Raw genomic sequence first — 70,777 nt, forward strand, 5'->3', positions numbered from 1 at the left:
CGTGCACTCCGAGTCCTCCTGCACACCTGCCCCCGGGCTCCCCCCTCCCCTCTCCCCTGCCCCGAAACCCTCAGTGTGATTCCCGGGGTCCACAGACTCTCACGTTTTAGACAAGAATCAGGCTTTCAGGCTCACCACAGACGCCTCTTTAAGCATAGTGGAGCGAAACGGATTTCTGTTTGTTTACTTCTACACCGACGTGGAGATATTTAGAGATAAACTGTGTATGTAAAGTGCTTTATTCTGACTCATTAGTTCGCTTCGCGTGAGGTAGTCAGGGAACCGAACCAGATAGCCAGAGCTCGTGGCTCCCATAAGCAAAAGCCGCCTTCGCCACGAACACCCAGGACGCAGACCAGCCCTCGGAGGCCACCGGGTCTGTGTGACCGCCTTGTCCACAAAGTCACTGACAGACGCGGAGAAGGGACAGCGCGGACTCACCTGAGACGTGAACAGAGATGCTCGTGGCGCTACTATTGCCTGAGAATAAGTATGTTTGGGTTTGGCTCGCTTGTCTGGTGACAGGGCCGCGCTGGGAGGAGTGAGCGCGGGGAGGTCCATGCTCCAACCAGCGGCCCCCGCTGGTCCCAGGGAGGTGCCGGGACTCTTGCCGGGGCCCCAATCTCCTTGCTGTGCACCAGGAAGGAGATGGACAGAGGCTCCTGCTACCTGGTGTGGAGGAGACCCCTCGTCCAACCCCTGACCCCCGTGTCCACGCGGCTGGGGTGGGGAGAGGAGTCTCTGGCTCGTTTCAAGCCGCCGGTGCCCGCTTCTAACTCCGTGCCCGCCGAGGACCCATGCGGCAGACACACCCCCCATCCCGGTTTGGATCCCTCGGCCCCCGGCGCCGTCCGCCCACGATCGGGGCCCGACTGGAGCCCGCAGAGCTGGATGCCCAGACTCTGTCCACGAGGACAAGAAGCCGAGTTCGCAGAGTGAGCGACGGAGATCTGGAATCTGCTCCCACGCGGGAGACGGCTCGGAGGGAAGCGAGTTTATCTAGAGACATAAAGGCCAAAGCCGACAGGAGAAGCCAAGCAGGGCGACACGCGTTTGGAAAGGGCTCTCGGGGTGGGAATGGCTCCCTGGTAACTTCCGCAGACACAAACATGACCCTGTGCTCCCTGCCCGGAACCCCTGCGCCCCGCTCGGGCCTCCGTGCTTCGTCCCTCCGCCTCTCCTCTCGTCGGCCCCCTCCCCCTCGGGCCTCCTGGCCTTCCCACGAAACCCCCGTCTTCTCGTTATTTCCACCGCCCAGCCTCGAGCCCAGGGCTTTTAGTTCTTAATTCGGTCCAAGGCGAAGGCACTTGCCATGCTACTTCCCCCCCAGGTATTTTAATTTGGGTAACTGGGCCATGGGCACTAAAGAGAGCACGTGATGTGATGAGCACTGGGTGATAAACTCAGCTAAGGCATCCTTGCACATTGTACCAAAAACCAATGAAGTACTACACCTTGGCTAAATGAATTCCAATAAGATAAATAAATAAATAATCAATATTATTAAAAAAGAGAACACAGAACAAAAACAAAGGAATGAGTCACTAATGGTGAAATTTTAAGACTCAATAGGCGATCTTTTAGAAGACGTTCCTTCCCCACTGTCCCGGTGCTGTCCCGGGGGATGAAGCTGTGTCCCCATGACATGCCAGGGTCTGAGGCTTATGTCAACAGAGAGAATAACTCTGTCCCTGGGACATCCTGGACCAGGAATGGCTGCCCGCCCCAGGGCACAGTTGTATCTATCACTCATTCCTTCTCTGGTAGCAAGCCGCCGAGGGACCTACCAGCTGTCCCAGCACGAGGTCCGCGGCTCCTACAAAGCTCTGCCTTCCTGCGGCGGTGGCTGAGGTCCCCACCGCCGTCACGCATGCCCTGACCCTGCCCCACTCACAATGACGTGGGCATCCCAGTGCCTGGATTTGTGCATCCTGAGAGAACTTTCCTGGGGTCTTCTCAGTGGGTCTCACTGGACCCTCTGAAATACTGGGAGGTAAGCAGGAAAGACTTTCTCGTCCCCTATCTGCAAATGAGAAGTGGGGCCCAGAGGCTGTGACCCGCCCAAGGTCGCGCAGCTCAATGACGCTCCTCGCTGGGTCTAAACCAGAGCTCGTTCCCATCGCCCGGCCAGCGTTGCGCACCTCCCACTGGTTTCTCTAAACGAAATAATGGCTAAATCAAGGTCCTGGCTATTGGAAATTAATGCCGGAGGCAAGACTTCTGGTTGTTGAGGTACAACCAAGACACAATAGTGATGAAGACACTTTGCCAAGATTCCCCCCAAAATAGAAGCCAAGCCATCCGGTCCCAGGGACTCCCTACAATGCTCACGGCCTCACGGGCAGACGGGAGTGCAGAGGGACGAGGTGGGTGCACTACTGACCTACAGATTTTTTGGAAATCAGGTATTTTATTTTTTTTAATTTAATTTTTTTTTCGGTGTTCCAGAATTCATTGTTTATGCACAGAGCCAGTGCTCCATGCCATCCGTGCCAGTGCCAGGGCAGTGCCAGTGCCAGTGCCAGTGCCAAGGGTCCCCCAGAGCAGGACGTGGACGGGGGACGTCAGAGGAACGCGGATTCTGGCTCTCATTAGGAGGCATTCCCACAGCTGGAACTAGAAATGGAATTATGAGACCAGGCAGGGGCACCCAAACCAGCCTCTGCCTCCACGTGCATTGGGCTGTGTCTCACAGCTAGACGACCCTGTGCAACCCCCTTCCGCTCTGAAGGGACCGGACTTTGTTGGGGCCACTACCCAAAATCCGACTTTATTAGCTACTCCTTACATCTCCTCCAACTCAAGGGCTTGGGAAGGAATTATGTATTTTGTTTCTAGGGGGTCTTCAGTAATTTAAAAATTCAAAGTCATAGGTCTATCATCATTTTTTAGGATTTCCTTTGATTTTTCCAGGATCACATACAAAACCTCTTGAAATCTTAAAAAAAAAAAGAAATGAATAAAACTTATGGTTTTCTAAAGCTTGGGTTTACAGAATTATATCTTTTTTAAATGTTCATGATGGAACCTTATGTAAGAGCTGCACTTGCTGAGTTTGCTTTGGAATTTAAATACATTTGAACTCATGACATGGGATTCTTGCTGAAAGGAATTGTAGAGAAAGGGCTTGGGGTGGAGTTTCCATTACATGTTTTCTTTTTTCCTTTTTTAAAATTTTTAAATTTATTTTTTATTTTCAGCATAACAGTATTCATTATTTTTGCACCACACCCAGTGCTCCATGCAATCCGTGCCCTCTCGAATACCCACGAGGTTGGGGTACCACTACATGTTTTCTAAATGCTTGCAGCCCTTGGTGGAAGAGTCTAGCAACGGGAATGAGACTTTCGGCTCACTGTCCTAGCTCGGCCCTTGCTGGCTGACCATGAAGGTGAACCATCTAAGACTAGAGGGTGAAAAAGAAGATCCAGGTGTCACATGGACTTTATCTGACACAAAATAGTCTACTTGTCTTTCGATATTGGTCTCTTATCTGGAGTAGACACAAGAAAAGTGGAGGGACTGGGCTAATCAATTGCTTAGATGATTGGTTTTCTATTAATGAAAATTCTACTCTGTGCAGAAGACACTAGTCTTTATTTTCCAAGATGGAGAAGTCACAGTCTGTGTGTCTTGAAATAGACACATGGAAAATCACGACCACTTCTGGTTACGCATTTGTAGGTGACAGCTACCAGCTTTGCAACGCTGGCTGCCGAGTGACCAGACGAACCACAAATATCGGTCTGCCCTTCTTTCTGGATCCTCGTCCGTCTCTGGCTCTTACAGGACTGGCTTTGAGCCCTGTGCCCTTCCGTTCTGGAGAAGGCCTGACACTGGTCATCGTTCTGAGTATGAATCCTTGTGTTCCCTTTGTGGAGGATTCAGCGGTTGTATCTTTGGTCGTGTTGTGGAGAAGACTCCGTTGGAAAAATTCGGGCACCAGAGAGCAAAGCGGGAGAGGCGTTTGTTTTAGGATGCCAGGACGAGCGTGAATGTCCCTGAAATCCCACAGCGACTCCCGGCTAAGGCCTTCCCAGCATTCCAATAATACTCTCTATTTCCTGCTGGCTGAGCGTCCAACCCCCAACTGCAAGGTCACTGTTTTGAAGTTGAGTTTCATTTCTGCTTTGACGAATGGACGTATTTGAATGAACGGGACGTTCTGTCCCACTGCTGAAGATAAAGTGTACAGAGAGCATTTTAAAGGGCTATAGAGCAGACCCTACCAACAGAGACATTTCGTTTGCTTTAACTGTGGCTATTTTAATGCATATTGGTGGTTCAAATCTATAAAGACTCCATGAGATAATGCAATTGTGTTTCTTAAAAAAAACTTTCCAGCTTTATAAATTGGAGAAATTAATCAAATTAAAACAGTCTTGAGAAAGCTCTCAGTGGGATTCCATCCAAGTGGTCGACAAAATCTTGGCCTCTTAGATGGCAGAATGCCCGAAGCCCTTCCTAGCTTGAGTCCTCACGGCTGCAGAACAGCCCTCCTCCTCCAGGTTCCACAGAGTGGCCGCAGTGACTTCTCGGGAGGTGACTGGTAATTGCAATAATAGTAATAATGCTAATTTGAATAAATTCAAGATTAAAGAGCAGCTGTGTTAACATTGAACCATCTTTTGATAATAGGTTTGTCTTTTAGAAACAGGCAGGAGTTGTAAACCCATGAAAAGAATTTGATTTCCCTTACCGGTATTATAGAGAATGAAATGGAAATGCATTGTCTTAGTGCTTTTCTTTTATTGCTCATAAAGTTAAAGGTATTTTTCAGGCCTTTGTTGACTGTGTTGTTTTGTGTGCATGAATTGCCTTTTATGTCTTTTGATTCTTAATGACTCATGATGTCCTTTATATATGAAGGCTCTTAAACTTTTGTCATTATGTTTCATTTATTTAAGCAGTTTTGCTTGTTGTGCTTTCCTTTTCCAAGATGAAAATACAATTGTCTTCAGGACCATAAAAATCGTACATTTTCATTGCAAAAAAGGGGGGATTCAAACATACAGAAAAACAAAAATCATCCCGAATTACATCACCAGAAAAACCACTATTAGTTTATATGTTGGTGAATATTTTTCCAGACACTTTTGTGTGAGTGAGAATTTTATGCAAAGGCATTATTGTATGTGTTTTGTGGTGGAACTTCTTATTCACAGAAGTATATGCCGCAGTTCCACTAGTCAGTGATGGTGAGATAGACCCACGTGATCAACTCGGGCTTTACATGTCACTCTTTCAACATGATAGTAAATTAACAGTTGGTAGGATTTAGTGTGTGCTATTTGTGTGTGTGTGGTTAATTTTTGAGCATCTGCAATCTACCAAGAATCGAGCTAAGACAGAAAGTATCATATTATTTAATCCTACGTTTCGTCCCATTTTATATATTTAAAAAAGATTAAATTGCTTGCTTGAGGATAAAGCTAGTCGATGCAATTTTCTTTTTTTTCTTGTTTTCACTTGCAATGATTTTTCAAAAAAATATTTTACTTACTTACTTAGAGAGCAAGGGGTGAGCAAGGGAGAGGGGCAGGGGGATCCGGAGAGAGAGAGTCTTCAGTAGACTCTGCACTGAGCACGCAGCCCGACACGGGGCTCGGCCGCACGACGCCGAGAGCATGAGCTGAGCTGAGATCAAGAGCGGACACGTCACCGACGGAGCCATCCAGGTGCCCCTTACTCGCCGTCTTTCTTCCCTGCCCCCCCACTTCACTCCCTGCCTCCCCCCCTCATTTTGTGTCTGTCCGTCTGTCGTGCTCTTAGAAGGCAACGTGTATACGTCCCGCTCTTGCCGGTGTGAGGTTTTATTTACCGCAAACTATTTGATATGTTTTACCCGATTGTCTATGGGCATTGAAAATGTTTATTTTCTCTGAGTTCCGAATTCCTGTATCACATCATTCTTAATTCATTTCTTCATTCTTTCTGTACCTTTCTTTACAACTTGCTTGGTCAATCCAAGGGAGGAAGGAAGACGGAACGTGGGGTCTCCTACTGCATTTTGTTTTTGTTTCTGGTGATGTCTCTTGGGTCGCTACAAGTTCATAACAATTACACATCTTTGTTGTGAACTGTACCCTTTAAAATGCAAAATCACCGACTCCGTCCCTTTGCCGTCTGCGACATCTGTGTGCGTGACGCTGGTTCCGTCTCTCATTCCTGCTGCACCCGGTTCACCCTTCGAACCCCTTCCTGTCCCTTGTTTCCTGTGCTTGGAAAGAGTGTGTCGTGAGTTTGGGTTTGCAACTTCATCTGCAAACTGCGGTTTAGTGGAAAGATGGAGTCGCGCTGGGCGACGGTCCCCAGCATGCCGGCCTCGTAGAGAAGGAGCGGAGCTCTGCGGAAAGTCGCCTGCGACCAGAGACTTGGATGCCGGCCCCACGACACCGACGAGGAACCCAAGAGAGGGGCCAGGAATTCTAAAGTATGCAGCTTCGGAGCCCCACAGTCCAAGGGTCAGAATCTCTCCTGGAGTCGAAGAGCAGGTTCTGCTGGATTTCTGCCGCTCCCCTGAGTGCCGACTGTGACTTTGTCTGCAGGTTTTCCCCCGACGCCACTCCAGCCAGCCTGGTGTGTGGGCAGCTCGGCCACCGGCCCGCTGGCCTCCTGGTCACCTGCTTGTCTCACCCGATCATTCCAGCCCTCCTCTCTCCCGCGGAACCTTCTGCTCCACGCATATCACCACTACCAGCCCCTAGAGCTGGTGACAATCTCATCCAGCGAGACCGTGACCCCAAATCAAGAGCTAAGTGAGAGTGGGGGCAGCTGAAGCCCCCAACAATGTGGGCGCCAAGCGGGCTTCATGTCCCGTGGCCTCAGGGATTCCAAGGGCAGAATGAGATTTGGACCCGTGGCCTGGGTGAGGAATTCTCTGCAGCTCAGCCCTGGCGTCCCTCTGATGTCCTTTTGGTCCTCTCCACCGCGATCCATCCAGACGGCCCGTCCCAGAAGGTCAGACCCTCCGTGCACGTCCCCTCCCTTGGCCTCTGCAGGAGTCGCCCTCCGACGGCGGGGTTCCTGCTCTGGCTGTCAGCACGGACGTCCCCCTCGTAGTGCTCCGATGGAAGCCGGCTGCCGGGGAGCCTCCCCGCCCGCACCGTCCGAAGGAGCGCTCTGCAGAGACGTGCCAGCAATTTTCTTGTTCTTTTGCTCGTGGGCTCACTGACCCGCTCCTCTCAGACTGGACCGGGCCACACCCCGTGGGAGCCCATGGACGCTGGATTCAATCTGGGTTGAGCGCTCGCCCACACTGTGTTCCACAACCCAGGCCCCACCGCTTTGTGCTGATCCGTGCTCCCCAGATGGGAGAGAAAGAAGAGTCTTCTCCTGCTTCGACCGGGAACGGACACGTGTCCCGTCCACTCCCGGGCGCTGGCCGGCCCTGCTCAGTCCCGGGAAGGGGCGACTCTTGTCCTTGGCAACCAGCTCCCCTCACCATCGCCAGTATCTGCACGGTCCTTGGCACACCTTCGGGGTCAGACGATGCTGGCACGGGGAAAGTAGCCAGGACCAGGTCTCCGTCAGGGAGCCTGCGGTCAGCCGACAAACAGGTGTGACGCGTGGGTAAGCCCAGGAGACTTCCTGATGGAGGCGGTATGCTGCGAGCCTAGGGACTGACCTGGGGGAGGGCCGGGGGGGGGGGGGGCGGACGGGGGCGCGGAGCTCTGAGCGGAGTCTCGTAAGAGGAGCAGTACCTCCCCGGGGGAAGCAGGGCAGAGCTCGTTTGCAGTAGAGGGGGACGGTGGCAACAGGAGGAAGCCTGGCACTCGGAGCTCTCGGAGTCCCACGGACTGAACCAGAACAGACACTTCGGGGAACCCCTGGGACACTGGACAAAGGGAGTCGACCTCCACGGAGGCAGCATGAGTGGCCCCTCAGGCAGCCGTGCCTGTGCGCTCGTGCGGGGCACCAAGGCAGAGCCCCGAGCGGACTAAGGAAGAGTGTAGGACAAATCGCCAGGACTCCGGGTCTGCTGTGACAAGGCGTTTCCCTGCGTCCCCAGGCAGGGAAGGCTGAGGAAGGAGCAGGCCGCCTGCCTGCGCTGGTGGTGGGCCCACAGTCCACTCGCAGAAGCTTCCCCAGACCCACAGCCACGCTGGCTTCCCGGCCCCGCACACACCTGGGTAAGGAACTGGCCCTCAGGCTTCCAAACCTACAGCAGGAACGTCTCTATGCACTCGGCCCAACATTCCCAACATTTTCTAAAGCGGAATTAAGAGACGCGCTCTGGCTGCCGTATCCCTGAGTTTGCGCCACGTAAATTCCGGTTCATTTGCTTACCGTTAGGGCTTTGTGACTTTAACTTCTAACTCATCACTTGAAATTAAAATTGTCGGAGTATGGGGACTGCTGGGACCCATTCGGCAGGTGCGCCCAGGGCCCGGACTCTCCTCTTACTCAAGTCGTATGTAGAGCTGAGTGACCAGAAGCCTGACCCAGTGTGGCCGGGATCCCGGGCCAGCGATGTCCCTCCCTGACCCGTCACATCCTGTGAGCAGGGGTGCGGCAGCGGCAGCCTGTCCTCAGGCCCCCGTGAAAGCAGAGGGAGGTGGGAGGGAATGAGGAGGGAAGATCACGGGGAGCCAGGCATCCTACAGTGGGCACATGGGGCAGTCAAAGGCTGCGTTAAACCCCAAACTCTTTAAGTGAGACATGCAAGATGGAGCCAAGGGGGTCACGTCCCCGCAGAGATGTCCCCTGATGCCCACCAGCTTATGCTCGCTCCCTTTCAGCCAGTCCTGCTCCGTGAGAGCCACTGGGAAGGGTCTCCTACGGAGGTCTCAGCGGGAACTGTCACCGGGGTCCCCACCAAGTAGCAAAGACAAGGGTTAGCTACATCCAAATCAGATCAGATCAATTAAACTTGAGTTCTAACCCTAAAAAATATCCTGCTCTGTCTGTCAACGTGCAGCATTAAAGCGGGCTGAGGGGGGAAAGCCCAGAGCAGAGAAGGTGCACGTAAGCAGGTAAAGTCCTAACTCCCTTCTCCGGAGGCCTTGCTGGACCCAGAGAGCTTCCTCCCCATCGCGACCCCATGGCCCCTTCAGGTCACCATGCTCCCGATGTCATTTACCGGTTGTCACGTCCTAGAGCCTAACTAAGACGCTGACCCTCCAAGGTAGTTTACGACCAGAGTCCGGGGCCTGCAGCCAGTGAGCAGCAGAGCCGAGAGCCGAACCCAGGCTGGAGGTTCGTGTCCTGGGTTAGAGAGAAAAGCCATCTCTGCTCCCATCTGCGTCACTGTCTGCCAGAAATATGCCCACATTCGTGCAATATATAGATTTTTTTGAAATTGAAAGGTTTTCCTAAAACTTTCTCATTTTCTGAGCTCGTAAAAAGATAAAGCCTGAAGCCTTTTGATACAGCCACAGGTAAATTTCCTCTCTGCCTCTCTCCTTCTCTGATTTAATATATCTTCAAGAAGGCCTTTTCAGGCTACAACATTTGCACCTGGGGGAATTATGGCTTTAACTTTCTTTGTAAAAAGAAGATCAAGAATTGTTGCCAAAATAAATTCTTCTCTATTCTTCTTTTCCTCGGTTGTCTCCAAAGCGAAATTAGCAGTCACATTCCCTACCTCCGCATTATCCTCAGAAAATACTATTGTGTTTGCCCCAGAATTAAGGGCAGCGCTGTATCTGCCGTGCCTTTCTTGTGGTTGTCTGCAAGGGAGCCCCCGGCTTTGTACTAAGACAAGAGTCTCTCAAGCATTTATTAGGTAATGTTCGAAGGCACCAGAATCTTCTCTTTCATTCTGCTCACAAGTGACACGCCGGATTCATTCTGGAGAGAGCGACCGGCCACAGACACAGACCCCGCGTGCTCACCCTGGGACCGTGACGCCAGCCCCTTCTCCAAAGGCCCTTCTCCTAAGGGTCATGTGGAGCTTGTGGGGGGTCGCAGCACAGAAAACACTGACGGAGAGGGGCTGCGGGGGTCCGACATCCAGCTTGCAGACCAGCCGCCCCGGCCTTCGGTCCTCCCCACCCCCGTGCTCTGGCCTGTCGGAGGGCAGTCGCGGCTACACCGGTGGAAGGTGTTGGAATCTCTGTCATGCCTGAGGCGTCACCCACCTCTAAAATATCCTGGTTTTTCCATAAATCTGTCAGAAAAAAAAAAAGAATGGGTGTGACCGTGGAGAAGTGGTGTGTTCTTTATAATGGAAAATGGAACCCCTCCCCCCGCCCCCGCTGGGGAAAACTAAAATTGCTGAGATGAAAAGAGAATTAAATTAGGAATCCAAAGCTTGGTCTTAGTCCTTCTGCTGGCCGACATGCCCCAGACCGCACAGACTCCCTGCCTCTTCGGGCCTCAGCTTCCTTTTCTGCAAAATGAGAGCATGAGCCCAGAGAACCTCCCCCAGGTCCCCTCCAACCTGGAAATATCATGGTGGATCCTAAGAAGATGGTCTCCACGTGTGCCCGGCACAAGGATGTCTGCCAGGGAACAGGAAAGCAGGTGTGGATTTTGAGGTCGCCAAAGACAACTTCCAGAACAGGCCGGCGAGTCTAATACAGTGTCATCTTCTGTCTGGGCCGGCGTGGTTGCGGGCTGAGCCCACATTTCTACAGCAATTTCATGGCCTCAAGAACATTCTTCTTGGTCTGTCCCTCTAGCCACCATGAAGGCCAGTTGGGGACCCTTTCCTAAGGCTTTCCCCCCATGAAAGGCAAACATTTTCAGGGGAGAAAACGGGGCTATCGTGCTTTAATATTTATTATCAGGCAGGGAAAACAGATTTCTCCTCTGAGAAGTTTTGACTGAGGGGAGGCTGTCCCCGCAGGACGTGGAGGGTCTTCTAGGAGCAGCTAGAGGGCAAAATTCACCAGACGGTTCTCAAACTCCCGTTCTGGGGGCTTCCGGTGGCTGCTCCCTGGGTCAGGGCTCCTCCCCACGCCCCCCAGGGTCCACCCCCACTGACCTCGGGGGGCGCTCAGAGCCCCACGCCCACCAAGGACCTGAAACCGCCACGGGGAGATTGACTCCCTCTGCTCTGGGTCTCCGTGGGCTTCTTGGGCTACAGTGTCCGACTCAGCCCAGGCATCGTGTCAGTGAGGCGTGAGTGCCTGAGGGTCACACTGGGCTCCCAGGCTGGGAGCAGCACACGAAGGCCCAGACCAGGCATCGCTGTGAGAACCGTGTCCGTCGGAGCGTCAATGTGCACGAAGGGCAGGGTCCCCTCCCGCAGCCTGTAATTCGCCAACACAAACGTCTTAGCCACAGTGTCGATGTCGGGGGAACCCCCACCTCCTGGGCTCTGCCACTGCCCCTCGGGGCTCCCCCTCCCCACGGCGCCCCACTTCCAACCCTTGCTCTGCCCGGAGCTCTGGGCCCCCAACCCATGGGCTCCAGTGGCAAATGCCCAATGGCCCTTTGGAGGCCACTTCGCTGCCTCTTCTCCCTGAGGCCTGACCCGCACCCTGTGAGGACCACAGCCCCGGCCGGCCAGCAGGGACATGGCCGCAGAGGGCACAGGCGGTCCGTGAACTGACTTCTCCTTCTCGTCCCGAGTCAGGCCTGCTCGCGGCTCTGGGTGGGGTCAGGACGACCGACGGGGCCTTCGAAAAGTGCCCGCGATCCCAAAGCACTGGCCAAGGACCCAGGCCCGGGACCGAGAGCTTCTGGGGAGCAGAACTGGAAGGGTTTCGTGTTTAAAACAGATGAAACGTTTCAGAGGGGATGTGTCTGCGTTTCCGAAGCAAAGAGTGACGTCACCGCGCAGAGGGACCTGTTGGGGCGGGGCCGGGGTTGGTGCGCAGGATCCGGGGAGGGGGAAAGCGTATTTAAAGAACCGATCTCTTTGTCAAGGAGCGATTCCTGTCCGGCGGCACTCGAGGAACCAAAACAACAGCTAATTTAGAGACAAGCCAGGTACAAGAAGCGGCTTCAACGGCTGTTTGCACAAAGGCCTGTGCCCGTGAAAGCCTGCTTGTTTTGTCGGAGTTCTTTTCGGCACGCAGCTTGCCAATGGCCGCACTCAACGCTGTTGACTCAGCGGGGGGCCCGGGACCCCAGGGTAGGGAGGGGGGCGAAGCCCCGGTGCCAAGGCCGCCCCCGTGGCCTCTCGTAGGACCAGGCTGTAACTGTCCCCAGCAGCAGGGGAGCTGGCCATGACCCCTCCCTGGGCTCCACTCCCCAGTGGGTGTCGCTCACGGCCAGTGCAGTCACGCCCTGCCTCGGCCAGACTTCTTTCCATTTGTCCTGATGGATGGGGCACTGGTGGGCACCCCATTCGGACCAACAAAGCCACCAGGGGCCGAACCTGCATCTGCCTGTGGGTCTGCACGGGGGCTGCCTTCCCAGAGCCCCCGGGCCTTGTCCCTCTGGACACCCCACAGCGGAGTGCCGCCCTGGAGGAAAACCCACAGGTAGGGCAGGAAGAGCTCTGTCCTGGGGAGTAGAGGACGCACGGCCCGGTTCTTCCCTTGACTCCTGGTGCCCTGACTCTCTCCCCAAGGACAGCCTCTTGGGGTGTTTATTTTGGACGTGTGGGAGCTGCAGTGCTTTTAGCGCTCGGGGTCCAGAAGCAGCAGAAAGCCGTGGCCTCCTGACACCTGGATGGAAAATTGGAGGGAACCTGTACCGGGGTAGGGAGCCTGAGGCCAGAAGGTGGGAGCCACAGCTGCCTGGACAGGGATGAGGAGACGGAGACTCCCGACACTCCCTCCGCCCTGGGCCAGCGTCCCAGGGCACAGGCCAGGGTGGCCTGGAGACCCAGCAGCCATTGCCAGAGGCCACTGTGTGTTCTGCACGCCTTTCTGGACCCCTGGGTTCTGTCTGCCCCCGGCCAGCGCTGACCAAGTCTGTCTGCCGGTCACATGGCTGTGGCTGTCTGGCCTCTGACCCGTGGCCCGCTCAGATGGCCTCCACGCCTCACACCTGCTGCCCCCCCAGCCTGCAGCTCGCAGCACGCCTTCCCGCTAGGTGGACATGTGGTCGTTCTGGAAGCCAGCTCCGCCTGACTTACTCTGGGCCACGGTGCCCATTTAGCAAGCCATTGGCCTCTGTGCAAGAAGTGTCCTGATGTCTGTGGGCTCCAAGAAGCCAACCTGAGCCACTTTCTAGATACTTCCAATGACCCCCATTCCAGGGTTCAGCTGGAAAGATATTTACAAGCTAAATTCCCCAATTCTGTGTTTACAAGAGCCTCATGTACGTTCAAAATGGATTTAATTTCTCTTGTAATTAGGCTCATGGAAGCTGCCCTTTATTTAATTTTAATGTACTCTCTGGGAGGTCTCTAACAGAAAAGCTTCTGATATCACTGATTAGTCTAATTCATCAATTGCAGTGTTTTACCTGAGAGCACCATGACTCTCGTAATCGGCCGTGTTCTCTTTGCTTCACAGCACGGCCATGTGAGCCCTGAGCTCTGACTCCCCTCTCCCTGCTGTTCAGGACATCACAGTGCCCTCTTGTGTGTTAACACCCCCGCTGGACCCTGGGACCTTCCCTTACTTCTGTCTTCATCTCTCTACTGATTTTTGCGTTATGCGTGTTTCCTTTCACTGCCTCTAATCCTTTTTGGGATGAGTCGGTATTTTAGTTAATTGATTGATTCCATTTTGGTGTCACCCAAAAGGTAAAACTGTGAGTACCTATTAAGCATATCGAGCTATATTACAGTTCAGAAGTTTCACTCCTGAGAAGTGGCAAAGCTACGAATGAGTCACACGGATGTAAAATGATAAGTCGAAGACCTCAAAGTCATTCAGGGGGGTGACAGGGGGTGGCCGATGGGTCACACACACACATTTATCCATGGGGATGTCTCCTGTCTTGCTCGACGGCCCCGGAGCCGAAGGCACACGGCACTGTTCTCCACCTTGTGACTGCTTTGCTGGCTTAGGAAGAGCCTCCTTCCCGCACACACTTTCCCTCCTCCGTCGTAGGCGAGATGGCACTGGTCCTTGGAAACGGTCCTATCTCACCGTCCTGGTGTTGATTTAAGTATGTTTTAACGCAAAACACTGTGAACAGGCAATAAAAGAATAATTCCCTGAAAGCTGTAATAAAAGGCTCTTTATTAAGTCATTCCTAAATCAGGGCCATTGATGAACTCTGTAAAGGATGATGTGGTTTTCCCGGTCGCTGTATCTTGTTCCACTGATGCATCGGGGAAAATTGCAAAAGAAATCAAGAACTCCAACTTCGGCTGAAAAACACGACTTTAAAAAGGCGAACCTTTGCTAATTCAGTCTTAACACAGCACACACTTCACTTGATACGATGTGGGGAAGGAAAGAATCTTTCATTACAAAAGTTCAACTTCATACCAAACTTTACAAATCAGGTGTATCCATTGCTTGGCGGAAGATACGGTCAAAACCGTGAATTTCCTTCCACTCACACACGTCCTGCCGATGAGTCAACGGCGCATTTTTGCGACAATATTCAACACTTTCTGAGCACTTCCGTGTGCCCATAATTAAGGATGCAGAGATAAGGAACTCTTCGTACCCTCCGTGGAAGCCAGGCTTGGCCAGCCTTGACACTGCTGGTGTCTTGGACGGGCTACTTCTTCTCCGCGGGGCTGCCGTGAGCTTCGGAGACTGCTCGCGTCGTCCCTGACTGTGATGGCACTGTGGCCACTGGTGATGACCGAAAATGTCTCCAGACATTCCAAGTGTCCCCTGGAAGACGGAACCACTCCCAGCCAATTCCCAGAGCCCTGGGTTAGGACGGCGCGTCGTGCTGTGGGAGCGCAGGTGGGGTGCCTGATCCTGTGGGGCAGAAAGGCCACGCCGGCTGCTGGTGTGAGCTTGGAGCTCCAGAAGATGGGGTTAGAGGGACAAGTGGGACAGGGGTCCACAGAGGGTTTCAGGGGATGAGTAGACGGACTGCTTGGTGACTGAGTAGGTGCTGCGGTGGGGACAAGGTCAGTGTTCTGCTCTGTTGCCCTCACTAACATGAGGGTTAAGAAAGAGAAACAAATCTGTGTGTCTGTTTTCCTTCCCAGTCCTTGTTGTGTCTGCATGTAGGGACAAGTGTGGCCACACCCCCAAACCAGGGCAAGAGGGAGCTGGGCGTGGTCAACCGTGCGGTCTACCCTCGTCCTAACACAGACAGACCTGGCCTTCGAGGTCCCTGCACCAACAGATTGCTCTTTCCCAAACATCGCTCACCCCCAGCACCTGCTTCAGGAGACCCGAACGTTTCTGGCATTGCTCAAAGCGTAGCACCCTTCTAGGGAGGAAGACACTGGGAAACGGAATGTGGGAGCTGCACCGATGGGGTCTGCCGGCTCCGCTCGTGCTGGGGTGAGCTAGATCCTTGTGACGGTTGCAGAGAATTAAAGTCGGAATATTGCATGAAAATTAAAATGCATAAAATCTCTCTCTTTTCCCAGATAAATCTCGGGCCCTGCATGGACACCGCAGAGCCTGGACCAGGGTCCACTTGGAGCGGGTGTCGATCTCTGCCCGCAGATAAGCCTGCCGGCCCCGGCCTTCCCACGCGCGGCATTGGCATGGAGAGATGCTTGAATGGGCCCGATATTTGGCTCCTGCAATGCTGCGTGTGAGAAGAGCCCAGCACAGACCGGCGGCCCTGCACATCGGCCAGGAACGTGTTTTTCACGGAAATGCAACTGGGGCTTGAACTCACCTGAGCTTCCTCACAAACGTCAGAAGGATCCGGTTTCCGTGTTGGTGACTGTGTATGGGACAGGAACATGGAAGTGCTTGGTCCAGGTCCGCTCTCCCCTCTGCTCTAGACTCCGTGTCACACCCACTGAAGTTTCAGGTGACACAGATACTACTAAAAGGAGCCTCGAATTAACAACCACAAGACAATTACGGAGGAAGAAATGTGACACAAATCATTTCTCTTGTTCTCTTTATCAACATGTTCAAACGTTAACAAGAGTTATTATAGCAATACACAGATTATCTTTTTCTTTTTTAATTAGGAACCTAAGTACATGTTTAAATATGGCTTAAGTGTCCATAATTACACAGCGAGTGGTTTGGAGCTCTGCTCCTTGAGAGCCGTCTGCCCGTGCAACAGAAGGACTCCGAGAAATGACGCATCTCACCGAAGGTCACAGAGCACTGAAGGAAGCTCCTGGCTCCGGGTCTGCTGTGTTCTCTCCAGGCTGTAAATGGATGCAGTTCTAGAACATGTCACGGTCCCGGCAGAGCTAGAATCACCAGCATGTGCCTCGAAATAAACCCCTCAGGGCACAAACACAGGCACGTCACCAGCCGTATCCCGTCTGCTGTCCATCAGCCGTCTGGGGGTGGACGACCATCAGACTTCCTGGTACAACTTTCGGCTCAGGAAGAAACCCACAGTCTTTCTCTCTGGATCTTTACTGGGTAAAATAACCTGAGTTTTCATGGTGCCGACAGCACAGTCCCTCGGGGCCGGGTCAGACAGCCACAGGCCAGGAGACACTCTAGCGATCCTCATTTTGAAAGAAAACTACCAAGTGTTCCTGTGACTTCCGAAGTCAGCCCAGGTCACTCCGTGAGCAGCTGGACTTGAACCTGGTCGGTGCTTGCCAGGCCACGTCCCTTCTCCTCGCCCGTACCTGTCACCTTCTCCGTCTGTGACTGCTAGTCTCTGATGCTGCGAAACGATGAACTCAGGAAGCCAGTGTCAGAGGCAGGTCTGCTGTACGACTCTCCGGGTCCGTTCCACTCTGGCAGCCAGCACTCCCGTGAGAAGCTGCCCGGCCAGCCCGTCCCTTGGGGACTCGGTTTTTCTCACCCACAGAATGGGAATTACCATGGAAGGTGTGTGGCGTGGCCCTGTGGGGGCTGATCCGAGAGACCCTGGAAGGCACGCAGGATGGCACCCGTCACGCAGCCCCCCGCACGGTCGGTGCGCTGAAGGGTCTCCAGCCTTGCAGAAAAAACAGGGCTGGTCATCCCACCGTGGAAGGGAGGCACGAGGAAGGACACAAAGCCAAGCGCAGAGTCAGAGCGCACAGTCTGGGTGTTTTGTGGGTCAGAGCAGTGGAGAGGCCAAGTGGGAGGAAGAGCCGAGATTCTGAGTCTCAGAGGTAAAGGGGTGAGTCCGGGAGCTACCAGAGGGGCACGGAAGAGGCTGAAGGACATGGCGCTGCATCCAGGTCTCCGAGGCCAGAGAAGGGCGCTCGCTCCAGGCGGGGGAGGCCCTCAGCAGAGTTCTGGGCAGACCACCTGCTCCAGACAGAGGGGCGGCCTGCGGGGAACCACCCGGACGCTCGCCCCGTTTCCAGAGACGGGAAAAAGCAGGCAAGTCCAAGACAAGCCTGACGAGGACAAAAGAGTCCTTAGCGAGGCACTCGGTCATTTGGGTGGCTCTGTCCCCAGAAGGGCGGGCCCGGTTTCAAGAGCACAACAGTGACCTGCTCAGGGTCTAGTCTTCGGCGCTTGCCGAGTTCGGCGTCATCACAGAACGGTCTACGGAAGCGATGAGCAGGAGTCTTCCTAGTCTGTGGGTGCACCAGGATGACCAGCACTCGTGAGGCCCCCGGTTGCCCCACAGAAGTACATTTCCACCAAACTCCACTGTCCCACGTCTTTCCGCAACGACAGGGGTGCCCTCACGGGTCTCATGATCACCGAACGGCACAGCCAAGGGGCCTAGACCATTTGCTGACATCGCAAACCAGACGCTGCGTGTTACGGGAGATCTGTCAGAGGCCACCAGTCTCTGAAGCCGGTCTGTCAATCCCGGGTTGTTTTGTCTGCGGTGGAGTGTGGGCGGGGTCTCCGGGACCTGAAAGGTGACCTGCTCACAAAGCCCGAAGACAGCTCCATCTCTAGCCTCACCGCGCTTGGACAGAGGTTCCGGTTCATTACCCGTGAAACGTTTCGTTAACAGAAAGCGAGCGGCGTGCGATGAACGGGCCAGGCATGCCCTTGGGTTCGTGAGCGTTGACAGCAGAGACAGCTCCAGGCTGAAGCCGACTTCTAAGATGTTCAGAAAACAAATGACAAGGTCGAGAGGTGGCCATGATTTGGGGGCAGAAAGACCAAGGCAACCAGACTCCTAAAATAATGTGTGGTTTTTACATGTTTAAGCCTTGTGGCCTTTCCCTTTGCTGCTAGATGACAACAGGATGCCAACTGCCCAATTCATAGTTGGGAACCACGGGGACACATTCCCGAGCCAGCTCTTCCCGCCCACGTAGGTCAAGGGTCCTGATGCCTGTTAGTGAGCCGAGGTTCAGAACGTCTCGGCGGCCTGCTCAAGTGACCTAGTACATAGTGTGGAGCTGGGGGCTCGGTCCACTCCCCCTGCACCTTGAGTAGGAAGCATGTCCAAGGAATAGTCCAGGCTTTCACGTTCGAAAGAGAAGGGAGGAACATCGGTTCCCTGCGGCCTCCTGAGCACGTACACTCCAAGGCCTCTTTCCAAAGTTGACACAGAAATGGAATCCTGGGAGGTACCACTGCAGACCAGAATTTGGTGCTACATTGCTGAAAACACGAAAACCAGGGACCAGCCTCGTGAGGAGAACGCAGAGGAGAGCACAGAGCTCAGGTACCCGGCATGAATGCACGTCACCCAGAGGAAGTCTCTAGAAGGTCCAAAGACAGAGAATCAACAATTATGAAGAATTTGATGGAGACCAGTCACCCTGAGCACCCCTGATTGCATCGGATCTCGGAAGCTAAGCAGGGTCGGGGCTGGTTAGCACCTGGATGGGAGACATGTTACTCGTTAACTGTGTCCAGAGGAACTCGGTTGCCCTCATCACAGCTTAGCTGGAAGCAGCTTCATTTTCTCGGGTTAACTTCAAGGATCGGCTCCCTAAGGCGGGGATGAGACCTGTCTGCGGGAGGCGATGCCAAGAGGGAATTCGGTGCAGCACCTACACCTCAAGACTCCACAGAAAGGAAAGATGGAGGCCCCTGTGCTCAGGCGGGGGCCCCACCACTGTAAGAGGGGCCCAGAGCTGCCCCCGTATGACAGAAGCGATCCCCTCACCCACCAAGGGGAACCCCAGGACCAAAGACGAGCGCGATGAACTCGCAGAAGCTCACGACGGGGAAGTGGGGATAATCCAGGAAAATAACAAGGAACTTGGGAAAACTCTGGTCTGTGTCCTGGGGAGAGTAGAGAGGACGCGGCATCCCCAGCCAACAGACTCCTCTGAAAAAGAGACCTAAGTTAACAGGGTTTGTTCCTTGATCTCAGAATGCTCACTGAAGCCAAGCCTCCGGCGGGCGGGCTGAAATGGAACGGGAGGACTAATTCATGTCACGGAGGATGAAGCTGAACCGTGGCTAAGAACACGTGACGGGAAGAGCGAACAAGACGGAAAACAGGGAAGAAACCCGAAGAGACACCGAGGACAGACCAGGAAGCCTCGCATCCGCCGGGCGGGCATTTGGTGGCGGGGACCCGCACGCCTGGAGCAGGAGAGCAGGACGTGGAGCGCTCCCGGACCTGGCGAGAAGCCTGGCCTGCAGCCCAAATGGGGCCTCAGAGGATCTCTGTGAAGTTCCGTGTCTCATTCCCCCCTTGGAAAGGGAGGAACCCTAGACATAAAACAACCTCAGAAAGTCTCCCGCAGGGTGAAGCACTGGTCTCAGCACCGTCACTCCTGGAGGGCAAGAAAGCCAACGCTAGCAGCCCCGGAACCCCCAGGATTTCTGAACCCCAAATTCTTTTCATAGCCAAACCATTCATCAAACATGAGGGGGAAATACAGACATTTTTAAAATTCAGAAATCTACTATTATGACCGTACTGGGGAGGGGAGAGTTGTTTTATGTAACGAGGAAAGTCTAGGAAGTAGAGACGGACATAGGAGGGTAACACGGCGTCCAAGGCCACCGGACAGGCAGTTTTAAAGATTCGTTAGCTCTCAAAGGTTAGAAAAGGGTCCCAGTGAGTAGCCATGTTTATAGAATCCGCATCCTAGAGACGCCTGCCTCGTGCATGGGAGCAACATAACGTCACAAGCCTCGAGAGTGAAGAGTCCTCATGCCGCATCAGGGCGGTGTGAGGGCGTCCACAGGAGGGGATGGGGGAGTGTCCACAGAGTGATCTCAGCAGTCTGGGGCACGTGGGCATCCATGGGGTCACAGGAGGGGATGGAGGAGTGTCCACAGAGTGATCTCAGCAGTTCTGGGGCACGTGGGCATCCATGGGGTCACGCACGCCCTTCCGAGCAGATAAAGCTTCTGGAAGGGTCCCCAAGGAGCTGCGCACGGGAGCTGTCTCCGGATGGGGGTCAGGAGAGGTGCAGGGAAAACAAGGTTCATACCCCTCAGCTCTGGCTGTTTCCACAGTGAGCAGGAGTAACACCGAAAATAATTTGTTTTCAGATGTGTGTTCAGGGGCGGAGGGTTGATGTGAGTCCAAACCACCCATTTCCCTCTCCAGAGCTTGGAGGGGAGCAGGGAGAAGCGGGCACACGCTCGGGTCACCGCACCCCTCCTGGATGAAGCGGAGATAAGAATGGGAATCTCTGAAACGCCTCTGGAGTAGATCCAGCCCAGCCAGACGGAGGTGCCAAGTCTCCGGAGGGGCCTGTTCTTTCAAGACCAGAGGCGCGCAACGCCGGGCTCTCTGGGAGAGCCTGGGCCAGGCGGGACCGGGGGGGCCTTTCCCAGAACGGAGCCCGCTCCTCCCCGCTGCCCCGCACCGGCCGGTGCGCACACCCGCTCAGGGCAGCCGCACATCCAAATCCCTGCTCCGTGTCTTCCGTTCTGAAGGAAACCGTGTTTGCTAATCTTCTCCATAAACATGTATTACAATCTTGGGATTTTACCAAACTGTGTACACAGAGTAATTACAGAAAGAATAGTGGATTATTTGCATATCTAGTATTTAAAGGGTTACTTATGTAATTATTGAATGTAACTTAGAATAAGCTGTTTGATCCCTTTCATCGTGAGCCAAACATCGGGCTTTGAAAGGAATCCCTTTAAACTTCAATAATATAAAGGCGCATGGTCACGTGACGTTGCGAGTCTAGCTTAAGTGAGTCAGACGTGAAAGTATTTATGGAGGTACTCCACGAGCAAGTTCACTTCAGACGCTTTTTTTAAAGGAAGGCAAGTCTCTGTCGCTGTCCGCAGACGAGGACATGATCTCAAGTAGGAATTCCTGTCTCCTCACTGCACGACAGTGTCCGGCCCCCGCCCCCCAGCCTGTCTTACTCTAAGAGCCCAGCTCCGCACGCCTCCTGGAGCTGCCGGCAGCTCTGCTACAGGTGAAGGCCACACCTTTACCATCCCTGCGCACCGCCGTCCCCCGAACCTCGTGGCGGGCAGGGGTGTGGAGGGAAGGAGACGGGGACCAGCCCAGCCCGTGGCCCTGGTGGGAAGCATCACACACGAAAGAGACAAGTGGACTGGATGTTGTTTTGTTCCTGATGAAAAGGCAGATAGGCTCTCAACGTTTTGCAACCAGGCCGGGCGATGGGCATTTGTTAGGTCAAAGGCGTTTCCCCCGACAAACCCCTTGTGACTGCAGGGCACGGGCACATCGAAAGGGACCTGGGACAGGGTCAGGCGTGTTTGTGCGACCGCTTACCAAGCTCACCCTGATGGGCGGGAGCCTGGCTCACGCAGAAATGTGTCCGCGGACCGTCCCGTGGCACGGAGAAGCTGGCTTGGGGCGGGGGAGGGGCGGGAGGCTGCCGATGGCTGAGAGGGACGCGCCCGCACACGCACACGCACACGCACGCGCCCACACACGCGCCCACACACGCACACACGCACACACGCACACACGCACACACGCACGCACTGTTCTATAAAAAGTTTTCACCCAGAACTTAAATCCAAGTGCTAAAGAGAGGAGCCAGGTTGAAAGGGATTCGAGCTCACCTTTGATGTAAACAGCCGGTGTTTGGAGGGCCGCCATGTCTTTGATCCTACACAAGTTGTTAAGACTGAAGTGTCTTGAATCCTGGTCAGTTGAAGTCTAACACATTTTACAGCTATTTCCAGGTTCGCTTAGCAGGCAGGTGACTCATCGTGGGGAGAAATGACAAGGAGCATGGTCCCAGGACTCCCTCAAGGTAACAGACATTTCGATAAGTTGAATCGGTCCCGGGGCTCTGAAGGACCGAAGCGACGCGCATGACACACACCTGACACCTGGTAACAACCTTTAATGTTTTCAAAGTATTTTCTCTTCCTTTTCAGATCTGCCAGGGATCTTTCTGGGCCCTTGGCTGGGTTGCCTCGTTCTGTTCTGCCCCCTCCCTCTCAACACGTGTGAGACCAGGTGTTATGAAAGGAAGCCCGGCCTGGGAGTCAGGGGCCGCGCGCTCTAGACTCTCCGCTGGCCACGTGGGCAGGAGACTTTACCCCAACAGGAAAGGGTGAAAGCAGCCCGGTTCTAAGACTCCTCGTGGGCCTGACATTGAAAATCCTTTACCACCAAACAAGTCAAGCCCCGTCTCCCGCCTGGGCTTTGATCCCAGCCGCACTCTCCAAGGGGGGACCTTACAGAACAAACAAACAGACCTCGTCTCGGGCTCTCAGCAGATATTCTGGCCGGGTCCTGGGCTTGGGGATCTTGGAAAAGCTGCCCCTAGAGCCAAGATCGAGAGCCCCCGGTTTAGAAGGTAATAAGCGTATTATTATTAAAGTTATGGAATCGAGAAGCTGTGGTCAAAGCAGAAGACGGTGACTTCTCCATCACCCAGCGAGGAGTGCGGTGGTTGGGGGAGCCGAGTTTGGGGTCGTGGATCCTGGGTGGTCTGCAACCCCTCCCCCATGGCACCGCCCCTCCTGCACTCGGCCTCTCCGCGTGGGGTGGTGCCCAGAGGCGGGCCTGTGACCCAGGACAACTGTTGCTCGTTGCTCATTCCCCTAGACACGGTGACGGCTGGCTGCGCGGTGAGCAGGGGCCTTAGCAACGGTCAGTCCTCTTCTCGGACTAATATGTCCAACCTGCTGAGAGGCGTAAGGACTCTCTTGAGTTTTGGTTGTCCCGTCACACGGTGAAGAGAGAACACCAAGCTGAGAACAAAGCCAGAGCGGGAGAAGGCTGAGCCAGGAGGGGGGCACTCTACAAAGACTAAGGGAGCCCTGGGACCCTGGCGTGCCCCCAGCCATCAGCCAGCGGGCCTCTCCATGCCGTGAAGGTGCCTTCTCATGCTTACAACAGAGAGCGAGGCTCTCAGCACCTGGCTCTGAGGGTCCCCGGTGAGCCACGTGCTCCTGAGATGACCGGGGTGACATGGTGAGCCATGTGGTGGTGAGGTGGTGAGGCTTCAGGGCACTGGAAGGTCAGGAGGAAGAGAGAAGGCGGGACCCAGAGGCCACGCCTCCAGGAGGGGTGCTCTCCACGGGCTCGGGCTGGAGGACATCCCCCCCACGGGCAGGCCCCGTATCACACGTATCACAAGCCAGGGACAGGTTCCAGGGGACACCGGCTGAGTGGGGACCCGGTGAATGGCAGTGACCGCACAGGGGAGGCGCAGAGAGCCCACCGGTATCCTGGACACCCACTTACGGTGCAGACAGACCCCTCTCGTCCTTTGAGGGTAGAGAGAGCGTGAGATGCCCAGGAGAAGAAAACCCACAGCTGAAAAAGACAGACCTGCAGTGCCTCAGCGTCCTAAACGATCTGGCCCGGTCCTGCTGGCTCTGCCAGGGCGCTCCTGCTTCTCCCGGAGCTCGCTAGAATGGTGGCATCTCACCCTCCACCCCAGACCGGCTGAATCCTGATTTTCATTTTAATAAAATTCCCAGGTGATACCCTGCACATTAAAGTCTGAGAAACGTCGCTCTAGAAAATCCATATGGCCAAACGCCTTGCCCAGAGAATTATGAATACGTACAGCAAAACCCTATTATCGTCAATTCCAAGGGGCAAAGAAATAATCCGTCTTTAAGTGGGGAAAATAGCACAGGATGTCAGCCCTGAAACTGGGTCGCCTTTGTGGGGACTTTGAGACTTGAATTCTGCAAGGAGGGATCGGGGAAGGTAGACGCGGTAGAACTTGCTCTGTACGTGCGTGTGCCTGTTCCCTGGACCCTGAGCCGCCTCTCCAGTGCGAGTTACGGCCCACAGCACCGTCTCAAGCCCGCGGGGACCCGTGAGGGAGCCCGAGGCCGGGCTGGGCCGCCGACCGCACACGCAGACGAGCCCCGTCCCCCGGGGAGCACAGCTGTTTTTGAGGACTCCCCCAAACAAGGCCCCTTACCGGACACTGTGGAAGGGCTATGGCCGCCGCGTAGCTGTAGGAAGACCCTGTTTCCGGCGGGTGAGTCCTGAAGCCCTAGCTTTGTCGCTGCCGTTCCTCCCGGCCCCAGGTGCCCGGGCCGCGGGCAAGCAGGACACGGTCGTGCAGGGAGAGGCAGCAGGCTGGAGCAAGGCTGGAGCGCAGGATGGGTGTGATGTGCCCGGGAAACAGGACTGCAGGGGTCAGAAGGACCAGCTCGAGGAAGAAAGGCCTGGAATGCAGGGGCGTCCAGGGAGCCGTGCGGGTCCTGCTCAGCTCGAGGGCAGGCCCCAGGGGCCACCGGGGTCGGGGAGGAGGGAGACCGCCGCAACGTAGAGGAAGTCTGGGGGAGCCCAGGCTGAGGAGGGGGAGCCGCTGCGGGCGCCGGGGGTCTGGATGAGACGGGCGGGGAGAGCACTGTTCTGCCGCTTGCAGACGTGGCCACGGAGAGCGGAGCTGCTGCCCAGGCCTGACACAGGCTGGACCTCCCCGGGGTCCTACGGCTGTCCCCTGGCCACCCCGACCCTGGAGGCCAAGAGCACAGTTCACAGGACACGGCGCTCACCTCTCCCCCAGCAGGCTATGAACAAGCCTGGTGTTGTCTTCCCAGATGCAGGGGTGGTGTCGGGGGGGGGGGGGTGGGGACGGGGGAGCAGGGCTGCCTCCACTGTCAGGTCTCCACAGGGAGTGCCCTGCTTCCGAGGCATCTGGGGAGCCTGTCAGTTAAGTGTCTGACTTTTTTTTTTTTAAAGATTTTATGTATTTATTTGACAGAGAGAGATCACAAGTAGGCAGAGAGAGAGGAGGAAGCAGGCTCCCGGCCGAGCAGAGAGTCCGATGCGGGGCTCCATCCCAGGACCCCTGGAATCACGACCGGAGCTGAAGGCAGAGGCTTTAACCACTGAGCCACCCAGGAGCCCAGGTGTCTGACTTGTGGTTTCGGCTCAGGTCGTGATCTCAGGGTGGTGAGATCCAGCCCCACATCGGGCTCTCTGCTCAGCGGGGAGCCTGCTTCCCCCTCTCTCTCTGCCTGCCTCTCTGCCTACTTGTGATCTCTGTCTGTCAAATAAATAAATTTAAAAAATTTTTAAAAATAAAATAAAAGACAAGAAGGAAAGCCCCCTGCTTCGCCGCAGAGCAGGGCGAGCACCGCAGGAGCCAAGCGTGGGGAAACCAGCCTCTTGCCATGCCTTGCAGTGCCTCACATGCTCGCAAGGGCACAGGGAGACACAGACACAGGCGCAGACACACACGTGGGTACGTCCCTCACACGGCATGGCGACTCTGCTCGCAGCCCGGCGCCAGCCCTCCCTAGCACCGACCTGGGACATTTGACCTTCCAGAAAAAATCAGAGAACTCCAGTCTGACGGCCAGCCATGCAGACGGGTGGGGCGTGCGGGGACGGGGGAGGCCACCAGGAGCTCCCAGAGCATCCGAAATCCTCAGGGCAGCACCACATCTGTTCGTCTGTGGGTCTCAAAATACAAGACTGAGCTGGTTTGGTGCCCCAGTCCGGAGGAAAGAGGAAATCCAACTTCACTCCGCTAGAGCAAGGGCCCGGTGGGACCAGACCCCATGGAGCCCAGGAGGCAGGAGGTGGGTGGTCAGAGCGGCTGACGCTCTGGGCACCGGCAGACGGTGTCAGACCCAGGCCGTACTGGCGTGCCGCCCCTCGCAGATGCCGCCGCTCAGCACTTGTCGCTGAGGCTGGGGGAGCCTCGGCCCCGCGCGCCTACCACACGGCGGGACAGCAGCTGCCTCTCGGGGGGAGGGGACGAGTGAAAGCGCGATGCCACGCGGTCAGTGCTGCAATGGGGTCTCCTGATGGACCAGGGAGGGGTCCGTGGACCTGAGCACAGGGCGAGGAGGTCCCGGCAGGGGAATTCCAGAGCCTTCCCCAAGGAGGGGACGGTCCTATCTAAACCCCGGTCTTCCCGTCTCTGATTTCAAAAGGCCGAACCAAACGCCACGAGTTCTGTAAGGAGGAGTTCTTCCCACCGTAAGACACGATAGAATTACAACACTCCAATTATCTCTGCCTTCTCTGAGGGCACCAGGCGAGGGTTACCTCGGCATATGCTTTTATAGACCCTTCCTGGCCTTAGAAGAGCAAAGATAATTTTAGCTGATTTTAATAAGGAAAGAAAAACATAACTAGCGTGGATTACTGCTGCTCCCTTTCACCTTTTGCCAAGATCGACTTGAACGCGCGCGAAAGAAACATGTTGCTGTTTGCAGGAAATGCGCCTTAGCTGCTTTCTCCTTGAAAATCTCTTTATCAGTTAAGAACGGGAAATGCCGAGACGACTGGAACTAAGGCTCTGAAGGGATCACGGGGTTCGCGGAGACCCTGATTGGCAGGAAGCAGCAACACAGACATAATTGGGTGCACTGGAGTTGGTGGCACTCGTAAATTTCGCGGTACTCCTCGCGCGGTGGCATTAAATGAAGTCGGGTTATGTGGGGCACGAGGCTTCCATCAGAGTCGTCGCTGAACTAAAACCTTGTTTCCTGCCTCACCCCCGCTCTGTTCTCCTGAGGACGGCGTCCCCAACTCCCCAGGTACCCGAGCACTTGGCACCCTTAGTGCCGCTCTGGGCATGGGGAGGGGGACTTTGCAGGGGAAGGCGGCCCCCCCCAGGCCATTCCCACCGTGAGCCTCCCAGGAACACCACTGCACGCATGAAGAAGGGGGCCGCGAACCACATTTGGAACGGGTGAGTTTCTGAGGCAGCTGTGGTGCTAATTAGTCACAACGTGATGCTGGAATCTTAATTAACCAACCACTTGAGGCTACAAGCCCCCCCCCCCACGCCATCAGGACGGGAGCCACAGAGATGGGGACCTTGAAGCCTGGTGAGACTTCACTTCTTGAAGAAGAGAGAAATGGGTTTTGGTGGGGAGAAGGCCCGTTCCCTCGTATTGGGTTGTGCCAAGGAAATGCCCAACACATTGCACCGCTGCCTACTGGGGCTGTGCTCAGGGGAGACGCACACACGGAAAAAACAGAAACAAATATTCTTGGTAGGAAATCGGGAAAACACAGAGTCAAGTGTTGAAAACTGAACAAAACAAGAGATCTGGTTAATAACCATCGTGGGGGGTAGCGACTTCTGTTTTGTGTTTTGTTTTTTGTTTTTTCTTCATTTCCCAGAGAGAACGTAGACCACGGCTCGGTTCTGCTGACACGTAGGTCGTTTGGTGGGGCTAATCTCAGCGGGCTTTTAGCATTTCTAATTTTTCCGCATGCTTTACAATAATTTCACTGAGAGAACATAATCTCTGATTTTCTAACGTTCAGCTCCTTTTCTGGGCTTACGAAGGGACGGTCAAACCCAAGTGTGACCCTTACAAGAAAGGGAGCTCAGGGTCGCAGGGGCTGGGCGAGCAGCCCAGGAGGAACAGTTCAGGAGTGAAGAGATTTTCATGGAATCATGGACGTCAGAGCCGGGAATTCTGCATTAATTTCCAGTTGGAGCGAGAATCCAGCGGCACCTGTTACAGCCCTTGGGATGGCAAGTGACCCACCCCGAACTCCAAGGCAATTTACTGGGAAGTCTCCACGCCACTCGGGCTTGGCTCGGCGGGGCCGGGGTGCTCAGACTCCGGGGACTTCTTCAGGCTCCACGCCAAGACCCCCCGCCCATGGCTCTGGGCTTCCCACAGCAACACAGTGACACCCCACCCCTTCTCGGTGCTTCTCCCATGGGAGAGAGAAGCTCTCCCTTTGGGTCTTTCCAGCAGGCGTGGAGGACGCTTCCTCCCGAGCACCGCAGTGCCGTCTCCTGGCTTCTCCCAGCTCTTCCGTCGCCATCACCACGGCTCAGGGTGGGCGTAGCTCTGCTCTCCCGGGAGGTGGGCTGTGCCCGTCCCTCCCAGACCCTCTCAACGCAAACTCTGGGTTTTGCTGCCGAGGAAGGAGGCACTGACACTGGAGGGTCCGCCCACAGAGCTCCCCGTCCTCAGAACACTTCAGGGGCACATACGTGAAACTCGCTTACTTTCGTTTTGGTCACTTGATTTCCTCCTCCACCTTCTCCTTCCAGACTCGGGAAGAAGGAAAGAGCGTGGGAGAGGTCCTGTGGCTCCCTGGATGGCCTCTGCCGGGCCGCCCTGGACCCCCCACCCCCGCCCCGGGGCAGGAAGTAAGCCCCGCCCAGTGAGGGAGGGAGGCCTGCGGAGGAAGCGGGAGCGCCTGGCCGCCACGCCCGGGCCCATGATGCCCTGGGGCACCCTTGCTCCCCGCCGGCGCTTCACGGTCCCCTCCAAGTGAGATCTGTGCTGGTCCTGAGGCTCGCAGAGCGGACGGTGAGGAGGACGCGTCTGGTTGGCAGGCCCCACCTGATGCTTGCGAGCTGGAAGGCCTGGTAAACTCACGCAAAGGCCCCGTGCCTCAGCTTCCCCACCTGTAAAGTGTGCTAACAATAGTGGCCTCTTCGTACTCTCTGCTTCAACCTGGCAGAGTGAGGTCTGTTGAACGTTGGCTCTCATGGGGATAGGGGTCCAGAAGTCCTGTGAGTCACAGGCAGTAGAAAATCGGATACTTCCTATAAAATCAGGTCCCCAGACCATACCTCTCACACCCGGCGGGCATCGAGGACTCAGGGATCGGAGGGCCTCCAGCCGTAGCTTCCTCCCACACCCTGGAAAGCAATACCAGTGTCCTAACTTATGGAACGTCTTCTGTATGAGCGCCTAGACCACATCCAAGAAGAGACACCTGCCTTAAGTAACACAGCCGGCCTGCGAACCGCGCAGGGGTGAGGGGCGCGGACGGCCGTGCAGGCAAAAATCCATGTTAGTGGTTGGCCCGCTGCGGACCAGAAGCCTTACCGATAACAGAAACACAAAAGGCAGCTACCGAGTTTTGTAGGTTGTGTGCCGTCGCGGCTGTGTTCCTGCGATAGCGCGAGCTGGCGGGAAGAGAAGGCGACGAGGGTCACAGGAAGGAGACGACGCATGTCAGTGCTGTTCTGGAGCAGCTTGGTGCGCACGTGGACCCGCACAGTGAAAGCCCAGTCGTTCCAGCGTCACTCGTGGCCGCCTGTGGAGGACAGGCTGGAAGGGCGGGAGCTGGAGGTCAGAGGCCGGGCAGGCGAGGAGGGGACACAGGACACCGCCACGGACGGACCAAGAACCCGCGTCTGACACACGGAAGAAGCCCAAGTGCAAACACGCCCACAAAGCGGCCAGCGGCAGAAGGGGCCTTCCGGAAGACACAGACGGGACGCGGAGCGCAGGGCGGAAATGGCATCAGGGTCTCGTGTGTTTCCAGGAAGAGCAGCTTTTAGAAGAACCACCCGCCGCCCTGCACCCCATGGCGGTGAGAGACTTGCTCTGTCCACGGGCACACCTGGCGGCTGCCTGTCCCCGGCGGGTCCGGGCTGCAGAAAGACAAGTGGGCTGGGGGCGGGTCTCTCCTGGTACCATGAGGGTCAGGGGGGTGGGCATCTTAGGGCCACGCCAGTCCTCCTGCCCGGACGCCAAGCAGACCACGGACTTGGGGAGCAGCCCCAATGTCTGAAGGGGGCTGTGTGAGCAAGAGGGAGTCCATGGCTCCCATACGGGGGGACCTGGGGCCCCACAGGAGGCTGAGCTTGTGGACTTCTGGGCCCAAACGACTGGGCCAGACCACCAACCCCAGAAGCAGGAGGGAGGGATGTGGCCACGGCCGCTGGCCTGGCACGGACAGGTCGCTGCTGTCCAGGGCTGTAGTAGGACACCATTTCTCCGTAGATGTCACTTTTCAGTGGAGTTGTGCTCACCCCAGCTCAAGGAGAGATTTGTGCTGGGTGATGTGTTAAGGGCCAGATTTTAGGTAAATCTCCCTCACCCTTCCTAAGTCAGATGCCCACCTTAGCCCAAAAAATGAACCCGAGAGCTTCTAATATCACCAAGGCAGCAGCAGGTGCTGAAATACAGAGTCAAAAAGCTTTGTATTTTTAGACATTAACTTGTCTTGGATCTGGAATCTGAACACCAGGAAATGAACATCATTCTAAGGCTTTACTAGCATGAAATAAAAGATACTTAGCAACGGGCTCCTGCTGTTTCCTCTTGTTTGAGGGATTAAAAAGAGCGAGAAAAGTAATGTGAACTGGAGAAAATCAGAGGGGGCTCTTCGAGATGGGGCAGAGGAGAGCCCAACATCTCTATTCCTACGATTTTTTAAAAAGTACCAGTGCATGAGGGGGACGGAGGGTCTGGAGGTGTTCGTGTAGGACTGTGAAAAGGAAAGAGAGAGAGAGAGGTCTTCCTTTGTCTGCTCTTGGAATGGTGAAGGTGAACCCACCTACGGGCCATACACCACATTTGTTGACTGCGTGAATGAAGTCAGGTCCCCCCCATCTAGCAGGAGACCAGTCTCCAAAGCCAGTGAGAGACCTAGTGAATCAGCATATGCCGAGGCTAATTCACGCACTACAGTCTAAGCATCCATGACCCCCTCCACCGCTTCCGGGGCTCCTGGGCGCAAGTGACAGTCGCGGGAGTGGGAGGAGTGGCTCACCCGCTGGGTGCACACGGACACAGGTAAGGCAGGATGCAGGCCTTTCCCGATGGGACGTCCCAGCCTTTCTGCCTCAGTCCATTGCACTTTTTACAGAAGCGCAGCTTGTGATCTGCCAAACTGACCTCAGGCCCAGTAAAGGTCCACAGCCCCGTTTTGAAAGCAGAGCGACCGAGGAAGATCACAGCCCCCCTGGTGGCGAGCACGAGGGCTGGGGTCCCAGCGCTGTGCAGGACTCCAGCCTCCGTCTCTGAAGCAGGGAGAGGGAAGGCATGGCAAGGGATGTGGGTTGAGAGTTCCTGCCCGGGGGAAGGCCGTGACCCTCTGGCCCTCGCTGCGTGTCCAGGCGCAGGTGACATTGCCACAGCCACTGGGTCGGAAGCCAGACCGGGCCCTGGAGGCTGCTGCCGCCTGCCTCCCCGGTCATCTCGGAGGGTGGCCTGAGTTACACCCCACCGGAGAGAGAATTCCCTCTCACCCGAGAGAGGACACCGTCCCGTGGCCCTGTCTAGCCTCAGGAGCGGGTCTCAGGGAGGGTCGGGCAGGAGCCTTCTGGAAGGAGGTGGACTCTGGGGCAGTGGACAAGCTTGAGGAGGCAAGGGGACGAGAGCAGCCCTGTCGGGCCGGAGCCCGCCCGCCCCACCGGGCACACAGCAGGTGCTCCACAGTGGGACAAATGGGCAGGTTCTGCAGGGCTCAGTGGGGAGGGATGAGGACACTGCCGGACAGGTTCCCCCAGATCCCCGAGCCCTGGAGCTCTCTCTCTCACCCCTCCGCCCACACCCCCCCCCAGCCTGCATGCCCACTGCCCCAAGTGGCTGCTTCTCCTGCCTTTGAAGCCAAAGTGGGGAGCCCTGCAGGCCTGGCGGGGGCTGCAGCTTCAAAGGGCCTGGCACGCTGGGATTTCCCGGGAGTGTGAGGCCCAGGGGTGGGGGGCTGCTGGGGAAACTCCGGGGGAGACGGGGGGTTCCCCGGGGCAGCTCCAGGCTTCCTCAGGCACCATCAGGCGGTGGCCCATCCCAGGGCCATCCCAGGAAGGCTGGGGCATAAGGAGCAGGACAGGCCCCCGCGCCGCGGTCAGTCAGTCATTCCTGGAACCCACCGTCCCTTCTCCTGGCCCCTGACTGGGCCTCTCGGATACCCCCCCTCAGCCCCCACCATGTGTGGCTCCACATCACCTTCAGGAACAGAGAAGTCATGGTCGTGCTGAGGGTGGCCCGCGGCTAGGTGTTGGGGCAGCATCTCTGTCCCATGGCTCTGGGCTCCTTGTCTCCATGGGCCCATCAAGCCTTGGGAAGCCATCGCAGAAGGTCACAGACTTATGTCCTGCTATGGGGGTTCGCTTCCTCCCGCAGCTGGCTTTGTGCCGGGGTCAGCCAGGAGAGCCAGGGGGTGAGCCTGCCAAGCCCAAAGGCCAAGGTTTAGGGACCCTGGGGTGACCCCTGTGTCCAGGGAACAGACCAAGGCACACTATGTCCACAGCACGACTCTGCGTCACACAGGTCTCGCAGGTGGGGAGGGTGTGGCCACCTTCAGCGAACTGTGTCCGGGCTCCGCTGAAAGTCCTCTGAACTCCGCCATCTCATAATGAAAGGCACCTCCCAGGACACAGGTGGCGTACAACAGAGGGCGTCTGAAACCAGAAGGTTCTGGGTCTGCTCTGTCTCCCTACCGTCTGAGCGATTCGGGCGTGTTCCCTGAGCCTCTGCTCTGTCCCCGCCCGCACTCCCCAGGTCATTTGGAGCCCAGATGGGATGTGGATAAGAAAGCATCCCTCGGCTTTGGAGGTTTGTCTACGAGGCAGGAGGACCTGGGTCATGGGAGCTTGAGAAGGCTGTGCCACGTCGGGGCCAGGCTTCAGTTGACCTGCTGAGTGTCAGGAATGGGGGCTCAAAGCCGGTTAAATGCAGGACCCAGAGAAGAGGACCATTCACGGAGAGCAGAACCTCTCTCCTTGCCTGATATTCTCTTATTTAAGGAAATTCACATCATTTCTTCTTTGCTGGCTGGAAATGGCTCCTCTTCAACAAGGAAGTAGAGCTGAGCTCCTTGGGGAAAGGATGCATTTCTTGAGGGAAGGAGCCCATCTGTCCTGGCTCTCAGCTCCCCTGGGCCTTATGGTGGCCCCCAAAGCCCACCCTCACGGGACAGAGCCCGGGGAGGCCACAGAGACAGGCCGGCAGGAGAAGACCCAGAGAGAACCATTTGAAAAACCGGACGGGGCAAGTAGAGAAACAGGAGCAACAGGGGTCATGGCTCCAAACCGAGCACGGGGTCTGTGCCTCCTGCCCAGCCCCTCTGCACAGCCCAAGCCACCTGAAGCATTGCCCACCGTCCGCCTGTCCCAACGGTCACTGTCCAAGCCAGCAGAGCCATCGCTCGATGCAGCCAGCCTCCCCTGCCCCATCCCTCCCCACCAGAAGCCTGGCCTGAAACCCCATGGACCCCTGCTCTCTGCCACCATCGTGTCTGTGGAGGGCACCCCGGGCATTCTGGGAGGCGGACCCCACAGCCACACGATATCTTGCCCACTGCAAGTGCCCAAGACAGCTTGGGAAACTAAGGTAAGAGAGGCCTCTGCTCAGTTTCTGCGGCATCGAGAGGGTTCCTGAGCCCTGGCTCCAGCCAAGGAGGGGCTGTGCTAAGCATTTCACACTCACTGTCCCACGGTGCTGTCGTCCCATTTCACAGACGAGCAGCTGAGGCCAGCTGGCAGGCAGGAGACTGGCATCCCCGCCGAGGCTGCCTCTGCTCTTGGGGGCCATCCTCACAGCCCTGAGCAAATGCCTGGAAAACCCCACAGAATCAAGGAGGCTTGTGGATGGCCAGCACTTTTGTACCTGCTGTCCCCGGTGCTCCAGTGCATTGGAAGAGTGAAACATTGCGCTTCCCCGGTGTAACGAAATACGGCGTGAGCGCAGGGAGCAAAGACCACTGACAACGTGGGCAGAGGGTTTTAGAAATGTGAAATCCCGGTGTTGGGAAGGACAGAGAGAAACAGGTGAATAATTTTTATTCACAATCTGGAGACCAACTAACAATATATATAAAATACTTAAAATATTCGTAAACAATGGTTCAACAGTTCCTCTTATAGAAACTCATCCTGGATCCTAACTAAACAGAGGTACGGTGACAGAGCTGTTCATTGCAATGTTGCTGACAATAGCAGAGCCCTGAGATCCTTAATCTCTCAACAGTGGGGGGAAAGTGAACTATCACATGCGCTGCTAAGAAGGGTTTGCGATGATCTAGAACACTTGATAATTTAAGAAACGGAGGTGAGAAAATGAAATCACAAGATTGCACTGGGATCTCATTTAAAGCAGAATTCCTACTACATGCATTGTCCAATGTGTTTCTTGGTCGTGGATTATAGGTTGATTTTACTTTTTTCTTCTTCGATTGCCTTTCTTTTAGTTTAATTTTAATTTGCTAACTTTTCCACAGTGAAACTGTTTCATCCATCCATCCATCCATCCATCCGTTCACCCATGTAATAAATTTCCATTGTGGGGAGATGTTGGTCAAGGAGTACAAAGTTTCAATTGGACAGAATGAATGAGTTCCCCAGCATCTAATGTATAACAATGTGGCTATAGTTAATAACATTGTATCGTGTCCTTGAAATCTGCAGAGGACAGTTTAATTATTACCACCAAGAAAGGAAGGAAGGAAGGGAAAGAGAAAGACAAAGAGATAAAGGGAAGGGAAGAGAAGAGGCAACGGTAGCAAATGAAGAGATGGCTATGTGAATCTGTTTTCTCTACACATTGAACACACATATCAAACCATCACACTGTGCACCTTTAATACATACACCATTTTTTGGAGCCTGAGCCCCAAAGCTCTGCCATTTTAAGGTTACTTTTTTCCGACCCCAGAAGGAGTGTGCACATTCGCTATGTACCCCGCACATAACATTCGACATTGTCTCTGCAAGTCTATAAGCCTCCAGAGGGTGGTCTCCCCTAGCAAGACCAGACCCCTGCTCGCCCTGGCTGTGGTCTCTAGATCATCTTTAATTGTCAATTTAGCCTAACAAAGCTGGAAAAATAATAAATTTCCATTGTGACAAGCCACTGAGACGTCGAGTTCTTTGCAAGAGCTGGCTAGTGGCGTCCTCATCAGCCACACGGGTCCACACTCACCACGGTGCCCATCACCGGACCGGCTCCGAGAGCCAGAGAAACAGACTCACCCGCTACATGTCATGCAATCGGAGTAGGACCCCGGCTCTCAGGCATTGTCGTGAACGCAGGAGCAAAATGACATATCCAACCCCAGCTGGCTGGAAGTGTGGCTGGAACTAATAACCAGTAAAATCTATTAGGCTGGAAACGAGAACTCGGAGAAATAAATCAGGTGCTAATTATGGGCTGCCGAGAGCGGGGAGCAGAGCCTCCCCGGCGGGTGCGAGCCCCGCCTGGCTGCTCACCTTTGCGAGGAGCCCGCCCGTCCTACCTGTGGGTCCTGTCTTCCTCGCGACACCGTCATCTTAATTATGGAGAGAGGACTTGGAGTTTCCTTGAAATAGAAATGAATGTGTCCTATCTAATTATGAAACGCAAGAACGGTTCAACCCTTTCTCAAAACCATTAATACTCAGAGGGAGAAAGTGCTGCTGTCTTTTATTAATTCTGACTTCATTGGTGAAATTGGAGCCAAGTATCCGGACAAGGAGAGAGCAGTATTAATGCCAAACAGTATTAATGAAAGTCACTGAGACCGTCCCCAGCATCCCAGGTGAGGGCCAGCCCGGACTAAAATGACCGTGGCTTTTAGATCTGGACTCTCAAACTTAGTATCAATCCTGTGACTAAAAATAATAAAAAAGAATATTAAGAGCAACAGACAGCTTTTATTAAGTAATTCCTGTGCTGAACACAGTAGGCTAAGGATTCTGTGTGTTATCTGGTCTATGCTGAGGACCACCAGCAGGTGGGTTTCAGAATTCCCACGGTGCAGACGACGAACCCGAGTCGGCGAGGGGTTGAATAACTTGTCTAAACAGCACAGCAGATGCAAGATGTGACCCAAGAGCTGTCTGATGCCAAGTGCATTTTGAATCTGCAAGCAGAGGCGGGCTGTGCACATCCCCCTCGTGCGGTGGACGTGAGGACTGGGGGCTGCTTTGCTGGCCATCCCAGCAGTGCCGTCTCCGTCCCCTTGCTGTGGACCTCAGGCAGCTCTCCCTGCTGCCCTGGCCCCTGGGTGGCCCCTTCTCCTGTGTGTCTCTTTCTGGCTCATCCACGCTTTTCAGCAGAGACACAGACGTCAGAGGCCCCGCTCCCTGAAACAGGGGCACGAGGCGGCCTGTTTGCCTCCTACTAGCTCTGTGGTCCGTGTGTCTCCTCTAAACTTCAGAGGCAGGAAACTGGTGCCCTGATCAGCCTCTGCCACTGGCTTTCTGGGTCTGAGGACAGTTTCTTGAGTGTCTCCAAACCAAGGGTCTCCTCAGGTCGGATGTATTAGGGTCTGCACCGAGCCCCGGCCCTCTTCCACATAGACCACAAGTTTTCATTCTAGAACGAAACTACTAGTGTTCCAGGACCAGTGCTGGCCTGGCCAGGTGCCTATGCTTGATACTTCCTTATTGACCTGACACCCACCGGCCTGTCAGTACCTGTCTGTCTAGCTGGGCAGCCGCCTGAGGAAGGCAATTCTTTCTAGCAGCTTCCTTGTGGCTAGGCTGTTCTGAGATCATCAGTCTCCACTCCAGAGCCGGGAGAGGCAAGGCTAAGACGTGTTGAGTCGCAGTGAACCACGTCCCATGATGCGTCTTCTGCATGTACCAACCACGAGTGGTCTAGCTTGCCGTGCACTCTGGGTTTTCTAACTGACTTCACGAACTGGCTCCAGGGGCGGCTGTAGGGGCAGTGCGAAACACAAGGGCAGAAATCACGAGATACATGGAGTTCCCACCAGCGACTCGAACTGCTCCTCACTCCCACCCTCAAGGAGAAAAAAGTAAAATAAATGTTCGGAACGTGCCCTCCAGAAACAAATGCTTTGAACAAGGAATCCTCACTCAGCTCAGGTCTGCCGAGAGCAGGCTGTCCAGGGCCCTGGAGGAGACCGCCGAGGGCAGGTCAGCTGTTCTAGAATGTCCGCAGTGGGGCCACGTGGAACCCTGCCTCCGACCCCCCGCGGGCAAACCAGCCCCAGGATCGTCCTCCTGGCCTCGCTCTCTGGTGCACATTTCATCCGTGCTCGCCGTGCCCTGGCGGAAGGCACGGGAAGGCTCGCCCTCAGCAGGCCGGTTCCAGAGGGAAGACAACACAAGTCCCGTCCAGAGGCGATGGTCACTCTGGCCACCACTCACGATGTGGCCCGTCCCAAGGCTCCCTGCGCCCCCACCTCTGGCTTCTGCACCCAACAAGCATCCCGGGTCGCAGCCACCATGACCCCCGTGAGTACTTGCGTGGGACTTGGCGGGGGGCTCCCCCCAAGTTACAGGCCATCAACAGATGGACGTAATCAGGGAGAAAAGTGCATTTTCACCGGGAGAGTTTTGAAAGGAGGTGGGAAGGCCCTCCCTGAAAAGCGGAGATTTGTCCGTTGCAGTGTCACTCCAAACCTTCCCGAGGCCTGGCTGGCCGCCCCCACCCAGAGGACAGTTTGTCTGTCCCTACACCCATAAAGCCTGCCTTGAAGGTCTCCAGCAGAAGGAGCTCCCACACCCCGGGGCTGTGCGGCTGCCAGAGGGGGCAGGGCACTGGAGGAGAACATGGGGAGACACCACAGCCCCGGGGTCCCTGCCTCCTGGGCCGCGTCCCGAGCTTTGAGCTGAGTGACCTTGGGGCCTGACTTCCCATCAAGCAGGGCAGGGTGGAGGATCCCACGGCCAAACAAGCCACCGGGGACAGGCCAAAGACGCCTGCCCTCGAAGAGCATGTGGTCCCCTGGGAGCCGGGATAAACGCTCCTTTTGGCTTTGGGGCTCGACCACTATCCACCATGACTGTATTCCCTTCTCCAGGCACTTCGTCCTGAATCACGACCAACCACGACTGTGTAATCCGAACTCCAGCTTCCCACTGCCTTCCGCAGGCTCCTTCCACGAGCTCCTTCCTTGAGCTGCCCAGAGCCACACTGGACCCACGTCTGCTCCTCTGGGAGGAGAGAGGAGCTCTAACGACGCAGGACAGTTTCAGTCCCCAAATTCAAAGTGCTTGCCTCCAGATGCATTAGGGAAAGGTTTTAGTTTTTCTCCCCCCCCCCATAAGGAACATAGTTAATTTATATAATTAAACCAAAGAAGAAAAGAACACTCCCGACCCCCCAAAAAACAAAATCGCCATTGTTGAAACACCCTCCTATGTACACAAACCGTGTGTGAGACGCTGCTCTCACGATTTTAACGCAGCATTCTCTCCAGGGACAGGTCTCCGTTCCTCCCACTGCCTTTGTTAAACCGGGCTGTGGACAAGGACCCTCACGTGCGCCCATCTAAGCCTCTCCTCTCCTCTGTCCGGGGAAATCCACGATGTTCACGCACTACTGGGCTGCCCTCTAGACCAGGCCTCTGCAGGCATCGGGCCCCTCCTGGTTCCGGGGCGATGGGCGCCTGGGAAGAACCCAGAATCCCCACAGCTTCAGGCAGGAGGCCGAGGAGGGTACGGGCAGGGGCAGCAGAGGCCTGGCGGGGCCGGAGGGACAGGAGACGAGCTCCTGGGAGGGACAGCACGTCAAGCTTCCCTTCACTTGCCCCAGAAACCGTTTCCAGATTGCACAGGGAGGGAATCCACCAGCCGCTCAGTCGCGCGAGTCCCGCCCACACGTCGGCACGTTCGCGCCGTGACTGGGAACATGAAGTCGGCAGATGCCTGCCATTAGGCTGCTCATTTCAGACGCTCGGCATGGGGAAAGCTTCTTTTTGCTTGATAACATCTCGAAATGAAGTGCTTTTGGAAAACTATAAAACGTTCGTTTTCTTTTCACTGTTTTGGGTCTGGCTAGCTCCAGGATTCTGTGTCCACACAGGTTGGGATCTTTCCCTCTGGCAATTAGATGTGGGATCCAGACCAGACAGCCTCCGGGAAGCCACTCTAGAACCAGGAGAGGGACTGTCTGGATGAGTCCCCGGCCCCGCCTTCCCTGGGTCTGGCCATGGCTGTTGGTAGGAAAGAGACTCGGGCGGATTTCTCAGACCCTTCCTTCCTCATTCACAGGTGACCCCACCACTAAGCACAGCTGCCTGTTCTTGCCCACCCGCCCGCGGCAGGTCCGAGGGGCGCCCCTTGCTGAAAGAGGCATCCCGAGCCTAGCTCCCGAGAATGATTCTTGGGACCAAGGTGTGGGTTTGCCGACTCGAGTGGGTGCTGAGACTCAGCACGTGGCCAAGCAGAGCAGATGGGACTCTGGCTGGACGTGGGAGCCAGGGTGCCCGTGCTCTGTAAGAGAGGTTGAGGGTAGGTCTGGGTCCAGGTGGACTCAGGGCCACGTCTGACATCCACACGCCAGCAAGCTATAGAGCCTGGAGGGTTCTGTCCAGGCAAGTGACAACCCCTGGGAGCAGGAGAGGCAAGTCTATCACAAGAAGCCCCGCAGATGTAACCCAGAGAGGACCCCGGGTTCCGAGGGGTCCTAGCATGGCAGGTCCCACCTCCTTGTTCTTTTAAGTCCTAGGACAAGTGGGCCCTGCGTCCCCATCGAGGGCATGAGGAGACTGGGGCTCCGAGCTAAGTGTAGTCAGCCAAACTTCTCGCAGCTTGAGCAGGGTGCGTGCGGTCCGAGGGGCTGTCTCTGTCCCCACCGCACGGGCTAACCTAGTGACCTGCCCGCTCCTGGCTCAGGGCACCAGTGTCCTGGGATAAAGCTGCGGAAATGTATCATCTCACGGCTCTGGAGGCCAGAGTCCCTCCCGTGAGGGCTCCTTCCCGCCTCCTCCAGCTTCTGGCTGCCGGCCACGCTCGGTGCCCTTGGCCCGTAGACCCATCCGTCCTGTCTCTGCCTCCATCCCCAGGGGGCGTCCCCCTGTGTGCATTTGTCCCTGTGTCCCCTCCTCTGACAGAATCCCAGCCCCACCGGATCAGGACCCCCTGCCCCAGATGACCTCATCCTGGTTCCACGTGTCTCATTCACAGCAGTGGAGTCACCGCCCTGACGTGGCTTCTGGGGGGACACGAGCCCGTCCCCCGCAGGCACAAGACAGATCTTCAGCTCGAGCTAAGCCTCGGACCCTGGGGCGCATCTCCAAAACAGAGGCCAAAACCCAGCTCAGCCACTGGAGTTCCTGGCGGGATACGGTCTGCGGGGGCAAGAGGAGGGTGTTGTCACGGAGTGCGGGCTGGACAGGGCAAGGGCCCAGCGCAGGAACCCAGCACGGGGCTGACCACGCCAAGCAAGGAGCCGTCCACGCGGCTGCTCCCGAGCTCTGCTCGTCTGGGTCAAGGATGTATGTCTGTGGCCAAGGAAGACCCCAGAGTCAAGGAGAGCCCCGGTCTCCTCCGCGTCCTGCAGACATGACGAGCAAGCACATGGGGCCGAGGCAGATGCCTTCTTCTAGTTTTTAAAGTCTACCACCACCCACTCACTAGTTGTGGATGCCAGTGAATTGCAAACTTAAGAAACTATTTAATTTCATCCTGAATTTGTTCCAAGAAACGGCATCCTCCCACAGACGCGCGGACATGTCTTGGGGGGAGCGGAGGGAGGCGCTCCCGGGCGACGTTGGCCCCATCTTGCAGAAGCCGGATGCTCCCCTCTTCCGCTGCGTGGTTTCCAGGTGCCTTTCTTTAAGGGAGTGGATTCAAGACCGTGATCGCTTCTTCAAGTGCTTATGGCTTTCATCGCTCAGACATTATTGGGAGATACTGATTTTCCCATAATGCTAAAGCAAACCTTCGGCTTTATGTTTGCCTAACAGAACACTTATTTCTCAGTAGTTTGCTCCCTGTGGTGTAACCCAGACCCTTTATTTGGCTTCTTAAAGTCCAGGAGCTTTGGAGACACTCATTCCTCAAATGGCCTCTGGTGAAAGCTCTTTCCCGCCTTCACGAGCGATGATCACAGCCCAAAGCTGGTATTTGCCAGACACAGAGCGGGATCTCGCGAGCCCCTGAGGCAGTCCAGACCTTGAGGAGCTGAAGGAAGTACCTACCGTCCCCCAGGAAGCAAGCTCTAATGCAAAACCATTTTCTGTTACATCAATCCGAAATGAAGGGTCCTCGCTGGACAGGCTGGGACGTACTAACTCTGATGGCGGGAGCCCACGCGCGGCACACACAAAGCAGGGAGATGCCGTCCACGTGAAAAACTGAGTTACCCGAAAGCAATTTGTTTTCCAATTGAAAGTTTCCATTTTCTCCCAGGAGCCACGGCGGGCGTGGGACAGGGTGACTAAGAAAAGTAGAAGCACCTGAAATTTGTTTTTACTCCAGCTCATAAAATGAGTTACTGCTGTGATTTAATAAAGGAGTGGGTTCTGATACGCAACGTGTATACCGAAGACAGCCCGGGTGAAGGGGGTGTTCTTCCCACTTTTGACAAGAAGACGAGGGGGTTTGGAAAGCGACAGTAAGTATTTGAAGGTCCTGTGTTTAATTTCATGCAACTTGAAATATTATTTACCTATGGTTGTCTCTCGACGGCAGATGGATTCTCTTCACCTTTTCTCTGTGTTCTGACCATGAATAATGGACATTAAATGTTCAGTTTTTAAAATTTACCCTAAAACCATGTCACTTATTCGTTAATGAGGCAGGAAAGTGGGGATAAAAACGTCCTCAGTAAGTTAAATCGTGAACGATACGGACACATCACGGTAGACCCAGTCACGGTCCCCTAGAGAGAAGGAAGGGGTCCGTGGCCAGCGAGGGCCACACGTGAGCCCGGGAATGAGGTCTGGCTCCTGTCCACCCTTGCAGGATGCCGCCGAGGCCTCCCTGAGCCGTGAGGAGGGTGACCATTGCCTCCGGGCCACCTGCCGCTCCGGCTGGGAAGGAGTTTAAGAAGAAGACAGACGGCGACAGTGCGCTGTGCCCTGTAGAGTGGGGGGAGCGCACTCCTGAACCCTAGACGCCCTCAAGAAGGCGGCCCAGGGGAACGACCATGTCAGGTCGTCTGACGGCAGGGAGGTTCCCGGCCTACCTGGGAGCAGTGTCCCGGGGAGGAGGGCAGAGAGAGTGTCGCTGTGGTCAGATCAGGCTGCGGGGACCCACATCCTAGCCCCCTCCTCCATCTGTCTGTCCAGCCATCCGCCTCTCAGCAGGCGAACCTGGAGGTCATCCACTGGTCTGCCTTGGCTATGCTCTGCCCCCAGCCCCAGCAAGATGGCTGGCGAATGCCACACCTCGCCTTTCCAGCATATACGCCCCGAGTCTCACACGTGGGCAGTTTCCAGTCAGAGTCGGACGCAACGTCTGTCCTATAGACTCTGCCCTCCGTGGGCTGTTGGGGCCCGTCAGGGTTCATTGAAAGCGAGCGAACAGCAGAAGAAAAAGCCTCCTTCCAAACGATGAACATTGTAATTTGTCAGGGCCTCCACAGGGAGAAATAGCCACAAAACTGTGTCTTTCTACCTCAAAGGGATGTTTTCTAGGACCGCGGTAAGACGGAGTCTTGGCCGTTAGCGGGTCGGCCCACAGGTGAATCGGGCCGTGGGTGCGGTGGTCGCTCCAGAGCTGAGCGCACACAGGCTTACCCGGGCGCAGGCCTCCTGTTGCCACAGCAACCCGCACGTGTGCAAGTAGGTGTGTACACACACACACACACACACACCCCAACCCTGCAGGGGCTCCTTGTCCGAAGCACTGGGGATCCTGCCCGACAGGAGTAGCAAACATTCTCCCACACCTCCGTGCCCGTGAACGCGGCCCCCTCCAGCACCACGCGCGGAGCCGACCTCGGCGGGACCCTGCAAGCCTGGGTGTCTGCGGGCCGCGGGGCCCCAAAATCTTCAGTGAGAACGATTTCCTTTGACGTGGAAAGGAGACGGGAGTCTCAGAGGCAGGTTCTCCCACTCCCACGATCAAGGAGGAAACATGTTCCCCAGGGAAGGCTCGGAGAACGGCTTCCCCCGGGGAGCGGTGCTGCCGGCCTCCGTGGGCTGTGCACGCCCGCGTTAATGAGTGGGTTGTTAGATGTCGTCGTCGGTGATGGGGGACCCGAAGGGGATTAACTGTGCTTAAGTCTGAGGCTGCTCAGCACCAAAACACCCCGAAAGGTAAAATTCCACCGAATTAACATGAACTTGGAGAGAATTACACGCGCGACAAAATAAAGCTATGATGGTCTGAAGCCGGCCGGGCCCGGAAGCCGGACACGAGAGCCGCTGACGCCCGCCTGCCGCTCCCTTGCCCAGAAGCATCTAGAGAAAGCACATTCTGGGAACTCGAGAACCCGGGGTTGATGCCGGGGCCACTGCAATGCGGGGCTGCCCTGACCACTCCGTCTCTCTGCGAGCTTTCCCAGTTATCAAACGGCCAGTGAGTAACTCGGCGGTGAGCCCGACTGCCAGCCGTCGGGGAAGACCAGGACCCTCCGCCACCCTGGCCTCCACTCCTGCTTTCCTTCTGTGGTGCATCTCCCTGCTAGACCAAAGGTACGGAGAGATCACGGGGCGGGGGGGGGGGGGCTGGAATTCCCTTCTGGAAGCAAGTCGTCAAAAGGTCTGAATCACCGGGGGCTCACACCCCTCTGATGGCATCGGCCGCGGCGGCTCACTGCTTAAAAGAGGAGCCTGTAATTCAGAAAATCCCCGCATCCGGCAGGACGGGCGGCTTTACGCTAAGCGCCGTTTTAAACAAGAATGAGAGGCAAACCGTCAGTTCCAAAGGAATGAAGGCAACTGGCAAGCCTTGCTCACGAATTACCCCTAATTGTCACTAACGGCGAAGAGTTGTTATGTGCCCTTTATCCTGGAAAGAATGTCAGAGACCGAGAGGAATGGGCAAAAAGCAGAAAACCAAACAAGGAGGCCCAAATATTTTGCATTCCCCAGAGTGGCCGTCTCCTGAGCAGACAAAGCCCGGGAAGTTGTTTTTGAACAAGGGCGGAAGAGACGCCTCCGTGCACGGGGACCCCGAGACGCTGACAGCCCACAGCACCGGCGCTGGAAACACGGGATTCCTGTTGCTCATGCAAGCCCGGCTTCACGTCTTCACAGAAAATCCAGAGACCTGGGTAGGAATACTGAAGACGAGAGGAAGCGTAGAGTTTCTTTAGCACATCAGCTACTCACGATTCTGCCCCGATCGCTTAGGGTTTCTGGGTGTTTCCTTCACCGTAAAGAAGGTAAGATGCAGAGAGCCCCGTGCATGGTCACGGGCCCCTGGAGGTCTTTACTGAGTCCAAACTCCTTTCCTTCAACCCCCCACTCAGGGTCGGCTCCCCCACCCTCTGCCGGATCTGCTGCTTTTGACACGGTGAGTCACACAGAATTCCAGCCATGGGTCCCCAGGGTCACCACAGGCTAGAGGAATCTTCTTAACTTGCTGGTTTGAACAAAACCGCATGATATCCCACCTGCTGGGGGAGGGAAGGGGCCCGTGTGCCAGTCCAGCTCTGCCAAGCACGCAACAGGACGAGAAAGGAGACACGTGGTCAAGGCCTGTGCCACGTTGCGTGCTAGGACCCGTGCACGCGTTTGTGATGAACATGTCACAGGTCTAGTGTTACAGACGATGACGTGGACATTCTAAGAGCGTCCAGGCAGCTAGTGAGTGCTGGACCTGGGATGAGAACCCGTGTTACAGCCCACAGGGCACTTGCCCCTGGCCACATGGTCATACAGATTTCAGCAAAAGCCTGGCGCGGCCCGAGTAACTGTTCTCCAGCGTGACAGCACGTGAGGATAGGAGTGCTGTAAACGTCGCAGATCTACGATTTCATACACGCACATACATATATACACACATATGCGTGTGTGTTGAATTAAGTATGTTGAAGTTTTAAATGTACATGCATTTGTATATTTCTATATAGGAGGCCAAACGTCTGTATTAGAAGTCAGTAGCGTCGGGCCTGTTTCCCCCTATCTGTAGTTCTCCGGGAACTGTGCCACCAAATGATGTACGGATGAGCTTCTGGCCCATCACCAAGAAATAACCTACTTTTATCCTTGAGAATATCAAGGGACAAATGAGCTGACTCACACAGAGTAGCCCGGAAGGCCCACTCCCAAAGGTCTTTTGTGAGCCCAGTAGGGACCCCAGGGACAGTTCCCACCAGACACACAGCAGCAGCTGGGCCCAAGCAGACGTCTGGCCTTAGGGCTCCTCCAGGTCAGATTGGGAGTCGGGGCCCAGACCCAGGGCCAATAGTCCCAGCCCTCGGTGGGACGCTGGGCCGAGCTCTTTCCATCTCCGGCAGCCAGTGTTCCCATCTGAGAAATCTCTTCCGTCTTCCCCAAGTCTGAAACCCTGTGGTTGAAGACCACAAGTTTTAATTGCCTCAAATATCCAGATTTGAACCTGGGATCTGCACACCGCAAGGTGACCAGATAAAATACAAAATGCCCAGCATGAGCATATCCAAAACAATATTCAGGACATGCTAAAAACAAAAAAAGATGGATTCATTGTTTATCTGACATTCGAACTCACCCAGGCACGCTGGCTTTGTAATTGCTAAGTCTGGCAAACCTCCCTGGGCCAAAATCCAACCCGCTGCTTGTTTTTTAAATAAAGTTTTATTGGGACACGGCCATGGGCATTCTGTACGGGTCGTCTACGCTGCTTTTGCACCAGGACAGCAGAACTGAGTAGTTGCAACACAGACTTTTCACCTGCAGAGCCTAAAGTACTTACTTCTCATCCTTCCTACACACACACGTTTTCCGACCCCTAATTTAGATCATGTGTCTCACGTGCAGAACTGACCCAAATGCAGTAATTGTAGCCCGTGACACACAAATCGACCTGTTAACAGGGCCTCTATGTGCTTACCTGCTATTTAATGGGATCCTTCCCCCGACAAACAGAGGATAAACTCCTGATGCTATGATCTTTACAACACTGGAATGTTCCAAGTCCCGAATACAGCACCTGCACAGTTGATCGGTAAGGTCATGCCTTCATAACACCTGCTCCTCGGGAGCCTGGGACCTGCGCAAGGGTGACATAACACGTGTGGGCCTAGGGCTGTAGGTGTAGGGCCTACAAGAAACCTAACAGATCGCAAGTCTAGAAGCCGGCCCTACCCACTTTCAGCCGGTTCGGAAGGGGGTTACGGTGGTGCAATACAGGATGCCACATCCAAGACGATGCTCTTTCTTGGTAACAAAATAAAGTCCTCAGGCAAGTTCCCAGCAAGGACTGGCCAGTTGGTAACTTTGTCCAATTTGGCAAATATCGTTCATAGGCAAAGCATGACACATTAACTTTCCATGACTCCGGGGGAAAGTCTGCTCCGTCTCTCGGAGGCTGAGGCCAAACACAGCGTCCTAGGCCGGGAGCATGTGTTCTCCCCCATCCTGCCCTCAACCCTCAATGGAGACCGCCCTCAAGGCGCCCTCAAGGCCGCCCACGCACTTCACACAGAGACCCCACGAGGAGCCTTATGCTTCCATTCCAAAGGGAGGGTGGGGGTCCCTTCTGAGTCTCACAAAGGAAGCAAGAAGGGGACAAGTGCACCGGGGGGACGAGGACGGGATGAGAGAGGACCCTCAGAATGGGGGCGAGGGAAAGAAGCCCTGACGACACGGCCTCTCCTTCCCTCACCCCCGGGTGGCTCTGGGTGTCACCGGAGCACGAACATGCGGGCCCTGCGGTGGAGCGCCCGCACTGGGGAACGGCTTTCCGAGAGCCAATATGTGCCTGACCCGTGCTAAAGCAGCGTGAATCTCCCTCAAGTGCCCGTCCAGACTGGCCTCCTGGCCGAGCTCCAGCCCGGGTGCAGGGACACTGTGCCGCCTCCACGGGAGCCGCAGCCAGATGGCCATCCCCGGCCTGCCCAGGAGGGGCAGGAGCTGTGGGATGCCTGCAGGGCCCCAAGAAGCCATCCCGGCTCCGACACTATTTACTCCAAATTTCTTTTTCCTCTACTTTTTCAGTCCTACGTTATTCCAATTGCAAGAAATTCAAATCTACAAGGTCATTCTTAGGCAGAAAATGATGGGCCATTAACTCTCTTTAGAGCTGTGTCTCCGCTGTAGGGAAGAATGCTTGAGGCTTGCGCTGTCTCTAATGTAAAACGACTCTTCACACCATTTTCAAGAACAGGACTGTTGGAGAAACTCCCCCCGCGCATGCCCTACCTTTGCTATTTCACGCTCAAGTGTGGACGTTTGCTTAGTCAACAGTGGCCTCGGTGGGAGTCTTTGGACTCAAGTGTTATATTTATTTTCTCTAAATAGCACACAGAGCACACCATGGAGTCTCTGTTCTTTCTTCAGGCCCCCTCAAAGGCCTGTTGATGGCACCAAGAAGACACAGCATTCTTGTTACTTCCGTTTCTCAAGACAAAGTGTCAAGAAAACTGGACTGGGAGTCAGAAAGCCCCTCTCTGCCACGGCTATGTGACCTCTGGACGAGTATTCAGAGAGGTCTGTGACCTTCGGCAGGTTACTTCCCCCCTTGGTCACTCTTTTCTCATTTATACAACAAGGAGCTTGAGCTACAGCTGGGACGGCCAGGCCCGCTTGACTAGGACCTCGACGGGCCAGAGACATTTTCCATAGTTGTGTGGAGCAAAGTCTTTGTGTAACTGGGCAGGTGCTGTCCCTGGGCTCCAGGAGCCCCCCGCAGACTGGCATTCTGGACGGCCGCGGGACAGAGGATGGAGGAGTAGGTGCCCGGCCTCTCCTCCTCCGACGGTCAATCACAATTACATGAACAGAAAGAGCTTTCATTGTGTGTGTGCAGATTTCGTTAAGACGCAAGGTCAGAGTCACCAGGTATGAGGTGGGGCCCTGAACTCTGCATTTCTAAGATGCTCTTAGGAGAGGCTGGTCCATGGATCGCACTCCTGGGTAGCAGGGTTCTCCGCACAAGACGGCGCTGCTGCAAGGGCATCTGGTTGGGTCCTGGAACAGCCACCTTGTGCCTTTTGAAACAATTCGCTTCCATTGATCTGAGGAAGGAAGGCAAGATCATGAGCTCACACGTCCTGATTTGCTCTGCTCCAAAGCAATCTCCACCAGCCACCCCTCAGAAGGGGGTCTGCTGGCATCTGGGGACAGGCAAGGGGGGGTGGTGAACCGCTCCATCTTCGTAATTGCCTGGGTAACATGATGTGCTCCTTTCAGGGTCCAGGGGACAGCCGGAGCCAGCTATCAGGACACAATCTAGTGGCTCTTGCTAATGGAGCACCCGTTCCTCCAGCATTTAGCACACTTCCAAGGGCGCCTTAGGAAGCCAGTTCTAACCCACAAGGCTCCACGGGTCCTCATGTTCCCGCCTCCTTTGAGACATCTTGAGCCCAAGTGAAAAATCCTGGGTTGCCCCTTGGGCTTTCCCACAGAGAACTCCTAGCCGGCTAGGGGCTGGCTGCGGCCAACAGATCCTCCAGCTTCATTGACATTTAAGGCAAAGAATGAGTCTTGAGTCTCGTCTGTTTACTCGGGCTTGTACCTGGGTATTGAAGCCACCAGGAGGGAGGGCCCCTTGGGAGGACTTAAAATGTGTCAACGTGTCTTCTTGTTGGTCTTAAAAGGTGTGATTGAGTTCAAGAGGTAGAAGCAGCTGAACCAAATCCTATCTGGAAATGGAAAATCATTTTCTCAAAACTCCTAATCGTCATTTAAGAACTTGCAGTATGTCTGTCGCTATGCTAGCCACCATTTCCATTTGGTCCTAAGTGATCTTTTGTTGCAAGAAAGGTCCAGAAGTCATTGAAAGAAATGTTCCACATCTAGGGATGTCAGATAAAACTGAGGATGCCCAGCTGAATCTGAATTTCCCACATATTGCCTAGGACAAACTTAGTAAAAAAATCATTATTTATCTGAAATTCAGGTGTAACTGGGGAATCTCACATTTTTATTTTCTAAATCCCTGATTTCTAATCCCTAAACTAAGCAACGTGTTTACTTTCAGTCTGGAATCCAGAAAGCTCCTCCGTTTGAGGTGGGCTGGGAAGGCAATCACTGTGGTGAGTCCCCCAACAGCCAACACTAGAAAGGCAAGAAGCTTTGACTTGAAACTTCTGTTTAGCATCTACACATATGTCTCTGTTTGGAAGTACTAAGAAAACCTTAAAGTGTAAATATCTTTATTTAAATTACTCACTTCTTCAACATTGAGAAAAGCAATTATCTAAAAATAGAAGGAAAGTGGGTTTTGTGGAAATAGAAAATACTCTCTGCTCTACAGACAACAAAGTGTATGTGGGTTTTAAATCATACTTTTTGCCGTCAGCCAGCGCCGTCTACCTCCCCACGCTGATCGACCCAGTCGCACAAGCCCAAGCCCTAACGGCCGTCTGGACCCTGACCACCCATTCTCTTCCCCGTCCGGTCGTCCCTGCTCTCGGGGACTCTGCCCGTTCGCACCCTCAGGTTCACCGCCCTCTTCAAGGCCTAGCCACTCTCACTGCTTTGGTTTGAGCCCTCATCAGTTCTGGTCTGGATTCTTGCTGTGGACCTGCCCATCTCCTTTTAGTTTGTCTTTAATCTATCCTCTACCTGTGACGGAGTGATCTCAGCAAAACACTGACCCTGTGCCACGCCTGTCCAGCTCGGTCTTCCACGGGGTCCGCCTCCGCTGACCTTTCCCACATCTCCCACCACATCCCTACACGTGTTTCTTGGCTTGATCAGGTCAAACTCCTGTAGTTCCCTAAACACATATTTACACACGACTCCGTACCTCTTGCCCAGACAATGCCTTCTCCTGGGGCAACTTCTCTTTCATCTTTGCCCAAGTCACTCATGTTGGTCCTTCAGGTCCTGGTGAACCCCACATCAACTTAGCTGTGCCTCCTCTGGGTTCCTGGCTGTACCCAGCCATGATTCTTAACACACTGTGGTCAAACGCTGCCTCCTCCACGGTCATCTCCCTGAGTACAGGATCGTGACTGACTCACTGTTACAGCCTCTGTACCATACTTTAGTACTTAACATACAGGAGAGGCTACATAAGCATGTTTTTGTGACAATGCAGCATTGGGTACCCCCCCACACACACACTTGTGAAATAATCATGCCAATTTTTAATAGCATACCCAAGGTCATTCAGAACCTTTGGTTCAACGCTGACCACGAGCCAAGCACAACGCCACCAAGAAGAAGATAGATGTAAAAAGATAGACCCCCGTCCTCAAGTACACGGAGGCACACCCCAGTTAGTGTTTGGGTGATTGAGTGGGACATAGCACTTGGCCATACAAGAAAGACATATCCGACTGAATCTTTTTCCTTTAAGAAATACCATATAAAGCATAGTGAAATATCCAGTTAGTTGCTTTAAAGTTATTTAATTTTTTGTTTGTTTATATATTCAAAACTGGTCCTGCTTAATTATTAACCTTTTCATATGAGTTGTCTCCAGATGACTTAACCACTTCCAAAATCCAAGTATACCTTCAGAAGATGAAGATTTGCCAATGTTGAGGCTAATCCAAAGAAATGCCAAAGTCAATTCCAAAAGAGGCGTTCCAAGAGTAAGCATTTGCCCACTTGCTAAAACACGGGGTAAGCATATGGCTTACCCAGGGGACCCTGTAAAAGACACAGCATCCATTTGGAGGGTAATTTCCGTATTTGTTAAAAAGTCAGTCCCAGGACATCACTTAACCCCATGGTACATTTTGGAGGAACACAGCTTCATCTGACTCATCTAGGAAGATGTATCCCATTCAGATCAACGAGTTTCGGTGAGTACCTGCTCTGTGTCCCTGAGTAGCACTGGGGTGCACCCCAGAAGGGAGGCCACGTACACTTCAGGCTCTTGCATTCTCCTTAGGGAAAGAAAGCAAGATACTGAAACGACTCACCAACAAAATAGGACATGACGCCCACAGAGAAAGCAGTGGAGGGAAAGTCCCTTGGAGAGTCCGTTTTTGAGATGGAGAGGCAGAGCCCAATGTTCAGATAGGATGGCCAGCTGACTTCAGGCTACGACTTCAAGGACCCAGGGTCTTCAAGGCTGCTCTGACCACCCCAAAACCTCTCCCAGGGCACTGGTGTAGGATCATTCACTGGACCTTAAAAGAGCGAAAATATGCTACTTTTTCCTCGAGATGTGTAAATAGAGGTGGGCGTTGGCGCTCAGGAGCCCTAAATTCTACTCCATGTTTTACTGCAATATTTGGGCTAATTAACTGAGATATTATGAAACTCCAACAAGATAAAAGATCTGAAATGCTTTACAAAGTTAAAATGTTCTGTGTTGATCCCAAGAAGAGTAGCCTGTAAGGCCCTGAGCCTGAACTGAACGAGTCAGACAAAGTCACTTGCAGGGAGGTCGAGTTGTTGGCGGAGACATGAGGCAGGTAAGACTCAAGGAGCAGGAGAGGCTGACCTGGAGGCTGTCTGAGGATGAGAGGCTCAGGAAGGCTTTTCGGTGACCAGAAGGTGGCTTGAGGGTGCAGGGGGTTTGCAGGAAGGCCCTGGTCCCTACACAAATAGGGACCTTGGGTTTCAGCAGAGGCTGGAGAGACACATGACTCATTTCATCAGCATCTCAGCTGTGCCCAGCCCCATTCTTCACCAATTTGCTGCCCCTTAATCTGACTAGGGTGCAGGAGGATGGGGTTCCAGACCCAGCAGTGCCATGAGGATCCCAGAGAAGCTTCAGATCATTCATGCCTGTAAGGTATTAAAGGTATCTTCCTACTTTAATTCATATTTTCCTACCTTGAATTGCTGGGAGCCCAAGGAGATGCAGGGCTTCCCCCGACATCCCAGCACAAGACCCTTCACCCTCACATTTCAAAGATCTGGCCCTAACCCGATGTGAACCCCTTCTGCAGCAGCCAAGGCTGAGGACAGCGACATGCTGTGGCCCCCGGGAACGGTGAATGAAGTCTGCCTCCAGCGTGGGCCCTTCCTTCCCCTCCCATGGCCCCCGTGTCCAGGACTGTAGGAGCTCAGGCTCTATCTCCCTCCTCCTCTTCCTTCAGAATACCTTCCTGACTAGCCCGCGTGTTAAAAGGGAACTAATCAAGTCGCATCAGCATGTACATGACAAATGACAACTTAATAAATTGTGTCTCCAAACGATATTTTAGTAGAGACTAATCCCTTTATCCATACAAGTACAACAGCAACAAGGAGCTTCTCGGGCACTTGGCACAACAGTGCAGGGGATGTTTTGAAGAGAGAATCTTCTCTGAGCACACCTGAGTCATCTGACAGCCAGCCACACGTCCTCCGCCAAGCCCGCCATGCCTGCAAGGCTCTTCTGCAGCCGCGAGCTCCTGGAGGAGCCCGTGCGCACGCGTGTTTGGCTCCCTCCCTACTCTGATGTCTAGGTCAGAGCCAAAGCAGCTCTCACTCGAAGAACACCTTCCCACAGATGGAAGGTGATGGAAGGGCATTTAAGTGCTCTGGAGGACAGGGGATAGGCTGGGAATGCAACCCTTTGAGGACTCTTGCCTTTCTTGTCGGTTTCTGCATTTCACATATGAGGACATCAGGGTCCCCAGAGAGAAAATCTTTCCCCTGCCTTTGGAGAAGAGGGAAACAGGGCTTCATCCCGAAGCCTCTGAGCAGCCAACTAAATCCCCAATTAGCAATTCAAACGGATTCATTTGCACTCTTCCCTGCTACTGAGCAGGCTGGGAGCATCTGATTTTTGCGGCCACTTAAAGGGAACCAGCTGGATTTCCACAGAAGAAGATGACCTTCTAGAGGTTTTCGCCTGCCTCCCCCCCAATATAGCTGGGTTGCACACTGAATCAGTGTTCAGCCGAGAAAATTCCAGAGACAGCCCGGAGTCGGACGTCTCACGTTCCAGATGAGACCACTGAGGCCAGAGGGAGAGCTGACCTTCCCGCGGCCACGTGACTGGTAGCACAGCCTGTGAGGACCCGGACAGGACTTCCCATGAAAATTCTGTTCCCCTTTCCAGTGCTCTGATAGAAGAGATCACGTTAGCTGTAATTTACCCTCTAAGAGAATTTTAAAGCTGTTATATTTTTTAAATAAACTTTTCATTTTGAAATTCTTTCGGATTTATAGAAAAGTTACAGAAATAACCCAAAAAGTTCCAATGTCCCTCTCACCCAGCTTCCCCCAAATGTGACCCTCGATACCTGGGTCAAAACCAGACATGAGCCACATTGGTTCTAGCAACGGACGCTTTACAGATTTCACTTGTTTTCACCCCAACGTCCTCATTCTGTTCCCAGATCTGACACAGGATTCCCAAGGCCGTTATGTCTCGGTGTCTTGAAGCCTATAAACAGGACGAGACCCTCCCTGCCCAAAGCCACTTCACACCTTTGCTGTATTCACGTAGGTGGCTGGCGACTAATTAGCAGATTCATTCATCAGGATCCAAGACCCACTTATTAATCACAGCGATCGTTCGTTTCAAGAAAGCTGCTCTGATGGTGTTCGTGCCCGTTACTGGAAGGCCGTGAGTCTGGATTTCCCGTACCCTGCTTATCCTACCACGGGCAGCAGTCACGGGCAATGCATTGTACACTGAGACTTTCGACGAAGGCAAGAGATCGAACCAGGGATAACAGCGCTGTTTCACAACAGAGCCATAAACAAGAGCCCTGAATCTCCTCACTGTTCTTTCTGGGTGCAGTGGGGAAAGAACAAAGAGGCAGAACCACGTGAAGACGTATGTATTTGCTGAGGCTCATTTGTGGTTTCCTGTACTCATTAGGCCAGTTAGAACACCTGAAATGATCCTCAAGGATCTATGGTCTATTTTGACATGACGTCTGGGATACAAAAATACATTTGCAAATTCAAAGGTAATTTTTTGTGCATTTCAGTAACACCACGGTGGAGGATCTTTCTCACACAGAATTGCTCTTAGCAGCAACAAGCCATGTGAACAACAACAACAAATGTCTCTCTGGCAGCACTGATATGAAGAAATAAGTATAGAGTTTGGTACTCCACAGGGGACCACTGATGAGCGATGCTTATAGGGTCCTCCCCAGTCACACCAAATTGTGGCTGCTCACCTCTCCTCAGGTTCATGCTGTGGGAGGTGCAGGACGTAGGTCAGAACAAAGGATGTTCAGTGAAAAATGCTGGCACTACCAAGAAGGGGCATCTGTGGGAGCCGACCAGGGAGGGGAGTTACAGGGCCACTGTCACACGCATCACGATCCAGCAGCATTAAGTATGACTTCAGATGGGAAGACTTCCAATAACGTCCCAAGGGCTGTTTTAAAACACAAGTGTGGCCTCCACTGGTAGAAAAACCCCACACAGATAACCCAAGACAGGCAGGCAGCTGAGGAAGGACCTCTTCTACTCTGTGCCAAGGACTGGTTTGTACTGGTACAAAGTCTTCTGCAGATGTACAGTTCAGATGGGTTTCACATCTGTATTTCACATCTGTATCATTCGAAAGGACCTTAAAGACCACCCAGCCCAACCTCTTGGTCAGGACACCAGCCCATTAGATAATCTGCTGTCCTCCACATAAAATGCCCCCTCATCTTCTTCTCATTCCATCAATTGACATTTTTTCTCAAGAAATATTTATTAATCATCTTCAACGCACTTGCAGTAAGTATAAGATTTAGTCATATATATATATTGCCCGAATACATATACATTCCATATACATTCCATAAGTCAGGCTAGGACTGTAATTATTTCCTGGGAGGGCCAAACCACCAGCATTTCTTATTTCTCCCAGCCGTGTGTTGCAGAAGTTGTATCCCAGGCAAGAGCAGCTGAGAGATCTGGGGATCTCCTCTACCCAGGAGTTCAAAAGCTCTTGCTTGAGTGCAACACACCAAGACCATGGACCCCAACCACCCTTAGCACCCCAGCACACTTCCATTCCAAGAGAGGCAAGCCAACGCTCCTACCCAGTGCCCTGCTTGTAAAGCAGGGGTGTCACTCAAAAGAAGCAGGTCACTCTCCCCACCCCTAGTTCCAGAGAGGGGATGCAAAAGTTTCACCCAGGAAGTAAGATGCCTCAGGAACAGAGAGCCCTGTAGCTCTTTCCAAGGAAACTGACTTTATTTGGAATGGATCATGAGGAAGATCAACCTACAGGTGTTGTCAAAAGTGACAGAGATTTTGGTCATAAGAAATTAAGAAGAGGCTGGTACCTTCATGAATACAAGCTGAACTACAGGCCAGCTAATAGTTACCAGAGAAAACCAGTAAGAGAGATAGCCAAGAGCCTCCCTGGGACTAGATCAAGACTCAGAGACAGGACCCAAATACTCACCCAGCAAAGGGGCATGAATTTAATCGAACCTGACTGTGGCAGTTTATGCCCGGGGGCATTGTCAGAAGCAATAGACCAATGAGCCAGCATCGGTGGAGGCTATCAGCTGAGTGTGATACCAACAGAGGAAGACAACGTAACAGAACAGAGAAAGAGACAGTCAGAGAGAGCCCTGCTAAAACCACTGTCATCCTAGGGTGACTGAACACGTGCCCAAGACTGTGCCCTCTGGGGAGTGACATGCGAGGTGGCACACTTTGAGCCAAGTCCCCAAACAAATAAACAAACAAATAATAACAGACCTTGCAGATGGAAGCATCAGCACCCAGAGTTGCTAAAATATAGGACCTAATATGTCCAGTTTTCAACAAAAAAATCACAAGACGTGCAAAGAAACAGGAAAGTGTGACCCATATATAAAGAAAGTCAGGCAACAGAAACTTTTTGAAAGGGCTCAGTTGTCATACCTAACAAAGACTTCAAAGCAGCTATTATATGTTCAAAGAGCTAAAGGAAACTATGCTTAAAGAAGTAAAAGGAGGCACAATGACAATGTCTCATCAAGTAGAGAATTTCAATAAAGAAATCGAAATGATAAAAAAACAACAAATGGAAATTCTGGAATGGAAAACTATATAACAAGCGCAATGAAAAGTTCACTGGAAGGGTTCAACAGTAAATTTGAGCTGGCAGAAGGAAGAATTGGTGAACTTGAAGGAAGATGGACAGACATGTATGCAATCTAAAGAGAAAAAAATTAATGGAGCCTTACAGAAATGTCAAATAAACATGACACACCAACATATGCATAATGGGGGCACCAAAAGGAGAGAAGTAACACCAGGGAGCAGCAAAAATATTCAAAGAAATAGTGGCTGAAAACGTCCCCAAATCAATGGAAAATATTAATCTATACATCCAAGAAACTCATCAGTTTCAAGTAGAATATATGCAAAGAGTGCCACAAACAGATGCATCCTAGTGAAAATGTTGAAAGACAAAGAAAATCTTGAAATTAGCAAGAGAGAAATGACTCATCACTTACAAGGGAATGCTAGTAAGATTTACAGCTAACTTCTCATTAGAAACAATGAAGGCCACAAGGCAGTGGATGATGTATTCAAGGTGCTGAACGAAAAAGCTATCAAGCAAGGCTCTTATATCTAGAAAGACTATCTCTGAGAATAAGAAGGTGAAATAGACATTTCCAGATAAACAAAAACAGATGGATCTGTTGCTAGTAGACCCACCTTACAAAAAATGCTAAAAGAAGTTCTTCAGACTGGAAGCAAGTGACACCAGATGGTAATTTGAATTCACACACACACAAGAGTGCTGGTAAAGGTAATTATGTAAGTAATTATAAAAGACAGTATAATTACATATATCTTCTCCTTTCTTCTCTTAGCCAATTTAAAAAGCAATTATATAAAATAATATGATATAATCATATTGTTGGGACTGTGACATAACTATGTAATATATTTGACAATACACACAGGAGGTGAGTGGTGGTAAAGTTATATTAAAGTAAGAAAATAACACCAGATGGCAACTTGAATCTGTAGGAATAAATTAAGAGAACAAGAAATGATAAGATTAATATAACAAACATCAAAAATATGTATTTGCTCTCCTTTCTTCTACCAGCTTTCTAAAAAAGATATACAACTATATAAAGTAATAATTATAACAATGTACTGTTAAGTCTGTAACATCCATAAATGCAATATGTATAATGGGGGGGGGGGCTCTATAGGAGTAACATCTCAGTATCTCCCTGAATTTTTTGTATAAATCTGAAGTTGATTCCAACTTAAGATATATACTGTGAGCCCGACAGCTACCACTAAGAAAATAATTAAAAATATATGGATGTTCAAGGCAACTGATGAATAACTGAACTCTACCTCTGAAACTAACATTAATTAATTGAATTTAAATAAAATAAAATTTTACAAATAAATAAAAATAAAATAAGTCTCTTGTAGGTAAATAAAATATATGGTGAGACTCACTACAGAAATACAAAGCTATACTAGCAAATAGCACTTAAGCAAAAGCAAGCACTAACATAGAAATAGAGGAACAAAAAGGACACAGCGATATAGGAAAAAATCAAATGGTAGACACAAATATAAACATATCACTACTAACACTAACTGAAAGGATTAACAATATAATCAAAAGACGGATTGTTAAACTGAACTGAAAAACAAAAATCTAACTAAGTGTTCTTCACACAAGAGGTGCATATAGATTCAAAGATCCAAACAGGTTAAAAATAAAGGGATGGGAAAATACCCACTTTGCAAACAATAATTGCAAGAACCTGGGGTAGCTTTACTAACGTCAAGCCAAACACATTAAAATTTTAAAATGTTACCAGACATAAAGATGGACGTTTTGTAATGATGAATAGGTCAATCCATCCAGAAGTATAGGAGTTTACAATGTGCACGCACCTATCAGCAGAGCCCAAAAACACATGAAACAAAAACTAACAGAATGGAAGCTAGAAATAGAAAATTCCACAGTAGTTGGAAACTTTGCTAATCCACTTTTAAGAATGGACAGAACAACAAGGCAGATCGACAGGCAAACAGAAGACTTGAACTGCACGGTAACTCATGAGGCCCTAACAGGGGCCTATGAGGTGTGCAAAAAGAACAGAATACACTTTCTTTTCAGGCACATTCTCGAAGATGGATGGTGTACCAGAGCATAAAGCCAGACCAAATAAATGCTAAAGGATATAAATCATACAAAATATGTCCAGCAACATCAATGGGATAAAATGAAAAATCAATAACAGAAAGAAATGTGGTAAATTTAAAATTATGTGGAGATTAAACAACATATTCTAAGTAACAAGTGAGCAAAATAAGAAATCCCAAGGGAAATTAGAAAACACTTTGATGTGACTGAAAGTAAAAAACTTAATGTACCAAAATTTATGGGATGCAGCTAAAGCAATACTTAGAGGGAAATTTATAGCTGTAGCTACCTATATTTTAAAAAAAGAAGGTATTAATGATAACCTATATTTCCACAATAGGACACTAGAAAAAGAAGAGAAAATGAAACCTAAAGGAAATCAAGAAGGAAATCATAAAGATATATCAGAAATAAAGAATAGAAAAACAATAGAGAAAATTAGGAAAACCAAAAGTTAATTCTTTATAAAGATCAATAAAGTTGACAAACTGTTGGCTAGGAGACTTAAATTATTAAAATGAGGAGTGAAAGAGGGACATATCTACCAATCTTGTGGAAATAAAAAGTATTATCAGATAGTGCTCTGGGGGGTACCTATATGACTCAGTTAGTTAAGCATCAGCCATTGGCTCACGTCATGATCCTAGGATCCTGGGATTGAGCCCCATACTTCTCCCTCTTCCTCTCCCTTACCCCTCCCCCTTCATTCATGCTGTCTCTCACAAAAAAAATAAATAAATAAATAAATAAAATCTTTTTTGAAGAAAAGGTAGTGCTATGAACAATTACATGAGAACAAATTAGATAATTGAGACAAATTGGACAAATTGCTATAAGGAACTATCAGAACTTCCTCAAGAAGAAACAAAAAATCTAAATAGTCCTACAACAAGTAAAGAGATATCTTTAGTAGTTTTAAAACATCCAGCAAAGAAAAGTCCAGGACCAGGTGTACCCGATGACTCATTTGGTTAAGTGTCCAACTCTTGATTTTGGCTCAGTTCGTGATCTCAGGGCCGTGAAATGGAGCCCTGAGCCTTTAGAGCACCCTCTCTCTCTAAAAACCATCCAGGACCAGATGACATCACTAGTGAATTCTAGTGAATATTTCTTAAAGAATTCATATCAATTATTTATGAACTATTCAAAAAAATATTGTTTCAAAGTTTATTTCAAAAATCTTCTCAAACTCAACACACACGAAATAGGCAAACATATCAAAAAATGGGAAGAAGATATGAACAGACACTTCTCCAATCAAGACATACAAATGGCTATCAGACACATGAAAAAATGTTCATCATCATTAGCCCTCAGGGAAATTCAAATTAAAACCACATTGAGGGGGCGCCTGGGTGGCTCAGTGGGTTAAGCCGCTGCGTTCGGCTCAGGTCATGATCTCAGAGTCCTGGGATCAAGTCCCGCATCGGGCTCTCTGCTCAGCAGAGAGCCTGCTTCCCTCTCTCTCTCTCTGGCTGCCTCTCCGTCTACTTGTGATTTCTCTCTGTCAAATTAATAAATAAAATCTAAAAAAAAAAAAAAAAACCCACATTGAGATACCACCTTACACCAGTTAGAATGGCCAAAATTAGCAAGACAGGAAACAGCGTGTGTTGGAGAGGATGTGGAGAAAGGGGAACTCTCTTCCACTGTTGGTGGGAATGCAAGTTGGTGCAGCCACTTTGTAGAACAGTGTGGAGATTCCTCAAGAAATTAAAAATAGAACTTCCCTATGACCCTGCAATTGCACTCCTGGGTATTTACCCCAAAGATACAGATGTCATGAAAAGAAGGGCCATCTGTACCCCAATGTTCATAGCAGCAATGGCCACAGTCGCCAAACTGTGGAAAGAACCAAGATGCCCTTCAACGGACGAATGGATAAGGAATATGTGGTCCATATACACTATGGAGTATGATGCCTCCATCAGAAAGGACGAATCCCCAACTTTTGTAGCAACATGGACGGGACTGGAAGAGATGATGCTGAGTGAAATAAGTCAAGCAGAGAGAGTCAATTATCATATGGTTTCACTTATTTGTGGAGCATAACAAATAGCACGGAGGACAAGGGGAGATGGAGAGGAGAAGGGAGTTGGGGGAAATTGGAAGGGGAGGTGAACCATGAGAGACTATGGACTCTGAAAAACAACCTGAGGGGTTTGAAGTGACTGGGGAGTGGGAGGTCGGGGAATCAGGTGGTGGGTATTGGGGAGGGCACGGATTGCATGGAGCACTGGGTGTGGTGCAAAAATAATGAATACTGTTTTTCTGAAAATAAGTAAATTGAAAAAAAATTATTCTATGTGGCTAATATCACTCTAATACCAAAACAGACAAAGAAATCATAGAAAACAAAACTATAGGTAAAGAAGGGGAGGGAGAAAGGGAGCGAGCGAGCGAGCAAAGGCTTGAAACTATCTTTTTGGAATAGTTTGGAAAGAGACTATCATTTTTCACAGATGCCATGCCCTTGTATGCAGAAAATCTTAATGAATCCACTAAAGAAAGTATTAGAAGTTATTAAAAAATTCCAATATGGATCATTACATTGGTAGTTAATATACACAATAGGTTTTCAAACTTATTTCTCAATTGTCTTAAACACTAATTAAAACTTTTTATTATTAAAAAATAAAATGGGGATGCCTGGGTGGCTCAGTGGGTTAAAGCCTCTGCCTTCGGCTCAGGTCATGATCTCAGGGTCCTGGGATGGAGCCCCACATCGGGCTCTCTGCTCTGTGGGGAGCCTGCTTCCTCCTCTCTCTCTCTGCCTGCCTCTCTGCCTACTTGTGATCTCTCTCTCTCTCTCTCTGTCAAATCAATAAATAAAATCTTAAAAAAAAAAATCTACTGTCCTCTAGCAATGAACAAGGAATAAAGTACTTAGAAAAACATGTAACGGAAGAAGTACATAACTCCTACTCCCCAAACTCTAAAACATTGTCAAAGGAGATTAAGGACTTAAAAAATGAAAAGTCATCACGGCCATTGGTTGGAAGACCTAATTTTGTTAAAATGACGACACCCCCCAAACTGGTCTGCAGAGTCAACACATTCCTGTAAGTATCACAGGTGCCTTTTTCTTATAGAGATTGATGTGCTAATCCTGAAAAGCATTAGGATTTTTGGACCCATACTGGGGTCCTGAAATGGACCCCAATGGTCTAGACGGCCTTGAGAAAGAATAAAGTTGGAAAAGTCACACTTCCTGACTTCAGTAACCAAGGCAGTGTGGGCCTGGCACACGGCGTATAGTGGATCAATGAAACGGAATCCAGGGTCCAGAAGCAAACGCTCGCAGCCGTGCTCAGTAAACGTTCCACAAGAATCTGGAGTTCCACAGGGAATGAGACGTCTTCCCAACCCACGGTGCTGGGCGAATGGGACCGCCACCTACAAAGAAGACGGACGCGGACCCCTGACTCCCAGATACAAAAATGAGCTCAACATGGGTCCCGCACGCAGCGGTAAAAGCTAAGGTCAGAAGCCGGGTCAGAACGCTGCTGGAAGCGAGCCGGCGCGGGGCAGTGGGGGCCGCCTCCCCAGCCACGGCACGACGTCCCGTGGGCCTCAGAGCTTCACCGGTGGAGCACGCTCCATCCACGGCTGCGCCACGTCAGGCGGCGAGCGAGCATGTTTCTAAGCCACCGTCGGCGAGACGGCCACAGAGGGACAAGCCGTCACTGGAGGGGGTGTAGTGTCCCCCCACATGCGTCAAACAAACACCCCAAGGCAGAAGCCACCCTCGCGCATGTCCCCCAGCCAGCCCAGGGGTGTGGGATGCTCCGCAATCCTGACATGACGTTGCCTCCCTGACTTGGCTGGCTATGGAACAGCCCTGCCTCGGTTTCCCGGGTTGTCCAACAGGGACAGCCAATCCAGCGTCACAGGGCCCGCAGAGCGCTGTGGGGCTCGGGCAGACAACACGCGCTGACTGACGGCTGTGTGTGTCCAGGCTGGTGGACCAGCTGGCCTGCGGGCCTGTCCACCTTTCCTGCACCCTGAGTGGTGCTCATCGGAGACACAGAGCACAAGGGACGTGGGAGCAGCTCCTCCGGTCCCTCGTTAGGGAGGAGGAGCCCAGGGCGTGGAGGGGACGGCGGCACCCGTGACCCCGAGAGGCCAGCCTTCTGGGCACTGTCAGAATGGGTGACCGGCAGAGACCAGGGGCCCAGGAAGCAGCTTTGAAGTCAGCCGTGCCCGCGGCTCCCAGGCTTCTTCCTGGCGCCGAGCCGTGCTCTGGCTCTCCAGCCTGCCAAGGAAGAGAGTCTTGCCAAGGCAGTTGCATAAATAACATGGCCACGCTTTGTACAGAGCCGGTCCTCAGTCCGGGAGCCTGGAGGATGCGGCACAGGGTCCTGGCTCCTCCATGGCATGAGCCCTTGGCGGCCCCAGCTCTGAGCCTGCACACAAGCTTGCGTCTGGCTGACCAAGAATAACAGCTATGAACCTTGAGGGCAGCAAGCAGCCGGGGGGCTTGGGAGTCTCCACCTGCCCCATGTAGGGGCTGCAGGAAACCGCTTCTCAGGGCCCGTGTCAGACCCGAGTTCTCTCCGCCCTCGCCCCCAGAGGCCAGTGTGAGGTGTGCGTGCACCTGTCTGGCCGTCGTGCCTTCCGGAGAGCTGATAAAGATGGATGATGGGTGGCCTGCAGCCGTGCCCCCCCCCCCCAGCACGGCTGTCTGTCTGCCCCGTGGATGGCAGTGTCCCTCTGCCTGGACCTGGGGTCGGCCCTTGACCTCACAGCTGCTGGTCTCTGCTGGGGCCGAGGTTGGCACCCCTCCCCCCGCGATCGCACTGGAACCAGTGGCTGCTGCGTTTTGCTGACATGACCACAGAAAGTTCCTAAAACTGAAAAGTACCGGGACAGCAGAGCTCACCCTGACTCCCCCCTTCCTAGTGAACTCATCCTTTGGAACAGAAAGCTGACTTTGGTCAATGGCATTTTTGGTTTCAGAATCTTTTTCAGGAGGGAGAGAGACCAGCCAGGCCTCACATCCCTGGCGAGCCTCAGCTGGTGGTTAGAGCCCCTGCTCATGGGGCTGCGTCTCCGACACAGGGTCCTGAGACGCTTGTCCAGGATGCAGGGGAGGTGGTGTTCCAGGAGCAGTCCTGGAGACACAGGTTCTGCAGGGCCGGCTCTCTGCGGAACGGGTGCACCCCGGTTCCTAGAAACCACTCGCCCCATACGCTCTCCTGGCGGTCTGCAGGCTCCAGCGGGCGCCCGGCGGCTCTCAGACTCCGGAGCAGGACAAGGACCCTCCTGCCAGCCCCTTCTCTCCCACAGGTGGGGAGGACGGGCACCGCGAGCGGAGCCCTGGGAAAGCTCTGACGCTGATCCTGACCCCTTGTTCGGTGCACGTGCCCGAAGGGTTTGGCACTGGGCGTGCTTCTTATAAATCTAAATGATCTATTTGGGCAGGAATGAACCAATAAAAATGTGCCTGCCTTGGCGAGGAAGTGTCTTTGCTTTAGGAAGAGAAAGGAAATAATCCTGTTCCTAAAGTAAAGTGGGATGGGTGATGCTTTTTGATAAGAACATTCATAAGATGAGTAAGAACACGTTTTCTAAGTGCAGGGATCTTTCACAGGAGGTCATGTGAGAGGCACGAAGGGCTGGGGGACTTGCTGCTGCGGGAGGCGCTGTGGGCCTGAGCAGGACCAGAAGTGCCCGGGCGGAGGGGAGGGGTCGCCCTCCCACCCCACAGCGTTTAGGACCTCGAAGGGGCGCTCGCTATCATGCACTGGGGACACTGTGCAAAGCGCTGACACAAATGAGCTCAGGTAGCCCGAACCAGCAGCTGCAAAGCCGAGCGTTACCGCCCCCATTTCGCAGAGGGGAAATCACGGCTCAGTGTCGTTACCTCTTTGTCCCAGGCTGTACAGTCGGCCGGAGCCGGGCTGAGGCTCAAACCCATGGTCTGGGATCCCACAGACCATGGCTTTCCCCCGCTGCTGTACTGGTCCCGCACAGGCTTATCTCTGTATTGATTATGACTTACCTCGGGGTTTACGTAGCGTTTTATGTCCTGAAAAACACACGTCTGTTGTTCACATGCAAACCTGCACACAAGGGTTCCTAGTGGCTTCATCTGCAGTGGCCCCAAACTGGGAACAACCAGGACGTCCCTCAACGGGTCATGGTTAAACAGGCCGTGGTCCAGCCACACCGGGGAGTCCTGCTCCGCAAACAGACGACTGACCCACAGGACCCCCTGGAGGGGTAAACATGATTCCAAGGAGGGTGCGACCCATGGCGGGTGTGACCGAGGCTCGGCCTGCACCGTGCTCCCAAGGGCGACGCTGGCCCAGGGCCCTGCCGGCCGGCCCCCCGCGGGACAGCTGAGAGCCGTGTGCAGACGTACAGTAAGGTCGGCACGCTTCTCACCCCGGGTGCGAGCCCCGTGCGGGCCTCCCATGCCCATCTCCCTCGTCCCGGACATACAAGCTGCTGGATTCACGCCGTCCAGCTTAGAGACCTGCTCACGTTCTGTTTCACACTCGGAGTCTGGCTGGAGTCCTTCACGCGGTGACGGCAGAGGGCCACATCCTGCAGGCTCGCCTGAGCCAGCCCGCTCCCTGAGCCCCAGGCTTCTGTGTCAGAAATCTGTCCCTGACATGAACAGACGAGAACGGGGCAGTGCGCGGGGAGGGCTGGGGGCAGGGCGGTCCCTCGCAGGAGACACTTCTGTGGATACACACGGGGCTCCCGAGGCGGGCCGGGGCCAGACTCTTCTCCGCCAGGTGGAAAACGTGATGAACTTGGGAGCCATGGTCCTGGACCTAGGCTGGGGACACAGCAGCACCCACAGGCAGAGGGACACCAGCCCTGGGTGCCAAGACCATCACCCTGCCCTCCTCTCCACGGCCTTCCCCTGCACTCAGAGCTGACTCCAGCTAGGGTAAAGCCAATAGGAAACCACTGGAAGGTTCTGGAAGTGAGGGAGAAGGCCCCTCCCTTGGCACTCAGCCAGGAACAGACAGGAAAGAGGAAGACTGATTCTCGGGAGCTATCCCAGGCCTGTTGACCCCCCGGCGGTCTTGGGGCCTCGGTGACTCTCGGGCTCAGAGGGCCCCTGGCGGACTTGAGTCAGGTCCACCCGCCGCCATAGCCCGGAGAAGACGCGGCGGCCGGGCGGCCCCATGCTCGGGACCATCTGCGGGGAGACGCGCACCCAGGGCCTGCAGGACGGGAGGGCGCCCGCCCTCGGGGAGCCCCAGGGCGGGGCACAGGCGGCAGGACTTCACGGCAAACACCAGGGTGCAGGGGAGAGCCCCGCTTGGCGAGAGGCAAGGTGTAATTTAGGCAAAAAGCATTTTAATAAATGATTGTGTGAAAGAAGACAGAGCCCTTAATCCACTATACCGCTTCCCTGGGAAGGCTGGAGGCTGGCGTTGCGAGCCCCCGGCCCCTCCTCGGGAAGCCGCAGAGAAAAACGCAGGTGGAGGAGTGCAGGCAGGCGCCGCAGGGACCCTCGCCTCTCTGGGAGGCCAGAGGGTGACAGATGGTCTCCCACTGGGCAGAGGAAACCAGAGACACACACTGAGGAGGAAGAGAGGGCGGAAACGGTGGAGTGCGGGGCCGAGCGTCCTCCTCGTCGTCCGACCGGATGGAGAGCTGGTCCGGCTGGCGGAGCCCCGTGACCTCCTGCCCGGGGAGGGGGAGTCCAGATGAGCGCCCGTGCACCCCGCTCTCCCACTGTCTGGCCTGACGTCTGCCCTGCTCCCCGTGCTCCTCCGCACGTCCCCCCTCCGCTCCTCCCCCCGTCCTCCCACCCCTGCTCGGACAGAAGGAGGATCCCGGCCCGCGTGCCATGGACCAGGCTGTCCCGTCACGTGGGGGCTGGGAACGAGGGGACGGGTTGTCCCAAGTTCTGCAGCCTCTGCTGCAGGGCAGGGCTGGGGGGTCAGCAGCCTTCTAGGCTCCTCCGGTGCTGCGAACAGTCAGTAGGTGGCCACATGGAGGGGCAGGAGAAGCAGGAACCACGTTTCAGCCCGAGCACGGAGGCGCTGGAGGCAGGGTCCGGTCCGTTTTTGAAGTCCAGCAGATAGGAAAACCAGAGCTGGGCAATGTCCGTGCCCAGCGCCCCCAGCCAGGCGGACAGCGAGGCCGGAGCCGAGAGCAGGACATCGGGCCTGCCTCCCCCTCCCCATTGTTCTAGGGCCATGCCCCCCGCCCAGCCCTCGAAGCCCCTTGCAGCGAGGCTCACCAGAGCCCGAAGAGACCCCGTGTTCCCACTCTCCCAGGGGACACCGGCCCCACTGGGGGGCGGGGGCTTCTGGCTCTGCCGCTGGGAGCCGCCCTTCCTGGCTGCCCTCAGATCCGGCTCCCCCTCGCGGATCAGCCCCCGCCCGCTGCTGAGTCAAGTTCAAACCTCGTCCCAGCTGCCGGGGCCACTTTCATGTGGTTTCTGTCTAATCTGGAAACACCTCCCTCCGCATTGTCTCTGTGTTTGTGGACTGTTTCTGAAGTCACCTTTGCAAACCCTGGTACCTAGGAAAGTACATACTTCATGTGCCGCCGCCGCCGCCGCACACGGGATTCCTGCGACGGCCGGGCCCGGCTGGCCGGCAGAGCGCGGGCCGGGAGCGGACACCGGGCCTGACTGGAGCCGGAACCGGCCGGCCCTCGGCGTCAGTGTGACCACGTGCGCTGTGGCCTCGCCTCCTTTAAAGCTCACGTTGCCCCGGGAACCAGCTTGACCCGGAGGGAGAAGAGAGCTGATTCTGGGAGGCTCGGCGCCTTGGGAACCAGAGCCTGCCCCTGCGCTGGGGGCCGGCCGACCGCCACACACCGGGCCTTCTGGTCCTCAAGCCACGGCCCTGGCCGGTCGGGGGCTCCACTGTCAGAAGAGGAGCAGGGGGTTCCCTGCGGACAGAGCCCTTGCTGCCCGCGCGGCCGGGTGCCCGAGAACCTGCTAGCGGGTTCTTCCCGGCAGCGGGGCTGGTGGGGTGCCCGGCCGCCCCAAATTCCTCCCCAGATGCGGGAGATGCTGCCGCTTGCGTGTCCGCCTGTGTGCGGGAGACACAGCGGCTGCCGCCTCACCCCAGCCCACACGGTCCCAGGCTTTCTTCTTCCCGCCGCCCGCCTCCGACCCTTCCCTCTGACGGATTTAAATGATGCTTCACAGGTGACAGGTTGCACTTGTGGTTTTGAAAAGAAATCACTTTTTGTGAAGAGCTACCTTTCTTGGCATAAAATAATTGGAAAGTACCACGGATATCTCAATAAAACACATCAAAAGTAACTTTCTCTGGCTTGTTTTGACACGTCCACTTGTGGTTTCTGTCAACTTTAGCTAAACATCAGGTTTTCTCAGACAGAACAAACCATTAAAATATTCAACAGAAAAAGCAAATAGATATAATTCCTTTTCTGTTTGCCTATTTTCAAATAAAAGGCAACACTGAAAGGAGCGGCCAGCCCAACTCAAAGCACATTTTTCTGATTCATACATTCGCCATAATTATTTGCATAGGATTTAAATGTCTAAGCCCTGGGTTTTACCGATTCTTTTTTTTAAATGTTGCATTGTGAAGGCGAAACATACTGAGCCGGTTTCGTGTTTACAAAGGATTGTCCGGTTCTGTAGAGTCTGATAAAAGTCAGAAGAAACTTGTGCAGGTTTGAGATTAGACCACTGGCGTGGGGGCTGGAGAGAAACCCTGTCCCGGGAGAGACGGGCAGGACCGAGCGTGTGAGCCCAGGTCAGTCTGCTTGATGCTTCCCCGGGGGAGCAGCACAGACCCTGCTCGGACGCGACCGTGAGAGCAGCACCCCAGGGGAGGGGACAGGCGGCGAGCTTCTACCCCAGTGTGGCCTCGAGTCTCTGGGCAGCCAAGGCAAAACAAAAGCTCACCCAGCAGTCTCCTGTTCATCTTCTAACTAAAAGAAAATTACAAATTTATCTCGAAACGCAAAACAAAACAAAAACCAGTAATTTTCCCAGAGGGATCCATGGGTGGGAGCCTGTGGCCAGAGTTCCAGGGGCCACACGGAGCAGTGCCTTCAAGGAGGCCTCGGAAGCGAGCAGGAACAAAGCCCTTCCCGTGCTTTGAAAAGGCAGTAGCCACAGGCTGTTGTTTAAGTTGTTTATAAACCAAGGGAGACGTGGCCTGAAGAGGCTGAGTCCACGTCGCGCACGGTCTCCCACTGCACGAGTGTGCACACCAGAGCCTTCGTCCCCCGTCCTCAGAGCAGCTCCTGCCGGAGCCGCTGCCAAGAGGACTGTGGGCTCGTCCCCTGGGCTGGACGCGCTCCCGGCTTCCTCCTCCTCGTAGCACCACGAGGCCGCGCCCGGCATCGTCTCCATTTTGCAAATGCACAACCTGAGGCAGAGAAAACAGCCTCCCAAAGGTCAGACAGAGAGTCACCGAGCCCAAACCGGTGCCCAGGGCATCCAAAGCCAGTGGGCATCCAAAGCCAGCAGGTGAGTGTGCTGCCCTCACTGCATCCTCGACCGAACTTCCATGCGGTAGAAACACACCCAAACTGCCCTCTTCTGAGTCCTGGCTTCGTGCCTGAGTTTTTCTGGGGCACCATGTTGTGCTGGGCTGGGCCCGCAGCCGCGAGCTGGAGAGGAAGCCGCCGCGTTTGTGTCTGGTCCTGGTGGAGAGTGTCGGGAGTTGCTTTCGACAAACGCTTCGTCTTGCTCTGCACGAGGGCTGGGATCTGTCTGGGGCACAAGCCTGGTAGGGCTGCTCTTGCCCTCAAGGAGCTCACAGTCCCCCCAGACAGCAAGCAGCAAGCGGGTGAAGCGGGCTGAAGCTGGGCTCCTGGGGGAGCACACGGTGGGCGGAGGGGAGAGGTGGCCCGAGGCGCACTGCCGGCGGGCCAGGGCTCGGGCGGGCTGGGTCCACAGACCCTGAGAAGCCTTAGGGCCAGCGGGTGAGGAGAAGGCCTAAGGGCAGGGACTCAGGAGGAACACAAGCAAAGAAGAAAGATGTGCAGACACAAATTTTAGCTCAGTCTCGGGCAGGGCGAGGCCGCATCGGGGCAGGACCAGCGAGCACAGGACGGGAGCTGCCACCCCAGAAACAAGGACAAGGGGACCCGACGGAGTCCGAGGGTGACTCCGGGATTTGGAGACTCCATGCATATGCGGCAGAGACGGAGAGAAAGACCAAGAGAGATGGAGAGACAACACGGAGACAGAGACAGAGATAGAGAGACAGACACGGAGACAGACACAGAGAGGGAAGCCCGGGACAGGTCCCAGCAGGCTGGCGAAGGCAGAGAACAGAGAGGCTGGCCTTGGAGGGGGTGCCCAGGATGGCAGGGAGAGGTTAGGGCGAGAAGGACTAAATTAAGTGGGACATGCCCACGGGAACCAGGTGAAAATGCAGGTGAGCTGGGTCTTGCCTGGGTCCAGTCCTCAGCGGGGCTGACCGTGGCCACCAGCCCGCCCAGGAGGGATCCGAGAGCAGATCCTCCCTCTGGGCCTCAGGAGGAGGCCAGATGGGCATCTGGACCTCAGACCCTTGGCCTGGGACGCTATGTGCAGGTAAGTGTCCATTGTTGGGGTGCCCGGTACCCGGCACTCAGGACCGAAGCTCTAGGAAGCCAACCCCGGGTCCTGGTCGCCCGCGGGCATGGGCAGGAGAGAGGCTCCGGGAACGCTGCTCCTGCCGCTGCAGAGACGCTGCCGGGCGAGGTGACGGAGGCGAGAACTCGGGGCTGCTGCGGAGATGGTCGCCATGGAAACCAGACTCCCGGCTCCAGCAAAGGAAGAGTTGGGGGTCCTCGGCCAGAGGCCGGGGCTTCCAGCAGAAACCCACCTTCCAACACTGGGCAGGATGGAGGCACACTTTAGGGTAGAGACAGCTGAGTCCTTATGTAACAGCAAACCCGAGGACACACGAGTGGGCGAAGTCACCCAGCTGCGCCCCCACAGCCCGGCGAGCTAATCTGCGGGAGAGCCTAATTTGAGAACAGCCGGTGCGTGGCGGCAGATGCCTTCCAGCCACAAAAATCCTTCTCGAGATGTCACTGATGCTGTGCTGCTCCTCCAGGCCGAACCAGCCAGTGGGTCCCTTGACTCCAGGAGGCCCCTAATGATGGGCCATGTGGCTGCAGCATCAGAGGGGCTGATGGCCGTCCGCGCCTCCCACGACACGTGGGGACAGAGACACAGCGGCGCTGGAGCGGTGGGTGTGATCCCGGCCGCCCTCCAGCCTTGCCCCGCCGGCAGCCAGGAGCACGAAGCAGATGTGCAGGGCGGCCAGAAGGCAGGAGCTCCCGGAGGCTGTAGGAGGTACCAACAGCCGAGGGCCATCAGTCCTACTAGGAAGGCTGGTCAGCGTCCTTCAGACCAGTCAGTCCTGGCCACGGTATGTCCCCAGCAGTGGTCTGAGACGTATAACAGGAAGGCTTTCCTGGGGGTAGGGGGGTGGTTCTAGGTGTCGGCGGGTCAAATTGGACACTGTTGCTAGAGCCACGACCCCCACAGCCTTAAGCAGATCTCGGTGGCATCCATGAGCGCCGGCTGTCCCGCTCTCCCGAAGGGCGGGCCGTTCATCTGGACACCTCCCACCCCATGTGGCCCCACCCAAAAGCCCAGAGACTCCTCCCAGCTGGACAGCCTGTCTCCTTCCTCGGTTCCTAGCACTCAGCCCCGGGTTTGGACTGGAGTGCTCCCTCCCAAGCTCTGTGAGCGAGAGGGGACGCTGTGTCCTTGGGACCCCGGAGCCCAGCACCAGCAGGCACTGGGGGACCTCGGTGTGCATGAAGGATGGGCTCCAGCTTCTCCCACAGACCATTGCTGGGACCACGCCGGAGTCGGGAGGGTCAGCCTGACTCCGGCCGGCCAGGCAGGGGAGCAGGGCTCGGGCGACAGGCAGAAGAGCTCGTTTGTTCTCTGCGTTTGGACTCTTCTCAGTCAAATTCTGTGTGAGTAGATGATTTTAGTTGGGTCCTTTCCGCTTGGGTTGTGTGGGGGATACACGCGTGAGCTTCGACTCGTCACCGCAACATACAAAGTGCTAGAAAAAAGACGGGGCATAGCTAAGCCGAAGCTAAGAATAGAATCTCATCTATGCGGGCTGATTATACTTGGAGCAAGAGTGATAATTAGAGATATTTTGAAGGAAAAAAAAGAGCTCAAAAGTGAAGATAATTGGAAGATCTACTTCTCCTCGCTCCTCGATAGGA

General features: G+C 54.0%; 1 protein-coding gene across 1 annotated transcript; it reads left to right on the top strand.

The window, feature by feature from the left end:
• Positions 1 to 23,828: 23,828 nt before the first annotated feature.
• On the top strand, positions 23,829 to 40,230 carry LOC132015487 (uncharacterized). Its single transcript, XM_059395972.1, has 3 exons — positions 23,829 to 23,856; positions 23,958 to 24,181; positions 39,737 to 40,230. Exons 1-3 carry the CDS (start codon positions 23,829 to 23,831, stop codon positions 40,163 to 40,165), a joined length of 681 nt encoding a protein of 226 aa, XP_059251955.1. The 3' UTR covers positions 40,166 to 40,230.
• Positions 40,231 to 70,777: the final 30,547 nt, after the last annotated feature.

This window comes from Mustela nigripes, chromosome 4, assembly GCF_022355385.1.
Source record: "Mustela nigripes isolate SB6536 chromosome 4, MUSNIG.SB6536, whole genome shotgun sequence".
Taxonomy (NCBI): domain Eukaryota; kingdom Metazoa; phylum Chordata; class Mammalia; order Carnivora; family Mustelidae; genus Mustela; species Mustela nigripes.

Bases quoted from the DNA above. Each gene is read 5' to 3' on its own strand.
- LOC132015487 (XM_059395972.1), top strand. From the start codon at position 23,829: ATGTCAGCCCTGAAACTGGGTCGCCTTT. The intron at 23,857-23,957 runs GTGGGGACTTTG...CTGGACCCTGAG, and splicing joins CCTGAAACTGGGTCGCCTTT to CCGCCTCTCCAGTGCGAGTT. The intron at 24,182-39,736 runs GTGAGTCCTGAA...TCTCATTCACAG, and splicing joins GAAGACCCTGTTTCCGGCGG to CAGTGGAGTCACCGCCCTGA.